Genomic DNA, 72,089 nt, shown 5'->3' with positions numbered 1-72,089 from the left:
ATATTTGTAAATAATATAAAGATGTCTTTCTTCCTTTCTCTTTTTCGGGGTATCTGTTTTATTGTTTACTTTACTCATTTTATGCTAAATGAATTATAAGAAAAAACTAAATGGATTATATAGAATATAAAATGATAATGTAAACAACTTTTAAATTATATTGAATTCAATGTATTATAGATGTTTTTACATAGAATACAAAATAATTAAAAGATTTGTTAATGTCTTTCTATTTATTACAAATATATAGTAATTAAAAGATTGTTAATGTCTTTCTATTTGTTACAGATATATAGTATGTCTTTATATTTGTATAATTTCTCATAATTAAAAGATATGTTGATGTCTTTTTTATTTCTTACAAGTATACAGTGTGTATTATAAATGTCTTTATATTCATATATTTAAAAGATTTTTTAATGTACATAGTGTGTTTGATATCACTTTTATTACAAGAAAACTTTAGTTGTTATTAAAACCATATATACCAAAAGAAAAAGCAACAAACTAATCCTTGTGATTTCATTACATATGTTAAGAGAAATTGCAACACCTTAAATGCTTTCCCAATATTCTCAAACACTACAAGATTTTTCTACACATATATTATAAAAGGAAGATTAAATTACATAGGAGTAGGGTAGCAAATTTAATTCATTTATGATTAACTATTGGTTCTCATGGTTTATGTGACATATAGTTTATGTGGCATATGGCACTAACATTTATTATGATATTTTTGGAAAAATACCCAACCAAATTTTCTTAAGAGATTTGACATTTTGAAATTTCTTCTCTTAGTGGCTCTTCTATGATATATAATTTAATGATGAGTATAGTTTGATCTTTTTTTTTTTTTTTTTTTTTTTTTTTTAATATAAAATTGCATCCTAATGATGTAGTCCAATATACACTATGCTTTGTAAAAGTGGAGCACCAAAATGCCTTTCGGACTCATAATCGTAGCAACAAGCGATGAGTTCAGATAATTATAGTCGCTAAGAGACCATACCCAATTGACTGTAGCTGACATGAACTGTTAGGTGCTATTTGTTTTTTCTGAGGCAAAATGTATGCAGTTTGCAGACCACATCTGTAAACCTCTGCAGTGGAAGAGGTGGACCAAACGTCTGCAGTCCGAAAAAAAAAGACTGTTTGTTTTTTTAACATCTGCGGGCTATTAAAATAAACTGAAATCTAAATAAACTGATTGTTTTAAACTTCAAAATGATTTTTTAATATTTTTATGACTTTGTTATAAATAATTAACGAATCTAGATCAATTTTTATGTATTATTATATAAAAAATAAAAATAAAAATACTATAAATTAATGTATATATTTGATAAAAACCAACAACTTTGGTTGTAAAGTTATAACTAAACATTATAATTAGTGATCAAAGAATTTGATATATAAATGGATGGAAATAAACTTCGATCTTTTCAATTAAATACATTAAAAATGTACCATAAATATTTTCTCGAAAAATTGACGATACTGTATTAAATAATGTTTTACAAAATTTGGCAAAAAAATATAAGAATATATTATGATTTTTTTTCATATTTATATAAACAACTTCAACGACTATTATTGTATTTAATATTATTTATAAATTTATCAAAAATATCATATTTGTATCGTTGAACGTTTTTTTTTTTTAATTTTATAATTTTTTTTTCAAATTGTGTATCATAATAAAGTTGTAAAAAATATAAATTAAAAAAAAAGAACTTGAAAAAAATTAAGATATATATGTTTTTTAGGCTAGAAGATGTCTGAAGATTTAAGAAGACTATGGTCCACATCTACGCTAAGAAGAGGGCGCGTAAATATTTTTAGGTCTGCAGTCTTCAAAAAAACAAACAGTCTGCGAAGACTAATGTCTGCGCGTGATCTGCGCGGCGCAGACAGAAGAGATCACACAGATCTACAGAGAAAAAACAAATACTACCTTAAAGTTGCTATAAACATCCATGGACCATACCCAATTGACTGTAGTCGTCATAAGTTTGCATGAACTGTTAAAGTTGCTATAAACATTCATAGACCACTTCATCTTGAGTATGGTCTAATAGTCCGGTAGTGGAAAAGAAAGGTGTTCAACCCATAAAATAAACTCACCTATTTAGGATTGCATACACGAAAAAAAAAACTACGATGAGATGTATGTACCTCTAACACATCATGCATTAATGACAAAACGATGTTAATACAAATTATGATTGTTTATAGAACATATTGAAAAGAAATGAACTCATCAATGACAAATGTGGTCAAAGGGGATGGGATGGGTTGGGGCAGTGATAGCGACAAAAGAAACATAAATTGACCACCAATAGTTTTAATTGGTCTACAAAAATCAGCAAGGATGGGTTTGGTTGTGTTTATAGGTTCATTAAGTCCGCTCAACATCCGATTAAAAAGCTTCATATCGTCATCAAGCTACTTGATTGATGTGGGTTGAGGTCAAGCCATCTTTCTTTCTAGTAATAACATGCGACAATAAGTTAGAGAGGTGGAGGCAATAAGGTGAAGCCATCTTTTTCTTCACTCACATTTTGGTGAAGAAAAGAGATAATGATATAGCATAGGAAGTTAACAAAGTTTTTTGGTCATCAGAGAGAAAAAAAAAAGTATGTGAATAAATAAAAAAAAAAAAAAAAAAAAAAAAAGTGGTGAGGTATGTGGATCACTATATTAAAATATATATATTAATTATTTAGATAATAAAAAGCCAAATTTAATTACAAAAAATGTAGGATAATTATTTTAGATAAAACCAGTTACCAAAACTGCAAGATTTAAAAACCATAATATTTTAAATGTTTGACTGAACATATAAATTTAAACAAACTACAGGGATCATTTCTGTAATATTTTTACACCCAACTAATAAAAGAATCGTTCCACTCACCCAAGATTTTGTCAGGTTTCTATGTTTTGAACACTTTTCTACTTAATCCAATCACACACTACTCTTTCTACCTATAAATTAACCAGGGAAATCCGGTCATATCGAACAAAATCAAGAGCATCATCATCCACCTCTAACAGATTCTCTCTGTACATCGCTAAAAAAATGCTGCGATTATCAATCCGACGAGGTAAACTTCTCTTCTCTTTGTTGACTAAGTGATTTTGGTTATTATCTGCTACTCTAGCTTGCGCTAATACGAATTTTACTGATTCGTTTTTGCGAATGATTGTGTAACAGTGAGACCTTTGAATCCTCAAATATTTGCCCTAAAAAATTGTAATCTCTCTACCGCTACTGAGCAGTCTGTGAGACACAGCGATCCTCTGGTATGGTTGTGTGCTTTACTGATGCTGACTGAATATCTATTTTTTGCAAGTTCTTTCTATATCTAGGAATTGGAAGTAAAGGTAAATGTAAAAAGGTGAAACAACTTTCGGTTTTAGTTTGTTAACCCCGAAAAAGTAATATCGTTTTGAGTGTTAATGGATTACCTGCTAATCTGTAAATTGATATGGATTTCTGAGAAAAGAATTGCTAAATAGATTGAGATTTACAAGTACGACATTATAAAATGGTGCGAAAAGATCGAACCGTATTCATTCTCATCTTTGAGCTTGGATAAGTACCAGTTTTCTTTTTTAGATCACTTATTAGGTAGTTTGTTTTGACCAATGTGAACATGAAAACAAATTGGTTTCTTTAGTTTGAATGTGTATCTTGTAATTTCTAATAGTTAGCATGTATATATGTTTTAGCTATTACTTTCTCCATTATTGCATTTGGTATTAAAATACTTCCTCTAGGCTCTATCAAGAACTAATTGGTCTAATTGTATCAGAAAGTCCCAAACCTAATCGGAGGCAGCTTTGTAAACTCACAATCATCTGATTTTATTGATGTTATAAACCCAGTAAGTCCTAAAACTCTTTCCCTTTTCCCTTTTTCCTTTTGTTTCTTGTTTATTCACATGATACATATCCATGAATCGTAACTATTATTGTCTAATCAACTGCTATTATGGAGTTAGGCAACACAGCAAGTTGTTTCTCAGTTACCCTTGACAAAACATGAGGAGTTTAAAGCTGCAGTATCTGCAGCCAAACAAGCTTTTCCATCATGGCGTAACACACCAATCACCACCAGACAACGTGTCATGTTAAAGCTTCAAGAACTTATCAGAAGAGACATGGTTAGCATGTATATATAAACATATAGTTATTATATACACACATACATACATACATATATGTATTTATCAATATTATACTTGTGACAGGATAAGCTTGCCATGAACATTACTACAGAGCAAGGAAAGACATTGAAGGATGCACAGGGTGATGTGTTTCGTGGACTAGGTAAATTCATTCATGATTAAAAGTGTAGAAAGTGAGAAAACAAATCAAGATTTTGAAATAGTTTTAATTTGTGTGCTTCTTTTTATAGAGGTTGTGGAACATGCAAGTGGCATGGCATCTTTACAAATGGGAGAATTTGCTTCAAACGTATCTCATGGAATTGATACTTATAGCATCAGAGAGCCTCTTGGTGTTTGTGCTGGTATATGCCCCTTCAATTTCCCAGCAATGATTCCCTTGTGGGTATGATTATCATTTATGATTCCCATTTCCCAATTTACCCTTACTCTCTTTCACCATGAATAAACAAAAACAAGAACAAGTTATCTTGATTCTTGATTCTTGAATCTTCCATTTAATCTTTCTTGCAGATGTTTCCAGTTGCTGTTACTTGTGGTAACACTTTCGTTCTAAAGCCATCAGAAAAAGATCCAGGTCATTGCTTTCTCTCTCTCTCTTTTTTTTTTTCAAAACAATTTTATTTTTAAATTTTTTGTTATATAATACATTCATACTTTTTCTTTTCAGGGGCTTCTATGATGCTTGCAGAACTTGCAATGGAAGCTGGTTTACCAAATGGTGTTTTGAATATTGTTCATGGCACCAATGTAATTTAATCATCTCACTTATTTTCTCTCATTACAACTAATATTTAGCATCATCAATCCAATACTTTTTTTTTTTTAATTTGAGACAGGATATTGTTAATGCCATTTGTGATGATGAAGACATTAAAGCTATATCATTTGTTGGTTCAAACACTGTATGTAAAATCTTTTCTACATAATAAAGTTCATCCAACAAATGTATATATATATATATAGCTACTAATCTTTTACTTTTTTACCATTATAAATTCCTCAAAGGCTGGGATGCATATATACTCAAGAGCATCAGCAAAAGGGAAACGTGTTCAGGTATCATTATCATTTCTTTCATCTTTTTCTATGATGATAATTGATAAAATAAATCTATATATATAAAACTGATTATAGTTTTAATGAATGTAGTCAAATATGGGAGCTAAAAATCATGGAATTGTGATGCCTGATGCAAATATTGATGCTACTTTAAATGCTTTAGTTGCTGCTGGATTTGGAGCTGCAGGACAAAGGTGTATGGCTTTAAGCACTGTAATCTTTGTTGGAGATGCAACACAATGGTATTATTATTATATTATTTTAGTTTTTTATTTTAATTCTATTGTGAATTTTGAAGTGAAATTTAATCTTATTTTTAAGGGAAAATGAGTTAGTGAAGCGTGCGAAAAACTTAAAAGTAAATGCAGGAGTAGAACCTGATGCTGACCTAGGTCCAGTTATTAGCAAACAGGTAGATAAAATTTAATTTTAAATATTATTATATTATGTACATAAACAATAATTCTTGTTAAATTTTTTATTTGAATTCTGTTTTTATATTTATCAGGCAAAAGAACGAGTGTGCAGATTGATTCAGAGTGGAGTTGAAAGTGGTGCTAAACTACTGCTTGATGGAAGAGATATTGTGGTATTTTTTTTTTCAACTTCATATGTGAAATCTGTTTTTTGGAGGGCAAAATGGTCATTTGGTCCCATTCAATAAACATACATTGTGTTTGTTTTGATGTTGACTAGGTTCCAGGATATGAACAAGGGAACTTTGTTGGGCCCACAATCTTGTCTGGTGTTACTGAAGATATGGAATGTTACAAGGTATAAGCTTTTTCTAGTGCTATTTTCAGTGATGAGAATGAGGAAGGGTATTTATGTCTTTTGTACAAAATATGTTACACGTTTTAAACTTTTATCTTAATGCAGGAGGAAATATTTGGTCCAGTTCTTATTTGCATGCAGGTGTGTTGATACTTTCTATGTATAATAATCATGCTTATTTAACTGATTACGTTCATTCTCTTGAGGGCTAATATCGTAATTTCACCTTTTTAATTTTCAGGCCGACAGCTTGGAAGAAGCCATAAATATTTCCAACAGAAATAAGTAAAATTTATTCCTCTCTTTATGTTTAAAACATACTCCCATCTGTTTTGCTTTCATTATTTAAAATATTTAAAAAAAATAAAAAAATAAAAAAAATCTGCAGGTATGGCAATGGGGCAGCTATCTTCACATCATCTGGTGTGGCTGCTAGAAAATTTCAAACTGACATCGAAGCAGGGCAGGTAAGTAATTTTACATATCCTATGAAGTTAAGAAAACATTTAAACTATTAAAATATGAAAATTAAAACTTATTTTTTTTTTTTTTTGTGTGTGTGTGTGTCAGGTTGGGATAAATGTTCCGATTCCAGTTCCGTTACCGTTTTTCTCGTTTACGGGGTCGAAGGCGTCATTTGCTGGTGACCTTAACTTCTACGGTGGGTGAATTTACAAATATGCCCCTTGTGATGTAGTAAAAGAAATTGAAATTGAAATTGAAATTGAGATTGAGTTTGGTTTTTGGTGGTGGAATTGCAGGGAAGGCAGGGGTTAACTTTTATACACAGATCAAGACTGTGACTCAGCAATGGAAGGATTTACCGGGTGGTTCGGGTGTTTCACTTGCAATGCCAACTTCTCAAAAATCTTCATAATTGAATGTGTTATTTTTTCAACTTGTTAAATGTTGTATGGATAAATGGTATTTAAATAAGAGTAATAAAGTAATCGCAATATTTGTCTCTGAGCTAAAGTTTTTCACTTTCTTTAAAATAGGCACAAAGTTGACAGTGGGAATTGGCAAAACTGGTCTATATTTAAGACATTTTTCGGATGTTAAACCAGATGTACACTTTTTGTGTTCAACTTGGTCTAGTTTGATGTTGAATTCATAAACAATTGCAGGTTGTTTGCACCTGAATTGTCATCAAAATAAAGTGTTTGTATGTTAGAGTTTGGGAGGAGCAGGGTTGTTTCTGAAATAACGTTCCTGGAAAGTTATTCACTGATGAGAATTAAAGATCCAATTTTTTATGCATAAGTATATTTGTTGTTAAAAATTAGGTTGCAAAAAATCTTTTTTAAAAGTTGTTGAAAATGAAGCATATCAAACTTTACTAAAACTGAGTATTGATGAATTGCAGTGCTTAATTAGTCACCAAACTAAGAATAAGAACACACCTTGACCTTGGCAATGAGCAAGTATATGAGAGTTGAAGATTGTCAGTCTAAATATAAAGTGAGAAAGAAGTAAGATGCCATTATGGTAGAGATCCTAAAATGAGTAACTATTTCTTATTCGACATCAAGTCAAGTGGAAATGTCCCAAAAACAAATGGTTAAGAAGTAGATACTGATTCTTGTATCTTTGGACAATATGATAGTAATTATATGGTAAATACAAAACCTTTTCATATACTTATGTTTTACGTAACTTAACTTCAATATATAATTATAAAAATTAGGAGTTATATTACATATGGTTAGATCAAACATAGGAAATACTTTTGACGTTTATTCCACTCGGCGTTTGAGTCAATTGGCAACTTGGCGTATCTTTTGGTAATAAAGATGTATATTTGAGACGAGAAATCCCCTTTGTATGAACCCAAAAAGGTTTAAATCCAAAAGAAAACTAAACATTATAGATTATAGAGTGAGCTCATTTCGGATAAGGTGTTTTAAGTCTAAAATATTGATGTGAAGATTTTTTATTTTTTATTTTGAAAAAAACATTGTCAATTTCACTTTGATAACAATAATTTCGCATTATCACTATGAACCAACTTCGTATTGTCAGTTCCCATGAACCAACTTTTGCCAAAAACTTCACCACATTTTCGCAGTGGACCAAACTATTTTGCGAAAAGTTATATTTGTGTCATTTTCTCTATTAAACAAAGAACACAACAAATCCACACGTAAAAAGGTCAGGGATATGAAGAAAAAAAAACTGAAAGAAAAAGTGAGGATTGTTGAAAGAACAAATGCATACAAATGAAAGCAAGATATCCATAACACCACATGGTTTTAACTTTTAACCCATCATACAATCACATGATGATGAAGAGAACATCAAGATCATTTATTAGCCACCAAAGTTCATATAACCACTCCAACAATACCCAAAAAATAAAGTTTCATTTCATATGAATGTAATGTGTTGTGTGAAATTGCATACACTCAAGCATTCAGAGCTGTGTTTCTTCTGCATTCAGCCAACATATCCATGTAAAACTGGCACTTCCCAATATCACTCCCAGAGCTGTTAATACACTGCACAAAAAAAAACATGAATGGTATTCATACATAATCATCAAAAGATCGATTGTCAAACAAAGAGATATAAAATGGCAAGAATCAGAAGACATACATCTTGGAAAGCCTTGGTGTGCATACCACAAGCATCAGATACAGTGTTGTTTGTAGGCATATCAGTAGCAGCAGCAACAACAGCTTCATGTTGAATTGTACGAGGACCCATCACAGCATCCACAGCCCTATGAGCAACAGCACTTCCAGTACCAAAAGCCATGCCTAAAGAAGTGCATAATCACAGTTTCAGAACATGGACTTTAGTTTATCACACTTATGGATGATTGATTATATATGTCTGCAAATTGCAAAACCTACCTTGGGCTATAGTTGAACCAATGCCTCCAAGCATCGACCCACCACCGCTACTCTGCTGAACAGGAGCAGGAGGGGGTGCTCGGCTTGCTGCAACACCACAATCATCAATGGCAGATTTTAATCAGAAGAAGAAGAAACAAATTTATATGAATTTGATTTTGGAGTTTGAAAAAATGGCTAAAAAACTTTACCTGGAGCTGGTGGGTTGCGTGCTGGAGCACGAGCAGGTGCCCTAGCTGACCTTCCTGTAAGATAACCAAACATAAGCAAAATACGCAAAAATTGGGCAGATTCATGCGCTGTGTATCTTATGAAAGGATTATACAATAAGCATCATTGTAATTTGTAAGTTTCCCTTCGTGAGATGCTTTAGATATTAGAAAGCAAATACCGAATATCCATAGCCCCATGGATCAACGATTTCCCAATCAAATCATGAAGGTATACAGACTCAATTGCAATTAATATCCAAGGTAAAAAAACTACAGTTATATTCATAAAATTAATCATTCCAACAATCACGGAAATGTAACGAAGGTTTAGAAACCCTAATACTGAAATGAAATGTTCGATAGTCGGTGACTTTGCAAATTAGATATCAAAGTATTGGAGAAATGTAGAATCGAGAATTTTAGGCTATAAAAATCTTAGATCGGAAGAAAAACTTACCGCCGGAGCTTCTGCGAGGCATGGTGAGAATTCTAGAGAGAGATGGAGAGGCGGTGGGAGGTAGAGAGAGAAAATACGTAGATGAGAATGCTTTACGATCAAAACCCTGATACCATGTGCGTATATTCTATTTATATGAAAAATCTGTGTTCCTTCGTTGTTGTATCTTATGCTTGAGATATTGTACGTTGTTGTGATAAGGTTAAACCGGATAACCTGTTCCTTGACATACGGGGTTTATTCTAAACCGGGCAAAAATATTCCTTTCTACGACCAAAGATATGATCGTTCACAAAGACACGTCATATATTTGCTCTCTTTTCTCCAAAGAGGGTAGCCGACAAAAATGGCTGTCCTAAAGGGTCAAAAATAAAATATGTAGTGGTTTGAATTAATACACATAAAGTAAATGGATAAATTGATAAATTAGTGAGAGTACAAGTTCTTTTATGTATTTTAGGCGTATTTTGACCTATTTGATCAATTTCATCTTCAGCCAACTTTTTCATTTTGACCCTTGGTTGGTGGTTTAATTTTTAGTCTTTTTTGTTAGACTAGCTTTTTAGGATTATATTTGATGAGGATGAGATTCATGTTTTTTAGATTTTTTCTTGGATGCAAAAAAAAAATACAATTTTTGTTCAATTAACATCGGTATCAGTTCCAATCCTACCAATAGAACTCACTAAAAGCAGGACAATTTGTTTTTTCTCTCTCTTGTCTTGCATTAAAAAGCATATGGTTGAGGAAGACAATGAAAATTTTTGATACTTTCATTTCTTTATGTTATGATATTATAGTTTTAATATCTTTCTTATCAAGACATTGTACCCCAAATGGAGGTTCATGTGACAAAACCAACCATTGCTTAAACTTGTTCATAGAAAAAAACTAAAGACATATTCAATGAAATCCATCAACCAACAATGACATAATATGGACAAAATAAAAATATAAAACCGAAAAAAATGCATTTTGATTTGGGTAACAACCATAATTTACTACTCACATTCACATAAAAACTCATTTGCTAATAAAGCAATTTCAAATTAGATTATGGGGTTAGTTGTTGAAGAAAGGTAACCCGATAAATGGTCGATACTTGAGAAAATTAAATAAATGAAATTCTTTTGTTAAAAAATATGATGGGATTTTTTATGATAAAATAAATAATAATGTAACCTCTAATGTAGGTAATTGATCTTTCAATGTTTTGAGCTAATAAGAATGAAAAACCCAAAATTTGAAGGTCACGACGTGAGAGATAGGGTCTCATGGTGTGACTTCAGCTTGAGACACGTAGCCATTTTTGGGCTCACGACGTGAGGGTTAGGATCTCACGACGTGAGATCAGACAACCCCAATCCCATGTTTTGCTCCCTATTTAAGAGAAGTGGTATGCAAGGGTTTGCACACCCTCAGCCTCCATCACCTCATTCCTGCCCAAATCGTTTTTAGCCTCCATTGTTGATCTTAAGAGCTCTTTTGGTGGTTTTTGGCTCTTTGAAGAAGAAGAAAACTCCTTGGGTGCATACTTTTGGCCATCAAGCTTCTACCTCTGCATCTTGCAGTGCTTTTGTACCTTTGTAAGTCCTAAAGTTATTGTTGATGTGTTTTATACAAACAATCATAAGTGTGCATGCAACCATAGTTTTGGATCTATGTTTTCTCTATTACACATACAACAAATGAACACAAAAGAAAACCTAGCATGCATCTACTATTTTCGAAAATTGCAAATCAAATATTAGAATGCATACCTTTGTTGCTATATAGTAATAAAAACTAGTTTCTTGAATTCCCTTTGCTCTTGAGAACAAGTACCAAAAATGTAGTATCACAAACACACTTGAGTGAGAGGATGAATATGAGAAAGAGGATAGAGGGTGGCTTGCTCCAAAAATCAGCTCTTCTGGGGTTTTTCCAAGGGTGGACGAAATCTATAGCCTAAGGGGGTTATTTATACTTGAGGCTAGCTAAGTAGGGGTGAGCAAAAACCGAACCGACTAAAGAAAAACCGACAAAACCGCAATAAACCGCACCCGAAAAACCGAAACCGATGCAAAAACCAATGGTGCGGATTTAATTTTTGCAAAAACCGAAGGTCAACGGTGCGGTGCGGTTTCTATCCTAAAAACCGGTCCATCAAAACCGAACCGCACCGCAAGCGTGTATAGTAATAAGTCAATCAATGTATATTATATACATTCTATTTAAAATAGTTATAAACGATAATATATTTATTATATGTTTATTTTGTGTTTGTATAAAACTATATGGGGTGCAAAAGAAATGTTCTATTATTAGCCAAACGTACTAATCGATTACATCTAATAAGCTTGTAACAAATTAACTCAAAATCAACCAACCTTCAATCATTAATTAGTTTTTAAGAGTGGTCACAAGTTGTATTTTAAACGACTTACAATGTTTTATTATGTAATTTTGTTTTGAGCTGAAAATGAATGTATTAAAAAAAATAGCACAATACAAGCTTATATGCACATGGTTTTCAGTTCTTACAGTTTTAAAAAACCGCACAAAAAAACATAAAAAAAACTGCACCAAATTCTTAACACGGTTTAAAAACCGAAACCGCACCGATACAAACCAAAACCGCATTTAAAAACCGAAAAACCGAACCATTGCAAAACCGCACCCAACAGTTCTAAGAATGCAAAAACCGCACCATGCGGTTTGCGGTTCGGTTTGGTCTGAAAACCGCACCAAACCGCACCATGCTCACCCCTATAGCTAAGGTTTCAGGATAGAAACCCTAATTCCTTAGCTTAGGGCCTAAGCAAGTCCATGGACCTCCTTTCCTTAGGCCATGGACGAAAACTCCTAGATCCTTCTAGGATTTTTGGCCTATCCCTAATAAGGATGATCAAATAGCCTAAAGCCTCAACTATCAAATAATTACAAAATAACCACTGTACTTTTAATCTGTTCCTTTAATTAAAAAAAATTAATTACAAATTAATTTCTAATTAAATACTAATTAATAATATGTGTCACACCCCCGAACCAGACGGTAGAAACGTCTGGAGGCTTGTGCATGAGTTCATCTTGTAATATCATCACAATATATATAATTGAAACAATACAGCACCATCATCATACATATCAAAATACAACCAACATTTTTTACATCAAGTATAATATCATAAGTTACATGCCAAAAAGAAAGTTCGATGTACAATGATAACAAAATACAATAAATTCCACATTCCCTGCCGACCTTTCCGCTTAACGATTCTCTGATAATACAAGTTATTTTGAAAACGTCAACATATATAATGTTTGTGAGTTCATAAGCATGTTTGAATAAAAGTTTTGCATGATTAGTAAAACACCAAAAAATCCGATATTTTCTGAAAAATGGTTTGAATGTGATGTGACAAAATCAAGTATTAATGCATGTGTGTTTTCTGTTTTCTGAAGATGTGTATGAAATGCAGCCCAGAAAATCCTGTATTTTCTGTCGTAAGTAAAAGTAATGTATACATGTATTCATCCCAGAAAATCCAATATTTTCTGCTTTTGAGAGTATTGTAATCGTAAATTCCCAAAACCGAGTGTTGATGAATGTATGTTTTTAGTTTTGTCGAGATTTGTATAAGTATACCAAAATCTTTGATGGATTTAGTCTTTAAGTGAGTCATTACAACCATGCATGATAATGACTAGTTCGTCTGTCTTGGTGTTTTTCAGGCTCCGGTTCGATTAAGGTAAGGTTTGTTGCTCTAGACTGGCCTAGTCTAGCTGTAGCGAACAGCTAAGGCATGGGGGGTGTCACCCCCGTATAGATCTATACACAACTCCCGCTCTCCCTCCAGGAGACTCTGGTTATAACTACAGGCTATAATCATACACTCAAAGGTGTCAACCGACAAGTCTCACTACATCCTTAACTTGTTTACGATTACTATATCACACCATGAATAAGGTTTACGTATATGTTTTAAGTTTTCAAATCCAAAGTATGTAAGTGATTGTATGAAGTCCAATGGATATGTAAGGGACATTTAAGGCCCACTACACATATGATTTTTAATCCAAGCCCAATTAAGCATATGGATGGGCCACTAAGGCCCAATAAACATGTAAAAGGGTAATTCATGCCCAATAGATATGTGATCCATAGCTTAGGCCCAAATTAACATGTAAATGGACCACAAAGGCCCAATTAACATGACATGGAAATGTACGTCCAATATACACTTAAATGGATCCCTATGGGTCCATTAACCATGTAACGAGAGTATTAGGCCCAACAAACATGTTATCGATGTATTTCATCCATTTGTTATTATTGATGGGTTTTACACAAAATAACATCCTACGTTGTAACGCCCGCAGATCTGGGCTAGTCAATTTAGAGGCAATAGGGGTCAAAAATGACTTTTTGACAAAAGATTATTTAGAATGAATAGTCTTAACCAAGTTTAGAATATGTCACAAGGTTTCCGTACATATAAAGAACGCCGAAATCCGAGTTATAACGAAGAAGTTATGGCCCGCCGAAGTTTTACGGCAAAACCGGCACAGCACCGGAAGACGTAAATAGTGAATTTACGATAGAAGACTTTTTAGCCTTAGCAATCTAAACAAAAGTCGTAGAATATGTTAAACTAAGAGCGTCGATAAAAAGAACGCCCAAATCTGACTTCGTATGAGGAAGTTATGATTTTTCTAAGATTCGGCTTAGCAGTGTACAGCCCGAAACTCGAATTTTAGTTCGAGCGGTTTTTGGCTTACGTGAAATAAATGAGAGTTGAAGATCTCATTAATAGGAACTCAACGGTAAAAAGACAGACGAAAACGGAGTCCGTATGAAGGAGTTACGAATTCTTCGCGGTCATTTAACAGTCTAAACGCCTCGTACTGTTAAATTTAAGATCGGTCGAGAATTAGCCAACGGAGTCAAAATGAAAGTTGTAGATATTATTTTTACCTACGCGTGGATATAAAGAACGTCAAAAACGGAGGTCGTATGTGAAAGTTACGGATTTTAGAAGTCGGAAGTGTGTTGTGCGAAAATGGGTGATGTGGCACAATCTTGGCCATTGCTTTCTCCCCAAGTCTTGCCACTAGATGGTGACATGTGGCACCAAGTTCAGCCATTTTCACCCTATAAATACCACCTCTCCCACCCTCATTTTCTTCACACATTTCCCATTCTTTCTTCTTTTTACTCTTTCTCTAGAACCTCTCTCTAGCCCCGAAATCCTCCGAAAAGCCTAGGGAACCTCCCTAGCACGAGGCGGAAGCCCCGAAGTGCTCGACGGCTCCGAGAAGAAGAGCTTTTCGGCTCGGAAACGCTGCTCCAAGCAAAGCCTGGTTTTCTATAAAACCCGCTGTAAGTGAGCTACGTCTACGCTATTTTTAATATAGTTTTTATTTAATTATATGAACGTTATTAAGAACATATAATAAATACTTGAGCTATTATTATGGGTTATATAAGTATTTTTTTTAACGCTTATATAATAGTAATAATAGCTAGACTATTAATTAGTCTCGGCGAATAATAGACTAAAATCTATTAGTGATAATACTAGGTTTCGTCGAAGGAAATTATTTTAAAGTAAACGAAGCGCTGTCCGAGTACCGAGTCACCACCTTCTCAGGTGAGTGCATAGTCCCTTTCATGAACATGATTTTAATACAAGTATTGATTGAAGTATTAATTATATGTTTATGTGCGAGTTAATTGATGTTTCTTGAAATTCGTGTTAAAGAACATACCTGATTATATTTGATAATTTAGGATAAAGAGTAGACCTAAATTAAATATGAGGAATATTGGGTAGTATATTCTTACGAGTACAAGTGAGTTAAACTCAGAGAATAGAAGTTAGTATATGTCACTTATCCGGGAGTATGGATTAGACATAGTCATTGTCCCTAGTCCGAGAATATGGATTAGGCATAATCATTCGTCGTTAATCCGAGAGTATGGATTAGCTATTGTCCCTAGTCCGAGAGTATGGATTAGGCATAATCATTCATCTTTAATCCAAGAGTATGGATTAGTCATTCGTCCCTAGTCCGAGAGTATGGATTTGGTAAATTCGTTCATTTCTGATCCGAGAGTATGGAGTAGGTAAAACGACTAATCTTAGGTCCGAGAGTATGGATAGCCTCGTTGCGAGGATCGACGGGGTGGGATAAGAGTTGTTTATATATATGTATGGTGAAATTGTATATTTTGTGAATTTTAAACTATATATATGGTATAACATTGTGGGATTGAAATCCCTATGTGCTCACCAGGTTTCCCAACCTGACCCACTCAGTTTATTTATACCACAGGTGTTGATATGAAGTGACATTACACTGAGAGATTTAAAGAGATGTAGACCACTAGTGTGAATAATTGTAAGTTCTGTTTATGCTTATGTTCCTGTATTAACGATGACATCCCAAACGTTTTAAAATGAAATAAATACGTTTCTTCGAAAATGTTTTAATAACGTATTTACCATGTTTTTCTGGGAACAAATTCCGCAACCTTTTTATAAAATGAAGTACTCTGATTTTTATAAAGCATAAACAAAATCGGTCTTTTCTGGCCGTGATTTTGGGGATGTCACATACGTGCTCATGCAAACCCTAATGCTTGGATCTAGGCTTCTCTAGTATACATGCAATTCATCCAAGACTTTCGAACCCTAAATCTAGTATATAATTGAAATTGACATAACAAAAACAGATCTAGATGTTCACCTTGTTGTTGATTGAAGATCTTGAAGCCTTGAGAACCTTAACACCTCAAATGTTGTGCCTCTAATGAATCACAAACACCAAGAGCAATTGGAGGAAGCAAGAGAGAGAGAGAGAGAAAGAGAGAGAGAGAGAGAGAGAGAGAGAGAGAGAGAGAGGAAGAGAGGAGAAATTCGGCTCTAGGACTTCTAGGGTTCAAGTGGCCAATTTTCTCATGCCCAAGGGTCCTTTATATAGGCGTAGGAATTAGGGTTTCAGTCATTATCCTTTTCTGATTACTTAGCCACCAACCAGCCCACAAGATAATTCTAGAATCCCACTATGGATGAATTCCAAAGGCTTTATCCCTGGAATTCGTTCATCCTATCTTCCAGGGTTTCCTTGCCCTACTTTGCAACTATCACATAATTACAGTTCAACCCCCTTAGTTCAATTAACTTCTTTTGATCACAAAATTAGTTCTTAATTAATTCTTGACCAATGTTAATTAAACAAGTATGATTTCTATTTTAATATATTAGTCGTATAATATATTAATAAACCATAATAACTTCTTTCTCTATCATTCCTCCAGTCAAGTTGCTTTAGTGAAGGCACCCCAAAAGGACCATGCACAACCGGCTCAAGTACATATAAAATATAGTTATGGAGTTAGACACTAATCCAACAGTCTCCCACTTGGATAAGTCTAATAACTACAAATGCAAATGTAACTTCTGGATCCAATTAGCAATCACAAATATCAAAACTCTTGATCTTATCAATAACCTATCCTTAAGATTAGAGATTGTATAATCCTCTGTTCTAGATATCGTGTGGACAATTACATGGAACATAGTCATACTTATTGTCCAACAATTTGTTTCTCGATCTCAGATTCGTCTGACATATAACTTAATCGAACACATCAATTCAGTCCTGACCGGGCCCGACATATAAGTCAAACCAAATCATCGAGGGGCCCTGATATCTCTTTTATCCTCTCAGAATAAAAGGAACATATAAACTTTGACTTATATGCATTTACCATTTACTAATCAAATCATACACAACAATGTGTTTTATAACATCAAGTTACTGATGCGTTTACGCAATGCACAACTAATTAGCATACAATAAACCATATATCTAGGTTTTAAGACTATATGATATTATCATCTTGTGATCACTCGTGATAAATTTCATGAAGTAATTCCAGCAAGCGTGGGTTTATTCCAATGCTCAAAACTTGTTCATAACCACTCATGAACATTGTAGCAAACTTTTTCTATGTCTAATACACTTTAGAAAATCTACACACCAATTCATGACAGCCTTCATTCATACCTACTTCCAACATGTGAACGACTGTGGACCGTTCGAATAATTTTAATTATTCAGGAAGTCAAAACATGCAAAATGAAGCAATAGGTAAATAATTAACATAAGACAATAACTTTATTCATAAATAATACTCATTTATTTAATCATCAAATGTCAATTACGTTTATCTATTACACGTTTCTAAACTAATATCGTCCTTCAGCTCGATGCTCCTAGCGTGCTGCAAGTGCTTAACCCTACTCAACCCCTTCGTAAGTAGATCCGTTGGGTTATCCTCTGACGATACCCTCTTCACTACAAGGAGTCCTTTTTCTACCCGATGTCGAATAAAGGGATATTTTATGTCGATATGTTGAGATCTACCATGATCCCTTGGTTCCTTGGTCAAGGCAACCGCTCGTTCGTTATCACAGAAAATTTACATAGGCTCCTGTATGGCTAGCACAACTCTAAGGTCTCTAATGAAATTCTTCAGCCATATTGCCTCCTTTGATGCTTCACTCGCTGCAATGTACTCTGATTCGCACATTGAATCAACTACGGTCTATTGCTTGGAACTTTTCCAAGTCACTGCTCCTCCATTAAGGTTAAAGATACAGCCCGACTGCGAATGGTAGTTGTCTCTGTCCGTCTGAAAACTGGCGTCACTGTACCCTCACACCTTTAAGTTATCACTCCCACCGAGGACTAGAAACCATTCCTTGGTCCTCCGAAGTTACTTAAGAATATTCTTGACTGTTGTCCAATGTGCTTTGCCAGGGTTCCCTTGATATCTGTTGACCATGCTCAAAGCGAATGCCACATCAGGGCAAGTACAAGTCATAGTGTACATGATCGAGACAACTGCGGAAGCGTAAGGTACTCGGCTCATCTCTGCTATCTCGACTTCGGTACTCGGACTTTGAGTCTTACTCAACTTGGCATTACTTTGGATTGGTAACTCCCCTTTCTTGGAATTCTCCGTACTAAAACGTTTTAGTACCTTGTCCAAGTAAGTATTTTGACTAAGTTTTATTAGTCTTTTACTCTTGTTTCTCACTATCCTTATTCCCAAAATATAGGCAGCCTCTCTGAGGTCCTTCATAGCGAAGCACTTCCCAATCTAGGACTTTACTTCCTGCAGCATCGGGATGTCGTTTCCTATGAGTAGTATGTCATCGACATACAATCCGAGGAAGCTTACTATACACCCATTGGCTTTGACATATACACATGATTCATCCTCGCTTCACAGAAAACCAAACTCTTTGACTTTCTCATCGAAACAAAGATTCCATCTGTGAGATGCTTGCTTAAGTCCATAAATGGACTTCTCAAGCTTACACACTCTATTGGGATGCTTCGCATTGACAAAACCCTCTAGCTAAGCCATGTAAACATCCTCAACCAACTTTCCGTTAAGGAAAGCGGTTTTGACATCCATTTGCCATATTTCACAATCATTAAATGCATCAATGGCTAGCATCACCCTAATAGATTTTATATTCGCAACTGGTGAGAAGGTCTCATCATAGTCAACTCTGGAAGTTTAAGTAAATCCCTTCGCAACCAATCACGCCTTATAAGTGTGTACATTCCCGTCCGTGTCAGTCTTCTTCTTGAAGATCCATTTGCACCCTATCGTCTTACAACCCGGTACATGATCAACCAAGCTCCAAACTTGGTTATCGTACATTGACTGAATCTTGCTGTCCATTTCCTCTTTCCACTTTGCAAACTCCGGGCCTACCATGGCTTCCTTATACCTATTAGGTTCGTCCAAATTAATTAGTGTACTATCACTAATATATGTATCACCCTCGCTTGTTATATGAAAACCATACAACACGGGTGGAACACTAATTCTACTGGAACGTCTAAGAGGTAATGATTCATCAATCGGTTCAACCGGAGTTTCCTCATCGGGTTGAGCACCAACGTTAGAGGTTCCTTCATCGCTCGACTCTTAAATCTCTTCAAGATCGATTTGCCTCCCACTGTCCCCTTGGATTATGAGTTCTCGCTCTCGAAAAACCCCTCTCCTCGCGACGAAGACAACATTGTCACTTGGTCTATAAAAGAGATATCTAAAGGACTTCTGCAGGTAGTCGATGAAAATACACCGCTCACTTCGAGGCTCGAGCTTTTCGTAAGTCTCCATCTTACGAAAGCCTCGCAACCCCAAACCTTGATATGTGCTAATGAGGGAGCCTTCCCTGTCCACATCTCGTGAGGTGTTTCGGCAACCTTCTTCGTAGGGACTAAGTTAAGGATATGGGTGGTAGTCTCTAAGGCATAACCCCAGAATAAGATAAGTAGTGAAGCACGGCTCATCATGAAAGGAACTATCACACCCCCAAACCAGAACGGTAGAAACGTTCGGGGGCGGATGACGTCATATTCAGTATCACAACAATTGAATAGTAAAGAAAGTACACACCACCAATACATATATTTGAAAAGTTTACATGATTGTTGTCTATTACATGTTTAAGAATCAACTACTGCATGATGAGTTCAAAAGATGACATTAAGACCAGAGTGTTAATCTCCAAAATTAGTTGCTAACCTTGCTTAGCGGTTTCCTAAGAATACAAGTTATTTCAAGAAAAAGTGTCAACAATTAAGTTGGTGAGTTCATAAGTAGTGTTTTCAAAAAATGTATGCCATTCAAAAGTTCGTCTTTGTTTTCCAGAAAATCACTTATTTTCTTATAGATGTATGCAATGAGTATGAAAGATCGTTGTATGAATTGTAAATAGTTGAACCATGAAAATCCCTTATTTTCCAATTGTGAATAGCAATTTTAAATGTCCAAGACTGTAAAACGTAAGCAACTATAATATGCTTAAAAAGATAGAGTTATAGTTTTATATAATAAAACTATATGAAGACCGAGCTTGAAAAATATGAAAAATAACATTAATAGTTACTTTCCACCGAAATCATAATACCATAATAATTGTCTATCCGGTGAGTTTTTATAACCATACTATCATAGTTTTGCCTGTGGCGACATTCTTCAAGCGTCAAAATGTTATGACACTTGTCACCCAATGGACTATAGCTAACAGTCAGGATGTGGGATCATTAGTCCCGTATAGATCTATACACACTTATCACATTCTCCAAATGTGAGATTCTGGTTATAAACAAGACTTTTTTTGGTACCTTTAACAAAAGGTAGAGTGAAGGCGAATCGTCTCACGGATTCTCAATTAAATCACGTATTGAAAGTGATGATTTTGTATGCAATGATCATCCTTTTTCACAATGTTAACAAAGGCATAATTCGTGTTTTCTTGAATGCATAAAATGGTTTAGCAAGAGTGGTTACCCTTGATATGATGCATTTGTATAAATGAGGTTCGTAATGGTATAGTTGTGTTTCATCCCATAAGGATAAGACCAAGAAAAACGTGTTTTGCATGTTTAATGATTCCATTTTATAGACAAGATAATCTCATGCAATGTATAGCAAAAGTTTCCATATTTTCACTTGGGATTAACCGGGTGTTTACTTGTATTCTCCCCCGTGATATGTTCAAAAACATTTATAAAACATTTAAAAGCGTAGAAATGGGGGTATGAACTCACTTGGTTGAAGTGGTATCTTGAAGTAAGTGAGAGAATGATCGAGCAGAACTTCGACTGGAAAAGCTGACTTTTCGGGATTCTCAGGAGCGTCGGGACTTGCATCGTGTTCCAGGAGTGTTACCGAGGCTTCGGGGTGGTCTTAGGATTCTTAACACAGATTATAAGTATGAGAGAGGTTAGGAATGAGCAGCCAAAGTCGGAAGGCTTCAATTTCTATATATAGGCTAAAAATCGAAGCTCACGGCGTGAGTTGGTCCCTATTCACTCATGGCATGCATCATCCGTCAAGTGGCTCTGAAATGGTCAGTCAAACTGTTCACATCGTTAACTTTGAAAAATCTGACACAACGTCGAAGTTTGTGCCCCGAACTTCATAAATTCATATCTTTCGCATACGAGCTCTGTTTTCGACGTTCTTTATATCCACGTGAAGTTGAGATTATGCTATAAAACTCTCTTTTAGACTCCGTCGGCTAATTTTGACTTTATTTTTAATATTATATTTTTAATAGGTTGGGACTGGAAAAGTCTGTTAAAAATCCATAACTTCTTCATCCGATGTCCGTTTTCGTCTGTCTTTTTACCGTTGCACTACTATTGATGAGACCTTCAATTCTCGTTTAGGTTGTGTCGGCTAAAACTTGCTCGATCTCTATTTCGAGTTTTTAGCTGTCTACCGCTATCTCCGAAACTTCGAAAAATCATAACTTCCTCATACGAAGTCAGATTTGGGCGTTCTTTTTATGTATGTTCATGGTTTAATGATATCTACGAATTTCATTTAGATACTTAAGGCTAAAAGGTATTTTATTGGAAATTTGTATTTTATGCTTAACAACATTTTACCGGTATTGTCGCGGATCTTCGATCGATCATAACTTCTTTGTTATAACTTGGATTTTAGTGTTCTTTATACTTTTTAAACCTCGTTACCATATCTACCTTTTGGTTCATCCCAATTATGGGTTTATAAAAGTTTAATTTTTTTGACCCTATTTTCGCTGGTGTTACACGAACCATGTCTAGCATGGTTCGATTATGCCTCTCTGCAACACCATTCAACTACGGTGTGCTTGGTGGTGTTGATTGCGAAACAATTCCGCATTCCTCAAGGTAGTCGTGGAATTCAAGACTCAGGTACTCTCCTCCTCGATTGGATCGAAGCATCTTGACTAACCTGCCCAACTGATTCTCCACTTCTTGTTTAAACTCTTTGAACTTTTCAAAGGTTTCTGACTTGTGCTTGATTAAGTAGATATACCCATATCTGCTATAATCATCGGTGAAAGTCACATAGAAGCGGTTCGTATCATTTGTGGTGGATCTAAAGGGCCCACACACATCAGTGTGTTTGATATCCAATAAACCCTCACTCGTTTCACAAGTACTAGTGAAGGGTGACTTGGTCATCTTTCCAAGTAAACAAGACTTGCACACGTCATCACCGCTAAGGTCGAATGACTCTAACACTCCATCCTTTTGGAGTTGCGCTATGCGTTTCTTGTTGACATGTCCAAGACGACAATGCAACAAGCATGTTTTATCCATACTATTAGAAGAATCAACACACAACACATCATTTCCTAAGTTATCTACAACCATTACAGTCTCATATATTCCATTACAAGGCAATGCTTCAAAATATAAAACCCTATTAAGATAAGAATAAATAGAATCCTTTTCATTATCAAATGAATATCTAAATCCTTGTCTATATAAACCATGAAATGAAATGATGTTTCTTGCAATATCTGGCGAATAGCAACAATTATTTAAATCTAAACCTAATCCATTACTAAGCACTAAGGAATAAACTCCAATCTTTATGACATGCGACGATCTTCTATTTCCCATGATTAGGTTTATCCTTCCACACTCCATACTCTACATCCCTATTTCTTCTTAGTCCCTACAAATCAAAACATATGTGAAAACCACATCATGTATCAAGAACCTAAGAAATAACATGCGATGAATCATTAGATTTAATAGTGTTAATACATGTGAAGGACGGCTTGATCTTCCCATCCTTGATAGCTTGCAGATATTCTGGGCAGCTTCTTTTCTAGTGCCCTATCTTGTGGCAGTGATGGCACTCTACCTCCTTTGGGTTAGAGTTGGGTTTAGTAGAACCAGCCTTGGTTCCACTAGAAGAGGTACCATCTTGGGACTTTCTCTTGTGGTTACTCTTTGAGGGAGACTTCCTCTTTTTACCCTTCCCTTGCCCTATTTCCAAGGCAGGAGCAGTAATGGGAGTAGGAGTCGATCCAACAGACTTATCCTCGAGATTTCTCTTAGCAGTTCTTAACAAGCCTTGAAGCTTGCTCAAGGTGACCTCTTCCTTATTCATATGGTAGGTCATGCGGAACTGGTTGTAGCAGGGAGGCAAGGATTGAAGGATGATGTCGATTTCCAACTCTTCATCGAAGTTAACATTTAAATTCAGCAGGCGATCAACATATCTCTGCATCTTTTGCAGATGAGCGGTAAGGAACTCCCTATTACCCATTTTGGCAGTGATCATCGAAGTGATGATCGCATGCCTTTCCTGCCTAGCGCTTTAGTGGTACCGGTCCAACAAGTCTTGATGCATTTCATAGGGGTACATGTCCTCATAGGACTTTTGGAGTTTTGCAGTCATGGTCGTTAGCATGATGCAATGGACTTTCGTGGCATCACGTTTGTGGGCCTTAAAGGCAGCGATCTCATCAGCAGTGGCAGTGTTGAGGTTGGTATCCTTCAGCTTTTCATTAAGGACATACTCTTTGTCTTCATAGCCAGTGATCATTCGGATGTTACGGATCCAATCATTGAAATTGGACCCGTCAAAGATCACTCTCCCACACAAGTTCATGAGTGAGAATGAGCTCAAGGAGTTCGAGCCGGAAGCATTGTTGTTGACATTTTACATCTGAAATATAAAAGATACAAAGTTTGGTTAGAAATGAATCCCCAATCTTCTTTTGGATTAATTTAATTATCATCCCCAATTAAACACCCAAAAGAGAAATTAGAGCTAGGATCCAACAAGATTATTTACAAATTAGAAGAGGGATGTTGTAATCTAACATGCAAATAATTTGAAGGTAAGTGAATTACGATTCACTAATTCTCCACAATGAAAAACGAAAAACAGATTAAGTTTTAACCTAGATCTTTTGAGATTCATTGAACTTGTCAATGGCATGTTTAAATCTCGATACTCCCCTCTAGTTTGTGACTGGGATGTCGAGGATCACAAAGTGGGTGTGAATAACCATGCAAATGTACATGGTATCCTTATTGCTACAGTCACCTACTCGATGTGCCGGTTATCCACACACGCTCCATCGAACTATGACAAACAATGAGTCACCCTTTACCATCTTTGTTAAGAGCCCAATTAGTGTGCCGGTTAACCACACATGCTCCACTAACGTCTTAGCAAGGGTGCAAAGTGTAATTTCATGGAATTGCATCAATTTCACTTTTGCCTAAAGTAACTAAGATTGGAAAATTTTGAAAAAAAAACATTTAGTTACTTTTTTAATTCATTATACTTATTAATGAGGAAGGGTTGCTCTATCCTACCCATTTGGCTAACGGCCCTATACCAATTAAGGAAGCGGTGGGTGAGAGTGGACACCCATTAAACGGCCACTTTATAGGCCGTAACCTTATACCCCCCTTATAGATCTGCTTCGTGAATGAGGCCTAGTAACGGTACAACTAGCATTTTAAGTTATATATATATATATATATATATATATATATATATATATATATATATATATATATATATATATATATCTTGTAATAATATAATAGTATAGGGTGAATTTTAAGTTTGTAAAGTTCTAGGGTTTGAGATTTAAATAATTCAAATTAATCTTTTAAGCAAAAAAATTGAATTTTAAAACTTGAGGGCAAGTTTTGAACATTTCAAAACACATAGGATCAAATAGCAAATAATTTAAAATTAAACATTTAATTTAATGATTATCTAAATTTGACCTATTCCATTTTATTTAAAAGATAATTCATCAAATAATTTAAATAATCAAATATTATCATATAAGGAATTTATTATTCATATAACAGTAAAAAAAATCGGATTTTATTAGTCAAAAACGATTTTGGCAGTTATCCTTAAGCAAAAGAGCAAGAAATCTTGAAAATCCTTCTGCCAGACGCTCTGACTCGTCGAGCCCACATTGGGACTCATCGAGTCTGCCAGGCAGATGACCTAAAAACTCTATTTTCAAGCAACAATGAAACACAAATCATCAAATACAATAGAAGCCAATCAAGGCTATGATACCACTGATGGGTTTTACACAAAATAACATCCTATGTGCTCATGCAAACCCTAATGCTTGGATCTAGGCTTCTCTATTATACATGCAGTTCATCCAAGACTTTCAAAACCTAGATCTAGTATATATAATCGAAATTGAAATAACAAAAACAAATCTAGATGTTTACCTTGTTGTTGATTGAGGATCTTGAAGCCTTGAGAACCTTAACACCTCAAATGTTGTGCCTCTAATGAATCACAAACACCATGTAACGACCCAATTTTCACGACTAAAAATTTCTTTTTAAACATTACTAAAACCACATTTATAAAAAACCATATCATGAGTCATAACGTAATTTCATAGTATTAATTTCAAACATATCTTATTATCAGAGTAAAATATCCCAGTCTAACTGACTATAGTGTGTGCACTGCAACCTCTCTGAGCTCCTCTATTGAAAACTGAGTACCTGAAACCAAAAATTGAAACCGTAAGCATGAATCTTAGTGAGCTCCCCCAAACTACCTCAAACCATAAAAAAACATATAAAGGACATACTGGGCCTTGCCCAATGCATCAGACCGAAGTCCGGAAACTGACTGGGACCATGTCCCCTGCATCAGACCAAATTCCGAACTAACTAGGGTTGTAGCACCTGGTTTCCGGTATGTGAATTTTATTTGAGCATTGCCCTATTTTAGCCTTGGACTCGGCGAGTCATAAGGTCCGACTCGCCGAGTAGGGACGAGACTCAGGACACGTTTAAGTGGGCGACTCGGCGAGTCCATATCCTGGACTCGGCGAGTCACCACTGCTGGATGAAACCCTAAGTTTCAAGGGTTTGCACCCTATTTAAACCCTCATTCCACCCCAACTCGTCCCCATTCACCCCCAGAACTCCCCCAACATCGTTTTCCCTTATTTCCTTGAGAGATTGAAGTGTTCTTGGTGTGTTCTTGAAGGTTTTGAGGAGAAAGAGGAGTAGATCAAGAAGAGGAGAAGGAGATCAGCCATCTTTGTGTCATTTCAACACTTTCCTTGAGGTATATCTCGTTTTTCCCCTGTTTCTATGCTTAAGATTCCATTTGAGACACTCTTGAGCAATTCTTCAAGCTTGTTTGTGCTTAAGGTTTCGTAATAAGTGGATTAACCTTTAGATCTAGGCAAGATTGAGCTCCAGGAGCTCAGATCTGTTAGCTTTTATGGCCCCATGTGGCTTGTTCATCCTAGATCTACCCTTTTGAAGCATTTTGCACCCTAAAATCCACATTAGTGAATATCCACACGTAAAGTTGGAAACTTTACGTGTGATTTGTGTCCTAGAAGTCCAGATCTATGAATGGCATGGACTGAAATCGAGTAAATCGGTGTATTTGGTGGATGCATGGCGGCGACTCGGCGAGTCGTATTGGCGACTCGGCGAGTCTGGTCGCGAGTCACCGATTTGGTCCCTTCATGATGTATCGAGTTGAGCCGTGAGTCACAGGGGGTGACTCGGTGAGTTGGGAGCTGAACTCACCCATGTTAGGACTCGGCGAGTCAATGCCCTGACTCGGCGAGTCCAAGGCAATCTTCATAGATCAAGAACAGACTCGGCGAGTTGTTCATACAACTCGGCGAGTCTTAGCATAAAGTGTTCTTCGGATGAAGATGAACTCGACGAGTTGTTCATACAACTCGGCGAGTAGGATGAAGGAGTTGAATGGCAGTTAGAAGATGAACTCGTCGAGTCATAGCCCAACTCGACGAGTAGAACCAGGGACCCAGGACAATAGTTTGCTAGGGACTCGGCGAGTGGAGATCCACTCGGCGAGTTGGGTCAACTGAAAGTTGACTCTAGCATTGGCTTAGAGCTAGACCGGGGGTAAAATGGTCATTTTACCTAAAGGACAGTTAGCAGTGTTTGATTGAGTATGTTGTGGGAATTGCAGCCGGAGGACTCCCGGAGCAGCAACAGTCAGTTAGTTCCCGATCAGTTCAGCAGCTACTTTGAGGTGAGTTACCTTCCAGTAGCGGTGGGTCTAAGGCCACAATGCCGGCCCACCAGTAGGAGACGTATGAAAGATGATTGTCTTTGTGAAATCATCTAGGTTTGCTATTACCTGTTATGTTATATGCTATCATGATACGTTATATGCAATAGTAGTAGAGTTCGGTTGTTAGGACCGCTGGGTAGTCAGACACCCCAAAATTATCTGACTGTATGTGATGGTATGCTTGTATGTTGGTCTGTTATGTTATGCAGTAGAGGTAGCGGGAGGGGACCAGTCCCCGAGGATCGGTTGTTAGGACCGATGGGTAGTCAGCACCCTAGAATGGCTTGACATGGGTAGTCAGCACCCCAGAATGGCTTGACACGGGTAAGACGACACCCCAGAATGGCCGCATGGGTAGGTCGGCACCTCAGAATGGCCGTACCAGGTAGTCAGGCACCCCAGAATAGCCTGGCAGTACGTATGTTATGTGTTTGTGTGGTATGTGGTACGTTGGGGGAACTCACTAAGCTTTGTGCTTACGTTTATAGTTTTGTTTTCAGGTACCTCTGCACCGAAGGGGAAGGAGCCGGCGCGGTAGCGGCACGTCATACACACACTCTTCGGTTTCCGCATTTACGAGATTTACTGGGATTGTACTCTGATATTTTGATGGGATGTATGGTTTGACCTTTTAGAACATGGTTGCGATGTGTTATGGTGTGATCAAACAATGTTTTTATTTATTAATGTTTTCTAAAGTAATATTTTAAAATGAAATTTTCGGACGTAAAAATTGGGTCGTTACAAGGGCCTTGCCCCTGCATTCGACCGAAGTCTAGAAACTGACTGGGACCTTGTCCCCTGCATCGGACCGAAGTCCGGATTAACTGGTGCCTTGCCCCTGCATCGGACCGAAGTCTGGAAACTGAATGGGACCTTGTCCCCTGCATCAGACCGAAGTCCGGACTAACTGGGGCCTTGCCCCTGCATCGGAACGAAGTCCGAAAACTAACTTGGACCTTGTCCCCTGCATCGAACCGAAGTCCAGACTAACTGGGGCCTTGCCCCCTGAATCGTTCCAAAGTCCGGAAACTGACTGAACATAGCATTGCATAGACATATCAACTAGCATGAACACATAAACTGCATACTGCATCAGGCCGTAGCCCGGAACACATAACACATAAATCCTGTCTGAGCCACGAAGGCATCAAACATACTAACTACTGCATCAGACCAAATTCTGGAAACTACTGCTAGCTAAACTGGCCGACATTGTGGCCTTAGAACCATTCCTACTGGAAGGAAAACTCACCTGAACTGCTGAGCTCTGCTGATAACCTTTTGGCTACTAACCGACAACCCTCTGAGGCGCTGCTCCTCTAGCTCTCCGAGCTACCAATATCAATATAACACTTAGTCTGACAGTCCTCCAAAAGTCAACTAAGTCAACTCTTGACAAAGTCAAAGTCCTGGTCAACGTCAACCTTCCAGCTTGACCCTAATAGCCGAGTCAGCCTACTGACTCGCCGAGTTCATAAGCTCATAAACCCCTTTCATTTGAGACTCAACTCGCTGATTCATACCATGACTCGCCGAGTCTACTGATTTTCGAGTTCTGCCTGTCCAACTCACTAAGTCTCCACTCCACTCACTGATCCGAGTCTTAACTAGAAGGGTTTGGTGTTTCGCGACTTGACTCACCGAGTCCAAGGCAATCTTCAACAGACTCGCCGAGTTGTTCTTCCAACTCGTCGAGTTCCTGCCTATCTTCGTCCAACTCAGCGAGTCCACCCATGTGACTCGCCGAGTTCCTACGTGACTCTTAGTCTGATATCTATCCCGACTCGCAGAGTTATCTCCCAAACTTGCCGAGTCCTTACGTGTATTCTCATAATCTCGAGTCACAGAGCTACTCCTTTGCTCCAAACAATAGATCTGGGTTCCTAGAGTCCATTAGCAACATAAAGTTGGTACCTTTATGTGCTTCTTGTCTCATAATACCAAAAACCAAGCTAGAAAGGAACTTAGCTCATGGGGAATGGCTTTTTCATAGCAACTAATAGTACTTTCTGCATCTTTGATCCAAATAGAGCTTAGATTTGGAGTTTCAACTCCAGATCTAACTTGTGCACAAATTTCTCATCACATACTCTCAAAGAAACCCTAAAACTCCATGAAAGATGGATCTAGAAAGGAGAAAGCCAAGGATAACGATTCATTACCTCCAAATGCTCTAAAAAGTTCCACCAACTCTAGATCCACGACCTCCTCTTGCACCACTATGAATCTCTTCTCTTCCAAGCTTCAAACTACTTCACCAAGGGTAGATCTTGCTCCAAAAACGGTTATGGTGGCTAGGGTTTGGGGTTATGGACTATAAGGGTCACATATGAGCCATAGGGAAGATAATAAGATGCTTAAATAGGGTACCAAGTCTCGAAATTAGGGTTTCCCAACCCAGACCAGACTCGCCAAGTCCACTTGCCGAATCGCCGAGTCGGTCACTTACTTTACACCCGGATCCCGCTCCGACTCGTCGAGTTCCTCCCTGGACTCAACGAGTCGACCCTCTTTAACTTATAGTTTTCCTTTCCTTTCTGGACCTTTCTGATTTCGGGTGTTACACACTAAGAGCAAGTAGAGGAAGCAAGAGAGAGAGGGGGGAGAGGAGAAATTCAGCTCTAGGACTTCTAGGATTCAAGTGGCCGATTTTCTCATGCCCAAGGGTCCTTTATATAGGTGTAGGAATTAGGGTTTCAGTCATTATCCTTATCTGGTTACTTAGCCACCAAGCAGCCCACAAGATCATTCTAGAATCCCACTATGGACGAATTCTAAAGGCTTTATCCCTAGAATTCGTCCACCCTATCTTCTAGGGTTTCCTTTCCCTACTTTGCAACTATCACATAATTACAGTTCAGCCCCCTTAGTTCAATTAACTTCTTTTGATCACAAAATTAATTCTTAATTAATTCTTGACCAATGTTAATTAAACAAATATGATTTCTCTTTTAATATATTAGTCTTATAATATATATAATATATTAATAAACCATAATAATCTCTTTCTCTATCATTCCTCCGGTCAAGTTGCTTTGGTGAAGGCAACCCAAAAGGACCATGCACAATCGGGTCAAGTACATATCAAATATAGTTATGGACTTAGACATTAATCCAAAAATTATTTCATTGTTTGTTTTTGCTCAGGGTTTACCAAGACAACAAAAATATCTAATTTTTGTAAAAGAGACATTTTTGGCTCATTAGACTGAAAATATACAATTTTAGTCACCTTTTTGGAAAATTTGACATTTTAAATCCCTTAAGGCTAAAAGTTTTAATTTTTATGGGCTTACTTCTAATAAAATGACATTTGTGGCCCATTTTGACTAAAAACTTCATTTTCGGCCCAAAAATCATAAATATATTTTTGGCCGAAATATATTTAAATTGCTGTTTTTTTATGTAAGCATAACTACAAACATCTAGGGTGAGCTCGGTTATGGAATCAGACAAAAAATCGAGAACTGGATTTATGGATATGGAGGAACCGAAAAACAAACCAAATTACACATTCGGTGCCTAATAGGTTCTAGTTTAGTTTGGCTCCAATGAGTATTGTGTTGCTCTACTAGTTGTTGGGGTTAGTTGTTGGGGTCAAGAACTAGATTGTAGCAAACCGAAACCAAAAATCCAAGAACCAAATCGCATACCAAACATATAAGTTTTTTTTATTTTTCAAATCCAAAACCACACTAAACCGATCAGTTGCAGCTTTTTTTTTTCCGGTTTTATTTAATGCGGTTCGGTTTTTTTAACCCCATCCGCAACTATAAAAACTTATACTAAAAAAATAGTTTCGATCTCCCAAATAATATCGAATCAAACTCCAAATATTAAGGTTTGTATGTTGTTTTTGATATTTTATAGATAAAGACAAAATAAGTGTATATCCCTCAATAGATTATATGTAATATAATGTTGAAGTTTGCAATTGGATCTATACATTTATAATTAGAGAGGAAGAAGGAATTTTACTACCTAGCCGATGTGGGATGTGTAAATCACAAAAACTAAAAATCAAGTAAAATAAGTTTAACGAATTTGAACCCCAAACCTCAAATTCATACGTTCACCACCTTAACCAACTCGACATGCAACCGGTTGTTATAAAATTACATAGGCACGGACGGATGCTAAGAGGGGCTAGAGGCGTCATGGACTCCCCGGTTTTTAGGCTCCTAATAATTTATATATGTAACGCCCCGTTCTAAAAGTAGTTATTTATGGATTCCCGAGATCAAGAGTAAGGGCGTTTCGGTCTTTTATGGGTAACTAGTTCATTTGAGAAGGTTTCAGACTGGGGTGTGTTGCTAGAAGCGTAGGGCTTCTCGCCACCTTTTCGTGGATATAAAGTTCTTCGGAAACGGACTTAGAATAAAGGAGTTATGACACTTTGAAGATATTGACATTTATGACACTTAATGGAAAAGTTGACGAGGAAAGGCCATGCATGAATTGGGACACGTGTGGGTACGCCTAGCGTAGGCCGGGTTACGCCCAATGTAATAGAGTGAATGATCGCGGGTACAAGGACGTGTATGCCTATCGTACTAGAGTTACGCCCAGCGTACGCTCAGAGTCATAAAACCCTAATTTTAGGGCCAAGCACTATTTAAAGAACATAAGGGATCAACCCTAGCCTTCTTATTTGTTCCCTTATCCTTAGAAAAACCCTATATAGACGTTCCATCTCCATTGTTGGGTGTGGTTGGCCTTATGGAGCTTTAGTTTGGCAAAGAAAAGCGTAGAAGAAGAAAGAAGAGGTTAGCAAAGAAGGAAACTTGGTGACTGGAGCTTGTAGATCCGAGATAGCATCACCCTTTGCAACCACTTGAAAGTATAAAGCTTCTTGCTTGACATATATTTTGTGTAGATCTAAGTGTGGTGAAGTTTTGACATCATTTCTTGTCCCAGAAACCCCGTTATGATGCACGATGTGTTTTGGTAAAGATAAGTTGTCCTTTCAGACGATAGGAGAGGTCTTGAGTGAGAAAATGAGGTCCTAATGGTTGTGGTTGTCCCATGTATGATGTAGGAAGGTCTTAACGGGTTAAGACCTTGAGTTAAGAGCTTTATGGACGTCCAAAAGGATAAAGATTGGGACTTTATAAGTCCTAGGCCCTTTTTGTCACTGGATCTGGCATATGGGCTTAAGTGCTTAAGCCATTAAGCACGTAAAAAGATTTTTGTTCAGAGTTTTTGGGCTTAATCTGTCTGTATGGATCATGAGTTTTTGGGCCGTGGTTTGGGGCATGTTAGGGTATTTGGGACATAGTGGGCCCTCAGGAATCATGTTATATGGGTAAAGGAATATAATTTCGGCTTAGGGTGAGGCCCATTAAGGGATTGGGCCCAATTTAGCAAACTGGGCCATTAGTGGGTTATTAGTGGGATTGAGAAGCTTTTCTAGTGTTGGTCCTTTCATGTTGTGGTTTTGGACCTTAGTCATGGACCAGATTGGGTTAAGGGTAAAATGGTCAATTTACCCATAGAAGGATATTGCTTTGGGGCTAAGTGTTTTTGTGGCATTGATAGTTCGAGGCATTAGAGGAGCAGCGGTGCGGAGATTATCAGATAGGAGTCTGAAGGGTACCAACAGTGTTTCAGCAGTTCAAGGTGAGTTCTCCTCACTATACCAACAGGGTCTATGACACTAGGTCGGTCCCTTGGGATTCTATCCTGGAGTTAGTATGTGTTTCATATACATGATCAGTTAGATTGGTACCCTGGTACTTAGGGTGTTATGAGGTTATGATCTGTTGGATTGGTACCTTGATAGATAGAATGGTGTTATGCTTAGTAGTTAGTATGATGTGTGCTTATTGCTTGATTATGCGCTATTTATATGTCGACATACATGGATGGGTTGGGTTGAGGCGGTGTCCTGCTTTGTGCGTTTGAGGCCAACATACCTGGGGTGGTCCGGATAGGCTGTAGGCCCGTAGGAGGCGGTCCACTCATGCCGAAGGCCCGACGAGCGGTCCGGATAGGTTGTAGGCCCGTGGGAGGCGGTCCAGTCATGCCGAATGCTTGGGAGCGGTCCAGATAGGCTGTAGGCCCGTAGGAGGCGGTCCAGTCATGCTGAAGGCTCATTATATGTGTTGTCTGTAGTTGCTATATGATATGGTTATACTTATATGGCATTGGTATTTTGGGGAAACTCACCAAGCTTTGGGCTTACAGTTGTTGATTTTGTTTCAGGTACTTTTGATGATCGCGGGAAGGCGAAGGCGTGATCGTGCACCTCCTCATATTTTCATGATTGATTATGGGGATACTCTGATGCTTAAAATATTTTGAAAACAAATTGTAATAACTTAATGGCTTTAAATGATTTTTGGAACGGATTAAAATGTTTTAAATTGGTTGGAAAATTTTTGGTCATTACAATATATATATATATATATATATATATATATATATATATAATCCAATAATCAATATATTTGCTAATTGGCCCCTCCATTTTGAGTTCCCCTGCATATGTGATGTAAGTTCCGAAAATAACTCACCAAATAAAAAGAATCATTGATAAAATCAAAAGAAACCGTATTGCATTAAGAAATTAATTAAGTTAAAAAAAAACTCTCTATAAAACAAAATAAAAGAATCAAATCAAATATAAAATACTTTTAACTAAAAGATTTGGGTTTAAGAAAACAATGAAGACCTAGAAATATCTATGTCGAAAAACTTCCAAATCTTTCACCGGAAAAACATTATCGTCTGTCGCCCACCTGTATCTCCCCCACTAGTGTCTATGTCCACTCGCTGGACCACTGCTTCTCCGTCGTTGGACTACTTATTTTCCACCTCGCTCTTTTTTTCTCCGTCGTTCGCCACCCCTCTCTAATAATCTGTTATCTTCTTCGCTCTCCATAAGAGTTTTCTGGTACTAATTTTCTTCTCCGTTTCTGTTTATTTACTTTTTTTCTCTTTCTTTTATTGTTTCTCTTTTTATATGTTTATAAAGCATAATGGTGGAGTATAGCTTTAGTTATAGACTTGACAACTAAGAATTACTTTAATAACATATATATATATATATATATATATATATATATATATATATATATATATATATATATAATTGCCACTCGATTTCTATGAAGAAATAGACTCTTCACAACCATATATCAATATTATTTATTGTTTTTAAAACTTGTGGTAATGTAGTATGTGTTGGAAAATTTAGTATAAATATTTATATTTTTACTAACTTTGGACATATATAAATATATACATATGTTGTATATATAACTAACTCTAAGTGAGTTTGTGTTCTCCTCCGCGAGAACTTTGAAACGATATATTATATGTCCAAAATGGAGTATATGTGAATGAGATATCAATACCCAAAGAAGGGTATTTGAGAATAAATTTAGCAAAAAGAGATGAATGCGGGAATGAGTCCCACATTGGTAGAAAGACCAAACTCAACAAGGTTTGCAACTTGGATTTGGTGGACCAAAAACACCGAACTCGTGCATGGGCGCGACCTGCGGACACGAATTCGCGCTACCCCTGTTTTTGCTAAATTTGACAGTTTTGGTCCCTATTTTGAATTTTGTAACGGATGCATTAATTGCGTAATTAATAACATTTATTGCCATTAAACGCTTAATCAATCATTGATTTGTTTCAATTAGACGATTCAAGTATAAAAAGAGACCTTTACCATCTCATTCAACACACGAATGAAAATACTCTTATGTTTCCATTACACGATTCAAGTATAAAGGAGACCTTTACCATCTCATTCAACACACGAATGAAAATACTCTTCTTTCTCCTCATTCTCTGTACTCCTGCTTCTAGCGAATCTTTCAGGCAAGTGAAATATCCAGCAGTATACCATTGTTACGGTTGTTGTACCTTGGGAACAGACAGCGAATCTGTTTAAGGGAAACAAGTCCAACTCGAGCCTTAACCACATCATTTGCTACTAATCTTTTTTCTTTACAGGAAACTTAGAGGAAAACGATCTCCTTACACTAACAATCTTAAACATATTTATTCTTTGTTCTAAACTTTTCGTTTTTCTGTTCTTTTATTCTAAATCGATTTTCTATCGATTTTTTTCCTGTAATCTATTTAACTGTGGTTACAAATCTTTCAGAATGTACGGAACTCCCGTTGTTACTGGAACTCTTGTTGTTGGTGCTACCCTTGCTATGAACCCAAATGCACCGGTTCCAAACATCATGGTTAATCATGTTGAGAGACCTGAATTTTTTTTTTGGTCTGAACTTCAAGACGTGGCAGCAGAAGATGCTATTCTACTTGACCACCTTTAACATAGCTCGGTTCCTAACATAAACTGCTCCTGTAATTATTGAGGGATAGGATGATGCTCAAACTGTGAATGCAGTGGATGCATGAAAGCATTTAGAATTTTTGTGCCGCAACTATGTGTTGAATGGACTAACTGATGCGCTTTACAATGTTTATTGTAAAGATGCAGATGCTAAGGAACTATGGGAATCCATGGAAAGGAAGTATAAGATAGAAGATGATGGAACTAAGAAATATGTCGTTGTAAGTTCTTGGAATACAAAATGGTTGACTCAATATCTGTTATGAGTCAAGTCTAAGACCTTCAGGTCATCATACATGATAACAATGTAGAATGGATGGATCTTAATGTGTCATTCCAAGTTGCATCAATGGTTGAAAAGCTTCCTCCTGGTTGGATAGACTTAAAAAAACTACCTTAAGCATTAACGAAAGGAAATGTTTTGTGGAGGAACTGGTGGTGCGTCTTCTCATTGAAGAAGATAATCGAATGGCTTTGAAGAAAGGCAGTGAAGTTGAATATTCTAAGGTTCATATTGTGGAAGCTGGTCAAAATTCCAAGAGCAAAAGCAAGGGACCTCATAAAGGGAAAACTAAGGGCAAAAACCTAGGCCCCAAGGCAAGAACTTTCAAGAAGAAGTTCAAGCGTTACAACTGTGTCCAACCGGGTCACAAGGCTTCGGAGTGCCCGCAGCCTAAAAGGGAAAACCGTCAAGCAAACATGATGAATGATAACATGGAGTTGGTGGCCATGATAACTGATCTCACGGCTATGGTTTTTGAAGTGAAACTCATGAATACAAATTCAAAGGAGTGGTGGATTGACATGGGGGCTACTCGTCATGTGTGTCACGACAAGAGTGTTTTCAACACATACAAAGATGTTGAAGATGGTGAAAAGCTCTACATGGGAAATGTTGCTACCACGGATATCAAAGGTGTTAGTGATGTCATTCTAAAAATGACTCCGGGGAAAGAAGTGAAGCTTAGGGATATTTTGTATGTTCTTGAACTTCGTAAGAATTTAGTGTCGGGTGGTTTGTTGAACCAATTTGGTTTTTAGCTAGTGTTTGAGTCAGACAAGTTTGTTTTGTCCAAAAATGGTATGTTTGTGGGAAAAGGATATGCCTTGAATGGCATGTTCAAATTGAATGTAATAGTAACAAAGAAAATGAATAATACAAGTTCTAGTTCTGCTTATTTGCTTGAGTGTTCAAATGTGTGGCATGGTTGCTTAGGACATGTAAATTACAATTCTATTAAGCGATTAACTAAACTAGAATACATACCAAAACTTAATATTGATTCCAATCACAAATGCCCCACATGTGTTGAAACAAAACAAACCGGATTATCTTTCCAAACAATCAAAAGAAAGACTGAACCTCTTGATATAATTCACATTGATGTGTGTAATTTAAAGTCAATTCCTACTCAAGGAGGGAAGAAATACTTCATTACATTTATCGATGATAGCACGAAATATTGTTGCATATATTTACTTAAGAGTAAAGATGAAGCAATAGACAAGTTTGTCCTGTACAAAAATGAAGTTGAGAATCAACTCAACAAGAGAATTAAAGCGGTTAGAAGTGATAGGGGTGGAGAATATGTTTCTCCCTATGCTGTTTTTTGTGCGAAAAATGGAATTCATCATGAATTCACATCACCATATTCACCTCAATCCAATGGAATTGTTGAAAGAAAGAACCGCACCTTGAAAGAAATGGTCAATGCCATGATAATTAGTTTGGGTGTAAACCAATCAATGTGGGGGAAGCTATTTTGTCAGTTAACTATCTTCTAAATAAGATACCTCACAAAGAAAAGAATGAAACACCATATAAACTTTAGATGGGAAGAAATCCATCATATAAGTACTTACGAACGTGGGGGTGCCTAGCTAAAGTTGTTGTACCACCGCCTAAGGTACAAAAGTTAGGTCCTAAAACAGTGGATTGTGTATTCATTGGGTATGCACAAAGTAGTAGTGCTTATCGGTTCCTTGTGCATAACTCTAAGAATCCTGAAATACACAAGAATACCATAATGGAATAAAGGAATGCTTCATTCTTTGAAGATGTATTTCCTTGTTTGAACAAGGAAGTTGAAAGCCCATCTTTACCAAACAAAGAAGTTGTTCAAGAGGAAGAACAAGCTCAATCTGGGGAAGAAGAGATAGAACTCAGAAGAAGTAAAAAGGCTAGAGTTAAAAAATCATTTGGTGATGATTTTTACACCTGTGTAGTGGAAAGTGAACCTAAAATCTACCAAGAGGCCGTTACTTCTTCTGAGGGACCTCAATGGAAAGAAGCCATAAAAAATGAGGTAGAATCTATCTTACAAAATCATACATGGGAACTAGTGGATCTACCTCCAGGTAGCAAGCCACTGGGTTACCACTGGATTTTTAAAAGAAATATGAAACCTGATGGCAATATTGATAAATACAAGACAAGACTAGTAATCAAAGGTTATAGACAAAAGGAAGGTCTAGATTACTTTGATACGTATTCGCCAGTAACATGAATAACATCCATTAGATTATTTATTGCCATTGAAGCTTTTAGAAACCTGTAAGTTCATCAAATAGATATGAAAACTGCTTTCCTAAATGGGGAGTTAGAAGAAGAAATCTATATGGAGCGACCTGAGGGTTTCATTGCCTCTGGACAGGAGAACAATGTTTGTAAATGGGGAGTTAGAAGAAGAAGTCTCTATATGGATTAAAATAAGCTCCAAAACAATGGCATCAAAAGTTTGATCAAGTCATGATGGAAAGTGGCTTTAGAATCAATGAGTGTGATAAGTATATCTATGTGAAAAGCACCACTCATGGGTATGTCATCTTGTGTTTATATGTTGATGATATGATTATCATTGGCAGTGATGACAAGATAATAAGATCTACGAAGGATATTCTGAAATCCAGGTTCGACATGAAAGACATGGGTTTAGCAGATGTGATTCTTGGAGTCAAGATCACAAGAACCTAAAGTGGTATGATTTTACGTCAAACACACTATGTGGATAAGATTCTTGAAAATTTTGCTAAGGGGGATACTAGCATAGCTAGAACTCCAATTGATACTAGTCAACATCTACGTAAAAATAGAGGTGACAATGTTAATCAAGTGGAATATTCAAGAATTATTGGCAGTCTGGTGTATCTAATGAGTTGTACCAGACCTGACTTAGCATATGTTGTGAGAAGACTAAGTAGATACACTAGTAAACCCAGTTCTGAACACTGGAAGAGTATTACTAGGTTACTAAGGTATGTGAGATACACGTCAGAATATGGACTACATTATGGCATACATCCAGTAGTTATTGAAGGATATACATATGCAAATTGGATATCTGACATAAAAGATTCCAGATGTACAAGTGGATATGTGTTTACACTTAGAGGTGCTGTTGTAGCATGGAAATCATCCAAGCAAACAATTATATCTCAACCATGATGGAATATGAATTTATAGACTTATATATTTGTGTTGAAGAGGCGGAGTGGCTACGTCAATTTGTTGAGGACATTCTTGAATGGCCTAAGTTTGTAATGACCATATGTATACATTGTGATAACCGATCGGCAATTGGTAGAGCTCAAAGTACAATGTATAATGGGAAATCAAGGCACATTAGACGTAGACATAAAACGATACGCCAACTAATCTCTACGGGGTTTGTCACGGTTGACTGGGTAAAGTCAAAAGATAGCATTGCAGTCCGCTTACAAAAGGCTTGAGTAGAGATGTAGTTTATATGTCGTCAAGAGGAATGGGACTAAAGTCCATGAATGAATAAATTCATAAAAAGGAAACCTTACCCAGAAGACTGGAGATCCCAAGATCTGGGTTCAAAAGGATAACCTGATTGTATGAGTGAGGCAGGTCACTGTGGGGGAGAGTTAACACTACTTCCTAGTCCATTCCTATACGTAGTGACAAAATTAGACTAAACATATGGTTTTTAATGATTCTTGGAATCACTTATGTGAGAGAGAAGTAGGGTCGCTTCAAAGGGAATTATAGGGGCATAATTCCTAAAGCTCTTGCAGAGCCAAGTTAGTGTTCATGACCAAAACGAACACGTCTATGAGGATATGGCCTTGTCAAGGAGAGTCTTGTGAGATTTACATTGTCGTCTACATAAATAGCAGCTTAGTTCAAAGACATCGATATCTACTAACTGCTAGGTGATTAAATGTAACATCTTAAGGGAGGGTTCAAAGGGTAATACCTTCCTATCCTATGCAGGATTCAACTGTTGAAAATTTCGTTTGGAAATTGGATGTGCAGAGATCGATCTCCATTCATGTAGGGGATTGTTGGAAAATTTAGTATAAATATTTATATTTTTACTAACTTTGGACATATATAAATATATACATATGTTGTATATATAACTAACTCTAAGTGGGTTTGTGTTCTCCGCGAGAACTTCGAAACAATATATTATATGTCCAAAATGGAGTATATGTGAGTGAGATATCGATACGCAAAGAAGGGTATTTGAGAATAAATTTAGCAAAAAGAGATGAATGTGGGAATGAGTCCTAAATTGGTAGAAAGACCAAACTCCATAAGGTTTATAAGCTTGAGTGCATGAAAGGCTTACAAGCTTGTGTGTATGTTTTACTACAATTTCTGCCCGCACAGGGGGTGCAAATCGTGAATTTTGTAGACCAAAAACACCGAACTCATGCATGGACACGAATGCAGTTCCGAAAACTCGGGATCGCGCTACCCTTGTTTTTGCTAAACTTGATAGTTTTGGTCCCAATTTTGAATTCTGTAACGGATGCATTAATTGTGTAATTAATGACATTTATTGTCATTAAACACTCAATCAATCATTCATTTGTTTCCATTAAAAAAACTTAACAGTTTTGGTCCCTATTTTGAATTCTATAATGGATGCATTAATTGCGTAATTAATGACATTTATTGTCATCAAACGCTCAATCAATCATTGATTTGTTTCCATTACACGATTCAAGTATAAAAGGAGTCCTTTACCATCTCATTTAACACACGAATGAAAATACTCTTTTTTTCTCCTCCTTCTTTGTACTCCTGCTTTCGACGAATCTTTCAGGCAAGTGAAATATCTGACAGTACACCATTGTTACGGTTGTTGTACCCTAGGAACAGACGACAAATCTGTTTAACGGAATCGAGTCCAACTTGAGCCTCAGCCACATTGTTTTCTACTAATCTTTTTTCTTTACAGGAAACTTAGAGGAAAACGATCTCCTCACACCAACAATATGCAAATACAATATGTAAATTGTGAACACTATAACGATTATGCTTGTATATGAGTGTAAAATGAAATTAATTAAAACCATAATATCTTGTTTATTTAGGTTTTAATATAATAAAAAATCAATAACTTATATTCTTATAAAACATAATTGTTTGATATAATATATTTGTTAGTTATTATTTTATTTTGGTATTTTGTTTTGTTATATATTAATTGTTAGTAAATATTTATGTAGTTCATATCACTACGAAAAAACAATCAATTATTGATGGGTAAAGGTCGACAAAGAAAAGAACGACGGGCATCACGATCGTAGTATTTCCGATTGACTTTGTGGACATCTCCATTCGATTTTGGACAGAAATCACATTAAGGATATAATTGTGATTTATTAAAAAAAAAAAGGGGGGGGGGGGGGTATCAATATTCTTCTTAATCTTTGTTAACATAATCATTTGTTTCAATACATGCTTTCTTTAAATCAAAATCATAAAAAACAGTATTCTTGAAGTTCTTAGATATAGAAATGTTACCTTCCTAACTTCAGCCTTCTCGTACCGGTGTTCTATTAATTTGATTGTGAATTTTACTCTGAAAGTATAATCCAATCACCATTACCTTGAAAGGGGGTTTAGGGTTCATGAATCTTTATGATGTGGAATTTTAGGGTTGAGGAGAGAAAAACGATTTGGGGAATGAAATCGTAGATATGAGAAAGAAGATTGACTGCAAATGTATTAGAGAAATTCAAACCAATACCTGGTTAATTTCCTGATTTGTTGGGATAAACAATTGGTTATATTTTGAATTCCTGAAAATCAGGAACCAAATTGAAGTGAAGGGGGGAGGAATGAGCGGGAATAAGAGGGAAGGGTTCATGAGAAGGTGTCATGTGTCGAAGTAGAGGCATAAAAACAGACATGTGACACTTAGAAGGTTTTTATTAGGAATAGAGGTTTTAGCCAACCCAAGTGAATTTTCTCATTTACCCTTTATTGTGCCTTCCATACAAACTCTATAAGATTTTTGCTTTAATAGTATTTGGGCCCAGCAATACTCAATTCGTATCGGATCACATTACTATTTTTCTCCATATCACATAACTTAAACTTGTTCATGTGAAAAAAAAACAAAAAAAAAATCCACAATTGTTGACCAACAACGAAATATTGTGGACAAAAAAAATCATTTTCTGCTTGGTTAATAGAAAAAACGCCTTTTCGATTTGGGTAACAGCCATAATTTACTACTTGCATTCACATAAAAACCCTTTGCTAATAGACCAGATAATAGTCATTTATTGAGAAAATTAAATAAGTGAAATTCTTTTGTTCAAAAAAAGGATGGGAAATAGAAAATAACCAGCACCCATCTTGATTTTTTAGTAAATCACCTTGTGACTTGCTCATTTTGATGTGTATGTTGACTTTGATTACTCTTGATGGGTTCCAGTATGTGGACTTTGAGGTAAAACGAAGAAGAAAGTAAAATTAGGGTTTTCCATACTGATTGATTTCTAACTTTTCTCTTTTGATTCGTGGTGAAAATGCTGCAATTCATGGCTTCCCACATCGGTGGCTATTGAAAGGCGTTTATGCTTTGTATAGCCTGGCCTAGCGTCATACATCGTCCCTTCGGGGACATACGATAAAATTGGAACTCTACTTAAATTCTGTGTGGCATGCTCTCTTATTGCTATAAACTGTTATTTAGAACTCTACTTAAATTTTTTGTTATTATTGTCCAAAGATATATTTTTTTTAATGATTGTAATGATCTTGTGTAGGTCAGTTTGGATGCAGTGCTTGTTGTCCTGCAAATTATAAAGCTAAAATGATGATGGGATGTATTTACTTCATCAGAACTCAAACTAGCTGATTTGTTGAACTTTTATTGTTATAATAGACTGTGGCTATTGGTGGAATTTGTTTTTGTAACACCATAAGATACATCATTTCTTGCCATATGAACAATCCATTTAAACCTCAAATTTGTACCTAAGAGTTGTCAAATTGAGTCTCTGATTTGTGATTGCTATTGTCCTTCAAGCTTTGTTGTTGGCTTGTTGCTTCAGCATTGCTTGTTTGATGTTCTTGGGTCCTAATTGATTGATTCTTGGTGTCCCTCTTAATGAAGAGGGAGACCCTAATTGGTTGACTGTTTGTTTGACCTGTATTTGTGTTGGTAATAAGCCTTACTGCTAGGGGTACTTTGGTCTATTCAAACATGTTATTGTTACTAGATTTGAAGTATGCATTCTATAAATATCTAATTTCATAGATAATATCCTGAATTTAAGCAACTTTTTCTTCGATGGAAAAAATGAAGAGATGTCTACATCCGAGTTGTGTGGAGGCACTCGAATACATTATATTTTCTAGTTAATATTCGTTGAAAGTTTAGAGGTCTTTTTAGTATTTACACAATAAATAGGCCTAAAATAGTGCAAAACTAATTGTAATATGTTTCTTATGTTGCAGGAGACTGATCCCTCTAAAGGTGGTCTATCGTTCTGTGTTTTTGCTTATCACAATATGATACAAATTATTTTTTCTTGACCCGCACACGACATGATAGCGTGTTTTTTTTTTGTTAACAAGAATATGACTCAATAAAAACACGATAACAAGACAAAAATAACAAAAAATAACTGTTTGCATAATGTCATACATAAATTATTGTAAAAAAAAGGGAAAATGATTTATATGGGTAATTATGTTTCAAAATCGTTCAAAAAATACCATTCAAGTTTGGTGTGTCCAAAAAAACACCATCCAAGTAAAGCATTTGTACAAAAAACACCAACGAAGTATATTATTTGTTCAAATTTGGTTCTATGGTAACCGGCAACTACCGGTAAAAATAAGTAAATGAAAAAAAACAAGTGGAAATGACTCAAAAAGGTAACTATGTTTCAAAATCGTTCAAAAAACATCATCCAAGTTTGGTATGTTCAAAAAACACCATCCAAGTAAACTTTTTGTACAAAAAACACCAACAAACTATATGTTTTGTTCAAATATTATCCAACGGTAACTGGCTCTTACATGTTAAATGATGACTTTGTTTAACTATTATGACATGGCATAATAATTATTGACAAAACAATAAATGATATATTCCTCATTTCAAACTCAATTTAGGGTTTTTTGATGAACGAATGACTTCTTTTTCTCCTATGGTTGCTCTTTTTCTTCTAAAGTGATGATCTCAAACTCAAGTCCAAAACCCTAATTCTTGACTTAAGGCAAAAATGGCTCCTTTACCCGTGCCTTAATGGGCCTCCCTCCCCCTAAGGCCCAGATCCATAAAAAGCCCCAAAAGGCATCCAAGCCCAACTATAAGGCCTCTAAGGCCCAATATGGCCCAAGATCCCCCAACATGGCCTTAAGCCTAAAAAATGACCTGCTACAATCAGGTGGACCTAAGGCCTAACTTAAACAAGTCCATGCATACACCCAACATATGCTGAAGCCTCTACGGTCCGGATTTCAAGCCAGTATGCCTGACGTACTCCTAGCGTACACCTAACATACTCAGCTAGGGTTAAGAACCACCAATCTTCCGAAGGCCATAACTTCTTCATTCCAAGTCTGATTTTGTCATTCTTTAGACCCTCAGTATGGTTGTTTGATGCCTAAATTAGCTCCCATGGATATAAATAATGATGAAATCGGAATTCGAATGAAGAATTTATGGCCTTTGGAAGATTAGCGGTTCTTGACCCTAGCCTAGTACGCTAGGAGTACACCGGGCGTACTGGCTTGACATCCAAATCGTAGAGGCTTCAACATATGTTGGGCGTATGCATGGACTTGTTTAAGTTAGGACACATGCCCACCTAATTATAACAAGTCATTTTTGGGCTTAAGGCCATGTTGGGGGTTCTTAGGCCATATTGGGCCTTAGAGGACTTATAGTTGGGCTTGGATTCCTTTTGGGGCTTTTTATGGATTTAGGCCGTAGGGGGAGGGAGGCTCATTAAGGTAGGGGTAAAGGAGCCCTTTTTGCCTTAAGTCAAGAATTAGGGTTTTGGACTTGACTTCGAGATCATCACTTTAGAAGAAGAAGAGCAATCATAGGAGAAGAAGTCATTCGTTCATGAAGAAACCCTAAATCGAGTTTTAAAGGAGGAATATATCATTTATTGTTTTGTCAATAATTACTATGCCATGTCATAATAGTTAAGTCAAGTCACCATTTAACATGTAAGAGTCAGTTACTGGTGGGTAATATTTGAACAAAACATATAGTTTGTTGGTGTTTTTTGTACAAAAAGTTTACTTGGATGGTGTTTTTTGAACATACCAAACTTGGATGATGTTTTTTGAACGATTTTGAAACATAGTTACCTCTTTGAGTCATTTCCTCTTGTTTTTTTTTTTTCATTTACTTATTTTTACCGGTAATTGTCGGTTACTATAGGACCAATTTGAACAAAGAATATACTTCGTTGGTGTTTTTTATACAAATGCTTTACTTGGATGGTGTTTTTTGAACACACCAAATTTGAATGGTATTTTTTGAACAATTTTGAAACATAATTACCCATATAAGTCATTTTCCCAAAAAAGATTATTTAAACACGACAAAAAATAGCATAAAACAACATAGTTAGCTACTAAATAAATGTCTTTTGAACACGAACACAACGTTTCGTGCTATTATCATGTTAAATTTTGAACATGAATACAACACAACATTGGAACTTCAATATAGAATGCAACTGATCTGTGGTGTTTGTGCATGGATATTAACCGATGATGATATTTTTTTTTTCAAATAATGATATCTTTATGGATGATTTTCTTATTTTTTATTTGTTATTTGATATATAATGGTCATGATGTATGCATTTTCTCCCTATGATTTAGTCCAAGTTTTGAATTTTTTTTTCGTAGTTCTTTTGAGTTAGTTTCGTTGCAAATTTGGTCTTTTAGTAAACTAAAATGGTTGTAATACCTTAATCGAATACCACACATATCAGTTTTTGATTGTTAAAACCAAAACCATACTAAACCGATCAGTTACGTTTTTTAATTAATTAATTATTTTATTGCGTTTCTGTTTTTAAACCCCATCAACAACTATAAAAATTTATAATAAAAAAAGAAGCTTCGGTCTCCCAAATTAATATCAATCAAACTCCAAATATTAAGGTATATGTCATTTTTGATATTTTATAGATAAAGACAAAATAATTATATATCCATCAATAGATGTGACATTAGATGTAATATAACGTAGAAGTTTGCAATTGGATCAATATATTTATAATTAGAAAGTAATAAGAAATTTTACTATCTAGCCGATGTGGGATGAGTAAATCACCACAAGTAAAATAAGCTTAAGGAATTTAAATTCGAAACCTCAAATTCATATGTTCACCATCTTAACCAACTCGAATGCTATCAATTGTTATAAAATTACATAGGTTTGTATATGGTATCTATAAATAAATTATATTTATATATACAAATCGGTGTAGTTCAGGGTTTTTGTAGTTTTCTAATTTGTAAACCCGAAATTGAACTGAATATTTCGTTTTCTAAAAAAGTAAAAACCAAACCATTGGTTTTATGTTCATTTTTTTTTTCTATTTGTGGTTTGATTTTTCTGCCCAACTTTTATAATGGGGTATCTAAATATAATTATTATTTATGAAAATTAAAAAAAAAAATCGAAAAAAAAAATAACAAAAAAAACAAACACGTCGACCCCTTTCTATCTATACTAGTAAAATACTAAAATGTATTAGAAGTCGCCTGGTATTCTGGTTGGTTTGGTGCCTGATACCGATAGGGTTTCACCATCTTCACTTTGAGGTGTTAAAACTAAAAGAGTGCAGTGAAAATCAGGGCTTACAACCCAATAGTTAGATTATCGTCTGATTGAAACAATACCATGGCTTCCCACATCGGTGGCTGGAACGGAAGCTTTTGATTTTATAATGCTTCGCCTTCGATTGTCATTCGTCCCTTCGGGGACATCCGATAAAATTGGAACGATACAGAGAAGATTAGCATGGCCCCTGCGCAAGGATGACACGCACAAATCGAGAAATGGTCCAAATTTTTTTTTTGCCCTAATTCGCTCCATCGATTGCTGCATCTCTTTTTCAGATTCGGTTCACAAAGGTACCGCTATCGGATCCTCTTAGATTCAATGCCATTTTTTTCGCTTCTCTCGCAAAAAAAACTTATTGATTTCTTGTTATTTGCTGCAATTTTTGATGCTTATATGGATTAACAAAACAAACACTATGATCATTGCTAATGAATATAATGGAATGTGCAAGCTCCTTGTCTGAATAGTCTGGTCGGATCTGTTAATAATCAGGAATCAAGCTCATTATACAACTGTCTTTTTTTAGAGGTGGAAATGAGGGTTTTTCTTTTTCTGTTTGATGTACTTATTTCTTCAATAGCTTCTGTTGGTTTCCTATGTTCTTAATTGGAATTGGTGCAACTTCTGGGTGTTTGATAGCAATTAACAATCACAAACTGTCTAAAGTTGTATGCCCTTCAATCTATATCTAACTATGTATGTGATTAGATTGATTGCAATCATTTTTATGTTCTTTTCATCCAATACCCTCTAGCAAGTTAAGTATGAATGCAGGTGAAAAAAATGTTGGAAATAGGAATGATTTGGGGCTGGGATTTTCTTTTAGAAGTTGACTTGTTCAAAAAGTTAGATTAGGATAAATGGTTGTTGTCTCTTAGTGTTGTTTCATGCTCCTTAGTTAATATTATGCTAGACTTTAGTTATATCAAGATCCATTTAATATTGATTTTATGAACCTAACAGAAAGCATGCTCTGCTATTTCTGTTTTAGTTGATTCTACTAATAATTTCAGGTCTTGAACTCGAAACTTGACTAACATAATTAGTGCTAATGATGGAGGGGTAATTTTGTCATTAGCGTTATCTTTTGTTTATATGGTTTTGATTGATTAGAATCAATACATTAAGCCTTTTGATTGAATTTGTGCTATTTCTTTGTGTTTTCTAGACATCCCTACTGTGACCTTTCTCTCTATTTATTATAACTAGGTTATAACCGGTGGACACCACGGATGAATAATTTAAAAATAGTTTTAATTAAATTATAACTTGATTATTAAGAATTGATAATAAAAACTTTAATAAATAATAAATACATATCACAATGACATAATTATTGGCTGAAATTAGAAAATGATATTGGTTTGAATATCCAATTGGCATTTTGTATATGTAGATATGTTAGAAAATTATAATTTTGTAGAATGCAATATAAATATAAATAAAAACAGAAACTGAAATCTATATAAATAATAAAAGTATACAAAGGTTTTATAAATTTCTAAAAACTTGTTTATACACAACATTGAGTGTTTTATTTGATAGTTTACCATCCTTATCGAAACACATATCAACAAACACAAGTCGAAGCTTTGTTGCTTATCCGGTTATCCCTTTAGAGTGTCGATGGCAATTTTGACAATTTTACCCCTGTCCAACATAACATATTAAAGAGAACATGAATCACGCACAAAAAAAGAATATATATATATATATATATATATATATATATATATATATATATATATATATATATATAAAATTAAGATACATATAACAATATTTACATACACAAATCAGTGGTATAAACTTTCAAGCATACAATTTTGGTTTCAACAAACATTTACTTATGCATTTTCAAAAAACATGGTATGTGCATAGAGTTTATTTTATCAACAAATCAGTGGTGTAACTAATTTTCAAAATAGTCCCTATGTTAAAAAAAACTTACATAATGGCCCCTGTGTTAATAAAATGCAGTGGCGGGAAAACAAATCATGGGGTACGAAAGAAACCTAAGCATTTGTCGGAAAATGAGGGTGGTGGAAAAGAAAGAAAAAAAATGAAAGTTTGTTGCTATTCCTTGCAATGAATACAAATCGAAAGTTAACAAAATAATAACAATAAATTATCATCTACAAACAACGTAAAAATTGGTAGAATTTGGTGATTCTGTAATCAAAACACTAAAAGAAAAATATGAATTCATCATGTAAAGGTTAGGAACAATCTTTATGCATCTTCTCTAATTAAACACTTAATGACATGCAAACGAAGAATTTACTTCAACTTTAAACAGGTAAAAGAAAAATATGAATTCAATAATTGCAATAAGATAAAAAATAATATTAAACTGAACTTAAAAAAGCAAAAGAAACTTATTTTTTAGGAATCTGATTCAAAATTAAGCATTAGCAGTTAGGAACATCTTCAATTAGCCAATAAGAAACTTCTTTATTTAGGAATTTGATTAAAGGGTGTCCAATACATAAACACATTTATTTCAGCCACTTGTTTGGCACATACTACAGACACAACACACAACAAAATATTAAGACATTTTTTCATAAAATTGGGACATCCGATAAAATTGGAATGATACAGAGAAGATTAGCATGGCCCCTGCGTAAGGATGACACGCACAAATCGAGAAATGATCCGAAATTTTTTTTGACCTAATTCGCTCAATCGATTGCTGCATCTCTTTTCAAGATTTGGTTCAGAAAGGTACCGCTATCGGATCCAAATTGTTTTTTGCCCTAATTCGCTTGATCGATTGATGCATCTCTTTTTCAGATTATCCTCTTAGATTCAATGCCATTTTCCCTTATCTCGCTAAAAAAACTTATTGATTTATTGATTTCTTGTTATTTGCTGCAATTACTGATACTTATATGGATTCACTTAACAAACGCTATGATCATTGCTGATGAAATGTGCTAAGCTCCTTGTCTGAATAGTCTTGTAGAATCAGTTTATAATCAGGCATCAAGTTTATTATACAACTGTGTTTTTTTAGAGGTGGAGATGAGGGTTTTTCATTTTCTGTTTGATGTAATTATTGTCTTCAATAGCTTCTGTTGGTTTCCTTTGTTCGTAATTGGAATTGGTGCAACTTCTGGGTGTTTGATAGCAATTAACTATCACCATTTATCCTTCCAAAAATAAGTTTGATCACCAATCCCTAGATTTCTACAAGAAAGCTCCTCAAGGGAGATATCCCGATCCTTAAGCTCCCAAGCTATTTGGAAAATATTTTGCCTAAGTACTCGGAATGCCATTCTTAGCAAACGGTTTCCAATGAATACAAGAGAAATTATGCAAGGCTTTGATGCAATTCTTTCGGTTCGAGTAATAGCCATAATTTACTACTTGCATTCACATAAAAACCCTTTGCTAATAAACCAAATAATAGTTATTTATTGAGAAAATTAAATAAGTGAAATTCTTTTGTTAAAAAAAAGGATGGAATTTTTTTTTTTTTTTTTTTTGATAAAATAAATAATATAGCGACTTTTGTTTTGTACCGTTAACAATTATATAGAAAATCAACAGCACCCATCTTGATTTTTTAGTAATTCACCTTGTGACTTGCTCATTTTGCTGTGTATGTTGACTTTGAGGTAAAACGAAGAAGAAAGTAAAAATTAGGGTTTTCCATACTGATCGATTTCTAACTCTTCTCTTTTGATTCGTGGTGAAAATGCTGCAATTCATGGCTTCCCACATCGGTTGCTATTGAAAGGCTTTTATGCTTCTTATACCCTGGCCTAGCATCATACATCGTCCCTTCGGGGACATCCGATAAAATTGGAACGATACAGAGCTGATTGCTGCAGATTCGAACTTTTTTTGCCCTAATTCGCTCGATCGATTCCTAATTGTTGCAGATTCGAATTGGTGCAAGCTCTGGATGCATCATGTGTGTTTAATAATAATTAACAATCACAAAATGTCTAAAGTTACCTACTTTAATGGTTTTCTTTGGCATTTCAACAAGTATGATGATTAGTTTGGAATAAAGCTACTAATTTGATATGATAGATTATACACAAGATTCACTCCTTAATGATAATGATAGATGATAGAGGTTGGAAGTTTATAACAGTTCCTTTTCTTCTTTAGGCTTCAACATTAGCAACTGAAATTATGATATCATATTCATATCAATAACAGGAACACCAACACAATTCTGTGTGGCATGCTTAAATTCTTTGTTATTATTGTCCAAAGATAAATATTTTTTTAATGATTGTAGTGATCATGTGTAGGTCAGTTTGGATGCACTGCTTGTTGCCCTGCAAATTATAAAGCTAAAATGATGATGAGATGTATTACTTCATCAGAACTCAAACTAGCTGACTTGTTGAACTTTTATTGTTATAATAGACTGTGGCTATTGGTGGAATTTGTTTTTGTAACACCATAAGATACATCATTTCTTGCCATATCAACAATCCATTTAAACCTCAAATTTGTACCCAAGAGTTGTCAAATTGAGTCTCTGATCTGTGATTGCTATTGTGCTTCAAGCTTTGTTGTTGGCTTGTTGCTTCAGCATTGCTTGTTTGATTTACTTGGGTCCCAATTGATTGATTCTTTGTCTTCTGTCTTAATGAAGAGGGAGACCCTAATTGGTTGATTGTTTGTTTGACCAGTATTTGTGTTGGTTATAAGTCTTACTACTAGGGGTACTTTGGTCTATTCCAACATGTTATTCTTACTAGATTTGAAGTATGCATTGTGTAAATATCTAATTTCATAGATAATATCTTGAATTTAAGCAGCTTTTTCTTCGATGATCGATGGAAAAAATGAAGAGATGTCTACATCCGAGTTGTCTGGAGGCGCTCGAATACATTATATTTTCTAGTTAATATTCGTTAAAAGTGTAGAGGTCTATTTAGTATTTACACAATAAATAGGCTTAAAATAGTGCAAAACAATTAGTATGTTTCTTATGTTGCAGGAGACTGATCCATGTAAAGGTGGTAAATCGGGTTGTCGTTATGTGTTTTTGTTTAACACAATACGATACAAATTATTTTTTGTTAACCCGGACACGACGTGATAGCGTGTTGTTTTTCATTAACACGAATACGACTCAATAAAAACACGATAATACGACAAAAATGACAAAAAATAACTATTTGCATAATATCATACATAAGTTTTTGTAAAAATGTTTATTTAAACACGAAAAAAAAAGGTGGACATAAAACAACATATTTAGCTACTAATTACACGTCTTTTGAACACGAACACCACGTTTCGTTCTATTATCGTGTTGAATTTTGAATATGAATACGACACGACATCAGAACCTCAATATAGAGTGCAACTGGCTCACGATCTGTGATGTTTGTGCCTAAATATTTGACCGATGATGACTTTTTGTTTTTTAAATATTGAAATCTTATGGATGATTTTCTTCTTTTTTATTTGTTATTTGATATATAATGGTCTTGTATGCATTTTCTTTTTTCCTGAGATTTAGTTAAAATCTTGATTTTTTTGGTTTCATGATCCTTTGAAGTTAGTTTCATTGTGAATTTGGTCCCTTAGTAAAACTAAAGTGGCTGTAATACCCTTGATATATTTATTTTTTTTCTTTCATTTTTAAATCTAATAGTTATTTATTTATTATAATATTTATTTTAATAATTAAAAAAAGCCTCTCTCTCTCTCTCTCTCTCTCTCTCTCTCTCTCTCTCTCTCTCTCTCTCTCTCTCTCTCTCTCTCTCTCTCTCTCTCTGTTTGTGTGTGTGTGTGTCTCTGTGTGTGTGTGTGGAAAACCCAAGCAAAAAACGGAGGCTGCTACCCTCCGTTCTAGCCATGTTTCCTTCTTCTTTCTCAATGACAAGCAAGCCAAATACCCCCTGATACGTGATGTTGCCTTCCTTCTTCTTGTGCAGTTTTAGGGGGTGTTTGGCTTAGCTTTTAGGAAGCCAAAAGATCTTTTAGAAAAAGATAGAAGGCAAAATATGTTTGGCAAAATACTTTTAAAACCTACTTTTGGATTTTTGATAGAAGGAAAATCAACTTTTTGGAAAAGTCAGGAAAACCTGACTTTTTACAACTTTTCCAAAAAGGACTTTTGGCCCCTTAAAAAGTTAAGTCAAACACCCCCTTAATCGAGAAAACCTCCACTTTGGGATTTTCTGGCAGTCAAGAGGGCAACATCCCCTCTCGTTTTCCTTCTGCTCATCGTCGACTTCACAACAACCCAAACGCCCCTACCTGTTGTTTTTCTATATTCGATTTGCCTTGCGCCTTCCCTTCGTGTTTGCTTCCAGGTTAAAATAGGAACAATCAAGAGGACGTTGGATCAGTCCCTTAACTACAGCAGTCAACAGCAGCCTTTGCTGCTTCATTCTTCTCTTTTATCCATATGTCTCCTCCGATTTGTACCGTTGAGCATTCCGCCAACCCTATCCTCTCCGTCGGAAAGAACACCTCCACAAGCATAGTAGCGTCTTCGATAGTAGCATATTCGGCAACATTAGACCCAACACCGGTTTTGTGGTTGTTTCCCCCTCAGTTGTTTATGACATATTTCATGTAATCCCACTTCAAAATCTTCAAGCCACCTGGTGATGGCTGTGAAAATGGTGCTGATATCGATCTCCATACCAAATGGGTCTGGAGGTGATAAGTCGATTATGTATGTAGAAATTGGATTGATCATGGATTTATGGCTTAACGAAGCTTTCTTTCCCCTTTGTCGGACATGCCTTCCACGACATACCCATTTATGATCCTCAAAGGTGAAATCAAATTGTCTTCGTATCTATGAGCACGAAAAACTGGCCATTGAGAATAGTTTAGAACCACTTCAATGAGAACCTCATGTATCGCCAAATCAAAATCAAAACATGAGTATTTCATGATCATTTTTTCTTTTATAGATTTTTTTGCTTTTTTTTTTATATGTTTTGATGATTACCGACTACCTAGATCTAGAAAAGATGAACAAATCCCAGACAAGAAAAGCCTCAATTTTTGGGGGAAAACTAAAACACAAAGCACCCAAAAATCTTACGCAGAGAGAGAGAGAGAGAGAGAGAGAGAGAGAGAGAGAGAGAGAGAATGTTTTTTTAATTATTAAAATAAATAAATAACTATTAGATATTAAAAAAGGAAAGAAAAAAAGAAAAATAAATACACCAAGTGTGTTAAAGTCATTTCATGTAACATCTTGTTTCGAGAAGTTTTTTATTTCAAGATTGTGGGCAATAAATGAATCATGTAAATGTCTTGGGCTGAAAGGGAATAGGGTTTAGATCCTATTGGATGATATATTGGTTATATGATCTAAGCCTTTGGGTTGTATTTTGGAGTCAAATGGTAAAATGGAAAAAGTTATATATTAGGCTTCTTGCGTGGATTATGGTTTTTAGTTCGACATGTTTTAAGCCAAAATTAACTAGATAGAAGTGTGGGGCTCGTTAATACCTTTCTGTTGATATAAAGATCACCGAAAAGGAGTTGAAACAAAGAAGTTATAGTTGTTTGAAGTTGAGGTGGATTTTAGAGAAAACCATCGCCATAGAGTGGAGATCAGAGCCCACAACATGGTGATCAGTTAGGCCCAAGCCCATGATTTTAGGGTTTTCAATGTGTTTAAGCATAAGTTCCGCATTTTTAGACATTTTATCACCCTCCATCACCTCTAGAATCCCTTGAGAGAAACCCTAGTCTCCACCTTCAAGATTTAAGCTTCTCCTCTCTCATCCCTCCTTTTTTGGATATTTTTATGTTATTTTGATGGAGCATAAAGATCAATAAGGTTTTTTTGGTTACAAGGAATGAAGCTTCAAGTTAGGATCCATCAAAGGCACTACATTTCTGGACCATTGTGAGTATAAAGTTTCAATATTGCTATCTAGTTCATTAGATCTTGTCATTTGGTGTTTTTGGCATTTTTTGTCCATTTTATAAGTGATCTTGGAGTTAAGTGGACTCCAACATCTTTTGATCAATTTGGAATGTTTCTTGGACCCCATGGACTAGGAAAGTTATAATCTTTTACCTTCCCTTTCCATGCAAGTTATCTTGGTCCTTTAGGTCATTTGGTATATTAAAGTTTAGATTTTGGAAGATTGTGGCATTATTATGGATAAAGTTGGAAACTTTATCAATCGAGACACCTTGTTGATTCGGATATGCAGTTGGAAACTTGAACTTAATGGATTAAGTTAAGAAAGATGCATTTTAGGTACTTTTGAGACTTAAAGTCTAGACCTTGGTGGTTTAGACATTCCTAATGGATAAAGTAAGAAACTTTACCCATTGAGACATTGGAAAGGATCAGGTCTGAGCTTTGGAGCTCTTGAAATCGGAAGAAAAATTGATTAAGCTCGTTTGAGCTGTTCGGACTGGCCGGCATGGCCTTAGGTTGCCACGATGTGGCGAATGGGGAATCAACAACTGTTTTGGCATTTTGTTCCCATGACGTCGCCAAGGAAGGCCACAATGTGGAGGGCTGCTGATTGGCAATTTTGACTTTAACTTTGATCGTTGACTCTTTAACCATTTTGACTTTGGTCAAACTTGTGTAAAATTGAGCATTTGGCTAAGGATTTGTTTCAGTTTGGCTTTAGGAAGCTTGGGTTGGATGTTCTTTTGCTAAGGTAGCTTTTGGGCTTATGTTGAATAGTTATCTTCACCGTACCTGTGGGTTGAAGGCTTCAATGCCGGCCCACCGGATTATGTTTGTAGTGTAACGACCAAAAATTTCAACAAAATTTAAACTTTTCAAAAACATCCCAATTCATTAAGTTATTACAAAAAGGTTTTCAATACATTTATTATCAGAGTATTCCCAGGTCCATATCATAAAGCATAAACATGAGGAGCGGTACGATCACGCCTTTGCCTTGCCACGGTCTCCTGAAGAACCTGAAAAACATTAAACCACAACTGTAAGCCCGAAAGCTTAGTGAGATACCCCCAAAATACCAACCACATATACCATACACATAACATGCCATATCATATCGAATCACAGAACAGCCATGCATATTGGGTCTACTATGTGACTGGTCCGCCGTGTCAGGCCTTCAGTCTACCTGGTCCACCCTCCGAGTCCAGTCATGTCCCTCGAGTCTGCAGTGTAGTTGGTCCGCCCGCACCGGACCTTCAACCCACCTGGTCCACTCTCTGAGTCTACAGTATGACTGGTCCGCCCGCATCGGGCCTTCAGTCGGCCTGGTCCACTCTCCGAGCCTCGGCACGTCTGGTCCGCCCTCGTGGGGGCCTACAACCTATCCGGACCGCTCGCTGGGCCTTCGGAATAACCGGTCCGCCCTAGGTATCTTGGCCTACAACACAAAGCAGGACCCGCCTCAACCCACTCCAGTCCAAACAACCATGTGCATATAACATACAATCATATAACAGTTCACAGTCAACAAGCCGATCAAACAGTTCACATAACATATCATCCTCCTGACCATGATACCGACCTAACCGGTCACTAGCATAGCATCACCCTACATATTAGGAAACCGACCTTAACCAGGTCTCTAACATATATCATCCTAACTACCAGGATGCAGACATATCAAAGCAATAACATAATCAACAAATACACGGATCTCAATCCGATAAAGGGTCGGCCTTGGTGCCTTAGACCCTGTCGATATAGTGAGGATAACTCACCTCGCAACTGCTGACTGAAAAGGATAAGATCACGCTGCTGCAACCTCCAACCCGAACTCCACCACTGTCAATACCCAAAAGACTGAATCCAATAAATACCAATAATTACCAAATTATCCCTGGAAGTCAACTGGTCAACCCTTGGTCAAGGTCAAAGTCAAAGTCTACCCCTGACTGACTCTACTCGCTGAGTTAACCCGATGACTCGCCGAGTCCCCATACACAGAACCTCCTTCAATTCGCGACCCAACTCGCCGAGTCACCCCGAGACTCACCGAGTCCAACAACTCTGAGTCCACTTGCACACAACTCACCGAGTCATCCCTTGACTCACCGAGTCACAGCCCATCCAAACGAAACTTGGACCCTAAGACCAGACTCGCCGAGTCTACGACTATCTTCAACCTACTCGCCGAGTTGTTCATACAACTCGCCGAGTTCCAGGCCATCTTCATCCAACTCACCGAGTTGTTCTTCCAACTCGCCAAGTTCCAGCCTTTCTTCAAGCAACTCGCCGAGTCCACCCATGTGACTCGCCGAGTACCACCGGGTCTGAATCCATACAGAGGCTTTCCAAGCCATGCAGATGATCCAAACCATAGATCTACCCCTCCTAAGACCATCCATCACGTAAAGTGGCAATCTTTACGTGAATCCAAGGAGATCTAGGCATTTTCACTCTAGGGTTTGGGTTTAGGACAAGATAGCTCCATCAATCTCTCAAAACAGGGACCTTTATGCATTCTAACCCTTCTCCATTCTAGATCTGAGGTAGCAATCTCAGATCTAACCTCTAAACTCCGATACATCAAAAGATATGATCTCTAACACCTCCAAAAATGATGAATCTAGATAATAGCAGCTCAAACAATGAAATAATACCTCAAAAGGAAGCTCCAAGAGAAGATTAATCCGAATCCTTGCAAAACCCTTTGACCCAAGTCTCTTCTCCTTTAAGATTTCTTCAACAATCACTTCCCCAAGCTCCAAATGCACTCAAATCCTCCATAATCACGTATCTAGGGTTTCTGGACTTCAAGGGAGATCAAAGAGGCTGGGGAGAGGGTATAATGTCCTTTAAATAGGGCTCATCCTCCGGATTTAGGGTTTTCTCCACTCAGCGCCTACTCGCTGAGTCCATCTTTGGACTCGCCGAGTAGGCCACTTAACACGCGACCAAAGTCGCAACCCTACTCACCGAGTTGCCCTTATACATTTTCACTTTTAGCCCTTCAACTCTACTCTTGATATTCCGGGATGTTACATGTAGGATAATAGTTGTCTTTGTGACACTTGTTGATATACCTATATCCGCTTGTTGTCTTTGTGGTATTTTGAGGGACTCACTAAGCTTTATATTTACGGTTTATGTTTAAAATGTTTTCAGGTACTTTTGATTTCAAAAGGAAGAGTTCGATCTGATCACACTACATCCCCTGGAGATTTATTCCGTATTGATTGTTTATGACTTTACTCTGATGTTTTGAAAAATACTTTTATTATGATCGTCTTTTGGGATATTGAATAAATGGTTTCGACTTATTTATAATGAAAAAATTACTTGGTATTTTTGGGGCGTTAAACTGAGGTACCAAATCCGTAACGAAACTAACTCAAAAACATCACGAAACCAAAAAATCAAGGTTGCATCGTTGATAAAGGCAAGCCAATCCTTAAAGCCTACATTTGTTTATGATTTATTGCAGAAATTGTCAAGGAACAAGGGTTTGAGTTTTAATTACAAATATGGATAGGGCTCTTTGTGGGCCAATCCTTAAAGCCTACATTTGTTTATGATTTATTGCAGAAATTGTCAAGGAACAAGGGTTTGAGTTTTAATTACAAATATGGATAGGGCTCTTTGTGGGCCCAACCATCTAGTTGGCATCTAGTTGGCTGTTATGCACCTAAAAGCAACCTACATTTGTACATGTGTGCAAGGATTCTGTAGACTACGAAAAACAACCAAATCTGAAAGAGGCTATTTCAGTCCAAGTGTATAAATTAACAAACAGACATAAAATTTTACAAAACTAAATTCAATCATGTCATTCAAGTCTACTTTGAATTCAAGTACCGATAATCTAACATCTCCATTCATCTCAACTTTGCAGCTTAACCAATGTCAAGTTGAAAAACAAACACCTGGTAATCTTTAAAATCCGCATACTTAAATAATAGTAAAAGAAAAAAGTTAAAAACTTTTAATATCTGTTTATATTTCCAACAAACACAAGTCAGGGGATTTCTTCAATAACTGTCTTCAGCAACCTTTTAGGGCAATTTTCTTAATTACAGACTACCAATGGAGAAGCTGAAACAACAGAAACAACAGGTTTTGGGTTTTGTGTTTAGGATTTAACAGATAAAAACACAAACATACTCAAATGAATCGATGTTTAATGAGAGATGATCAGAGAGGGAGAGATACAAACACCAAAGATTCGAAAACCTACAACTAACAACACTATGTAATACAGCTCATACACTGTAGCTGTCATTAATGTCTACAAATCTCTGTAATAACCGAATTCATAAAACCCGGAAGCATCTTTTTTTCCCTTATTTTACACCTTTTTTTTTACTTCAAATCACTCACCTTTCTCCAGCCACACCCGAACTATCTCCATTAGACACCACAAGCACAGCAGCATTCACATTTCCAGCTTCCAAGTTGTTCCCCTTTCCACCTGCTTCCTGACTTCCTGCTGCTGAAACCTTGCTCAGATCTCTTAAAAGTCCCTGAAAAAAATCAATTCCCATAATAATAACAATAATAAGTCAACAACTATTCACTTCATAACACAAAATGACAAGCAAAAGAATTATTACCTTGTTAGCCCATTTGAGTCCGCACGCATTGCACAACGTTCTTGGCCCATCGGGCCCACGTCGCATCATCGGAGTTGACTTCGAGCTTATTCCACAGTGCCTACATCTGTATGGACAAGGGCATTCACGTCTTTTCATACGGAAAAAAAAAAAATTGTCCGATCACACTAGTACGAGTACTAGCTATGTACAACCTGTTCTGTTATGTCATATCATGTCTAACACAGTATACTGATTAAGTACAACTTGTTCTGTTCTGTCGTGTCATGTATACAGAGTGGATACTTACGTTGTTTCTTCATCTTGGGTGGGCCCACCATTCCAATCGGAAGAAGAACCCGATACATCTGAAGTTGCCTTGGATGATGTAAATTGACCCTTTTTTCGTTGCATTCTGTTTTTATTATAAAAATCAGATCTTATGTAGCATAAGTTTTTTTTTTAAAATAAAAAGAAACAATGATAGATTTCGGATAATTCTAGTACCACCTCAGGGCAACTTCCTTTCGAACAGTGTAACGGATTTTCTTATCAAAGCATCTTTCTTTCCTCTTCTCTCTAAACCGAATCAATGATGCAGCCCTTTGAGATTGACTTGATCTTGCAGGAAATTCTGCCAAATCCTGTAACAATACATTTCAAGAAAAACTTTCAATAAACTCAAATCATCAATCATCATATACAAATCATTATGCTTAATTACTTATAAGGCATACCCTTTGATTCTGAGGAGGTATCCCTAAAGAAGTGACCCCTGTAGGTACTTCATATCCACCCAACAGTAGCAAAACAGATTGCACCTGTAACGCAAATTATACAGCTTTAAAAAACCACAATGAAAAGCTACAAACTTGTTGGATTAGGTCAGCGATTGATGCAGAGAGTAAAGCGAAAACCTTTTCAGGTGAAACAGCATCGAACACATAAACTTCACCCTGAAACGACAACGTAAGCTGATCAGCACCACCAGTACCACCACCACCACCCACCGCATGCTGCTGAATTTCAGACTCCGGAACATACAGACCATGTGGCGGAGCACTCATTTCCTCCATTCCGCCTTCCAAGCCACCGCCGTTTTGTAAACCATGGTGTTGATGATGTGGATTGTGGTGGTCGTAACGGATCTGGTTAGGGTTATCGATAGACTCTTCTTCGCCTCCGGGAACGTCGTCGTCGTCTTCCTCTACTACTACATCGTCAACCATGTGATGTTGATTTCCATCGTCGTTATTGCTATTGATAGTAATTCCTTGTTGTTGCTGATGATGATGACGCTGTAAACTTACAGGCTCGTAGGTAGCTCGATGAAGATGCTGATTGCTAATATTCGCATCCGACATTATCCAAAAGCATCTAACAACGAAAAAAACCCTTTCGGATGAAAAGAAAGACAAGGGGTTTACTGATTCCTAAGCTGTATATATATACACGGGTCTATCAGGAATCAAATCAGAGATGGGTTTATTGATACAACGACGACAATCGAAAGGGAAAGATGAAGAAGATGAAGAAAAAGGCCAATTGGAGTTACAAGATTGAAATATAAGAACCCTAATTTGGAGCAAGAAACGAAGCAGGGAGGGATTGGGGGTACGAGAAACGGAGGTGGATGGATGGATTTCTACGGACGACGATTTGACAACATTGAATTTGGTGGGGAGGCGTAGGCGTAGGCGTAAACGTAATTGGCAGCAGTATAAGCCCTTTTTCAAGTCATAAGCCGTTGGGTTCAGGTCTAAATTTGTGAAAGGGGAAATTGTGCTTTGGTCTAATCCTTAGGATATCATTTTTAGAAAAAAATAAAATAATAATATTCTACAAAATTCCACTATATATAAGATACTAGAACCAAAAAGAAAGTTGAATAGAAATTTCTAAATATTTGATATATGGTTTTATAAGATACTAGAACAGAAAGAAAAAAAAGTTGAATAAAAATTTCTAAATATGAGATGTTGGAATTTATAAGAAACTAAGAAAATATTAATTATTAAAATTGTTTTTTTCTCTTATAAATTTAAACAAATAGTTTATATAAATAAACAAAGAAAATTAATAGGTTTTTAATTTATGAAATTTGAAATTAGAATATAAGTATATTAATGAAACAGATATTCATTTATTATTATACATTATTACATTTAAATATTATGTGAAATTCAATAAAATGGAAAAAAAAAACATAAAATTACATGTGGATAAAAGTTAATTTAAAATAACCACAAAATGAATGAGAATATGATATGTGATAAAAAAGATCTTTATTTATTAGACATATTAATCTGACAAAATTGCAAACTTTTTTATAGTTTTATTTTAAGAAAATGTTTTAACGAGTAGTATATTTTTTGTTTAATATATATTTAATTACTAATGTTTTTTATACTTATATTTGACAATTTATTTTTTTTTGTACAAATTTAATCCTTATAATCGGCTACTTTAGACTATGTAACATTCGATTCCAGGTATTTTCCTCTTTGGTCCTTGAAGTTTGAATTTTTTGTGAAAATGGTCCCCTCATACACTAGGCGTACGTTTAGGTACGCTTAGCGTACATGCGTGCTTTTGGATTGGGGGGCTTAGCCACATACGTTCAGTGTACGTAGGGCGTACGTAACCAAAGACTAAACCCTAGTTTTTAGGGCATGAGCCATATGTAAACAACATTATGGCCTTTGAACACTCACACTCATCAACCTCCACAATTCATTACGACCCATCTAACCGTAGTTTCACCCTCTTTGAGTGTTCTTGAGCTTTGAGTGTTTTTGTGGCATTTTAGTGTGTATTCTGAAAATGTCTAGTATGCTCTAGAGTCAAATTAAAATGATATTGCTAATTAACATATCATACTAATGGGTCACACTAACAACAACTTAATACAATTGATTATTTATTAGAAATTTGCTTTAATAAATATTCAATAAACCCTTATAATTAAACTGAAAATTATTTATTTCTAGGAAATAATAATTTTCATTAGCAATTAACACAATATATAATTCATATGGTATTAATTAATAAGTCATGCACAACCCGAAATTTTCTTTCGTACAAACTCTAAAGTCAATCGCTTCAATTAAAAGTCAATTGCATTTCTAATAATTGTTGGCCAATTTAAAGTCCGTTTGAGTGTTTTTAGTATTTATTCTTCAAACGAACGAAGGAAAGGAAGTACCGTCTCGGGTCTTGAAGTTGCAAAACCACACATACCACCCTAATAAGGAGTTCACGGCCAAACTTTTAAAGTTTGGGTCGTAAACTCCCATGTGGTCGTCAACTCATGCCTTAGGCATGAGTTTACTCTCCAAACTCTTTATTTCTCACTTCCACCCTCAAGTTTACCCCCATTCTCTCTCAACTAGCATCCCGTTCTTCACCTGATCTTCCGAAAACGTAAGTGTTTCTCGACTTGATTTGTTGTTATAACCTAACATCTAGTAGTTATACATCATTTCATCCATTCATTCTTGCTTTTCATCTAGATCTCCAAGTGTGCTTCAAAACACCAAGAACACGCACTAATGTTCTTAGACCTTAAACACCAAATCAAGCTTCTATCTTGTAAGCACACTTGCCCTAGCTTCTTGTGTGCTTAATATGAACTTGATAACACTTGAAAATCATCAAGAATCATAAGAACAAAGGAGTTTACGGCCAAGGATGTTCTTGGGCCGTAAACCCTTCTTAAGGGGGTTAAATGGACCCTAGTCCCTTCCTAAGCCTTGGATACTAACCTCGATCCTTCCTAAAAGTGTTTAACACCTTAAACAACAATCAAAACATATCCCCATAAGACTTTATGGCCGTAAACACATAAGGATATGGTCCTTAGGCCGTAAACTCTACAAAGTGGTGATCTTGTGGCCTTAATGCTTTCCTAAGGCTTGGACTTGATCATTGGATGTGCAATCATGACTTATAAGACCTCAAAACACAATATGACACTTAGTACCATGAGTTTACAGCCATAAACTCATGGGGAAATGACCATGGGCCGTAAACTCCATAAGGAGTGGTCCTTGGGCCATAAACTCCAATGCCATGCTATACAACCCTTTAGATGCAACGCGTTGGTACCTATAAAACTTGAATCAAAGTGTTTCCATGTCCTAGGGTTTTTTTAAATTGATTAATTAGTTGTTAATTTGTGACATCCCCAAAATCACGGCCAGAAATGACCGGTTTTGTTTATACTTTATTTCAAAATCAGAGTTGTCTTTTAATAAAAGGGTTGCGGAATTTGTCCCAAAACAATAATATGATAAAGATTTATCAAAAGCATTTCCATAGAAATGTATTTCATTAAAAGACTCGGGATGTCATGTTCGTACAGATCAAAAGTATAAACAGTACAATATAAGCCTTACTACATTATTTCATATCTACAGGCCTATATCCGTAATCCCTCGTCCAAAACATCACACCTATGCTCATGCGCCACTACCTGTAATACATAAAACTGAGTGGGTCAGGCTTGGGAGCCTGGTGAGCACATAGGGTTTTCAACCCACAATAAATAAGTTTATTAATTTCATCAATCAACAATAACCCGATTACCCGTTCCCGTTATCCTCACTTTACGTCCCTAAACACCTATCATAAGGGACCTAGCCTAAGGATCATCATCGGGACGGACACTACTGCTAAGGGGATTCCTCAACAATAAATGTCCTAATAGGCAACCATGTGGGGGATGGAGTACACCGGTGAACACATCGTTCACAACACCTACAGGTTGCGAGCCTGCTAGTGTTCCACTGGACTGTCTAGAAGAGTCCGTGGTCGTCATCTATACTCCGCTAGATGACTGGATCAACAACAACAACATCGAGGCCTCTCATCATTTTATCACACATCACCTATTACATCTACCCATGTTTTACCCCAACATTTTCGTAGATATAAAATACATATACAGTTTGAATCATTGAAAACATGTATAACAACGTTCATCTAGCATAGATAGCAAGTATTCAGATAATATGCACACATAGCACGTAATTTATATAAAATACTTCATATCTATGTGTAAGTTGAAAGTAACTATGCACTCACCTGATTAGGTGGTGAGTCAGCACTCGGACAGCGCTTTGCTACTCTCAAAATGATATTCCTTCGATAAAACCTAGTATCGATACCACTAGGGTTTAGTCTAATGATAACCGTGACAAATTAATTGTCTGACTATTATTATTATTATATAAGTGTTAATAACACTTAATATAACTCATAATAATAGCCCAAATAATTATTTTAAGGACCTAATAACATTCCTATATTAAAACATAAGCTAAACTAAAGATAGGATAGGTACAGCTCACTTACAGTGGGTTTTTCTCGAAAACCGGGCTTCGCTGGAGCAGCGTTCCCGAGCCGAAAGGCTCTTTTCTCGGGACTCCGGGAGCCTCGGAGCTTCCTTCGGGTGCTAGGGGGTTTACCTAGGCTTTTAGGGGGGTTAGGGAGCTTAGAGAGAGAGTTTAGAGAGAGAAAGAAGAGGGGTGAGGGGTGAGGAAATGAGGGAACCCGGCACCTCTATTTATAGGGGAGGATTTTGATGTACTCGCCGAGTAGGGGGGACCTACTCGCCGAGTTGGTCCATGTGGTGGCCTTCTGGTGGTGCCACGTGTCCAATTCTGGTGGTGCCACGTCACCCCCTATCGCGTATCAGCCCTCAAACTTAGAAAAATCATAACTTTCGCATACGAGCTCCGTTTTCGATGTTCTTTATATCCACGCGTAGGTAAAATCAAGATCTACAACTTTCGTTTAGACTCCGTCGGCTAATTCTCGACCGATCTCAAATTTAACAGTAGGACGCGTTTAGACTGTTAAATGACCGCGAAGAGTTCATAACTCCTTCATACGGACTCCGTTTTCGTCTGTCTTTTTACCGTTGAGTTCCTATGAATGAGATCTTCAACTCTCATTTAGGTCGCGTAAGCCAAAAACCGCTCGAACTAAAGTTCGAGTTTCGGGCCGTGCACTGCTAAGCCGAATCTTAGAAAAATCATAACTTCTTCATACGAAGTCAGATTTGGGCGTTCTTTTTATCGATGTTCTTAGTTTAACATATTCTACGACTTTTGTTTAGATTGCTAAGGCTAAAAAGTCTTCTATCGTAAATTCACTATTTACGTCTCCCGGTGCCGTGCCGGTTTTGCCGTAAAACTTCGGCGGGTCATAACTTCTTCGTTATAGCTCGGATTTCGGCATTCTTTATATGTACGGAAACCTTGAGACATATTCTACAACTTTGTGTAGAGATATCGGGATTATCTCACACTTAAATTTTGACGCTCATTTTTATTCTTTATTAATTATACATTTATAATTAAATAATAAACACATAAACACACATAATTCACATAATACTCAAATATTTCATATTTATTACTTCAAAAAGAGTTACAATAGTTGACCTAGACTATTACATTGACAAAAATGCTTAGCCCTGAAACCCGGGCGTTACATAATTGAATAATTAGATACATATATGTTTTATTATATATTAACTAGGATCATTAAGTGCCCAAGTCCTCATTTGACACTTAGCATCCTTTACCGGTCCTACTATCGCATCACTCATTTCAGGTGAGTTCATACCCTTTAAATAACCTTTTAAATGCTCTTGCATGATTTTAAATACTTTTATGGGGGGATACAAGTCGAATATCATAGCTATTATATCAATCACATGTGATTAATAACTACCAAACATATGGATTTATTATACTTTCAAACCGTTTTATCAAACAAACTACTTTTAAATCGTTTTACAAACTGACATCAAGTCATGATTATTTTATTGTTTCAAACCCTTTAAATGTATTACAAAACCTCTTTTTCACTTATGTATTCATAAAAACCATATTTGTTACACCCCCAAACCTGAACGGCGGAAACATTCTGGGGTGGAGGACGTCATGTACAGTATCACAACAATGCAAGTAGTAAACAAGCAACAACATCATCCATTGCACTAATAATATAATTTCATACAAGTGTGTTTTGTCAAGTTATATAGACACCAAAAATATACATAAAAATAAAAGAGGACTCTTGAACGAGCTCTGTCTTCTCAAAAGTCTGGCTCCGGTACCTGTCTATTGGCGACCTGAGAATACAAGTTATTTTGAAAGCGAGTATCAGCTTTAGAGCTGGTGAGTTCATAAGTATATTAGTGTCTGAGTTTGTATGAAAGCATTTGTAAGATGTTTTGTAAGATGTATTGTGCATGTTTGTAAAGGTTTTGTGTTTGTTTGATCTACTCTAGAAAACCATATGTTTCCTACTAAAAGTAGCCTTCTACCGAATCTAGTGTCTGTGTGTGTATCTCTTGTAAAAGTGTGTATTTTCCCAATTTCCGACTATCATTAACCAAAAATATAGTTTCTACATTACCGTGCATCGTGTGAATATCACAAAGTAAAATGTAAAGGGAAAATGTCTTGGTACTGTAACGTAGTTTTAAGTAAACTACTGCTATACTAATTACCTTAAACCAATTGTATATTTTAAGGTAACATGTGATCAGCCTGTATCTTGCTACCGACTCAATAGTAAAGTGACAATGTAAGATGCCACAAAAATGACGTTTGGCACCCGTAGACTTGCAAGTCCCACTGTAGCGAGCAACAAGGTGTAGGATAGTCAATCCAGTATAGATCTATACACAAACTTATACGCTCCCTAATTAAGGAGATTCTGATACAAAAACAGTCATGGCAGGTAGTGCCATGCCCTGATTAATGGCTCACATAACTATGTTTATGTATATATAATGTATATGTGTGCTAGTTGTATTGTGCGTTCTTTCTCTGTCTAGCCTATATGTTTGTTTCTCTTCATAGTGTCTATTGTTTGTTTCTCCTCACTCTATTTCATGTTTGATTCTCATCATAGTATGTACTGACTCATAGATGAACTGACTCTTTGTATGTTTCATTGTTCTAGTAATAGTATCTTCCTAAACTACCCCTATGGTAGCTTACTAGTAAAGTATGAACATGTCTGTATGGCCTTGCTACTCAAGGGCATGGATTTGGATGAAAGAAATAATCTTTTATATCTATATACATATACATAATACATAACTAGGATTCAAACGAACTTTGGACAACTAACCTTGATACCCTAAGACCACATCAAACAAGAACAGGAAGCAGGGTAGACTAGCAGTCCTAAGTCCTTTCAATCCTACTTATATAACTATATTTATACAGATACACAGAATATAAGTTTAAAAGAGTTTAAGTAAAAGTATTTGACCATTGAAGGAGTTTGTAAGACAATTTGAGGTAAAACCATTTGATAAATAGCTTGGAAAGTAAGAAAAACCATTTGCTTGGTAGTCATTAATCACATGTGATTGATATAATAACTATAATTGTTCAACTTGTATTCCCCCCCCCCCCCCCCCCCATAAAAGCATTTAAAAAACATTTCAGAGGTTATTTTAGGGGTATGAACTCACCTGTAGTGAGTGATTCTGATGACAATGTTGGATCTGTTGCTAAATATCAAGTGGTGACTTGAGTACACACGCGAATCCTATTTAGCATATATTGGCACATGTATGAATATAATTAGTGTTATGAATAACTAATTAATGAATTGGGACCACCTTTGGGACTAGTAAACACTTATATTGAAGTGTTACAACCATAAATGATTGTGCGAAGGGTTAAAAAGGCTATACAAGAGAGTGTATGGCCAAAATACACACTATAAGTGTGTGTGCGACCATGTGTGCGGCCAGGTGTGCTGCCAGAAACATGGTGTTCTTGGTGAAAGATGTTACCTTTCCGGATGATACTTCAGAGGATTTTCGAGTCCTAGCTTTGTAGAAGTGTAAGAAATGATCAAAATGACCAAGGATAGTATATATATATATATATATATATATATATATATATATGAGGCTGTGTGCGGATGGAGGTATGTGTGGTCGCCCTGTGTGCGGCTGGCTGGCCGCACACACTAGTGTGCGGCCGCACACACCAGTTTTGGTGTATTTGGCCTGTTTTTCCAATGCTACAACCAAACTAACCCATCCTCTAACACGTATTTCAATTATTCTAAGCTTTAAGCACTCTTTTAGACCCAAAACTTCATTATAAAATAGCAAAACGAAGCTAACTTTGATATAAAAGAAGAATGTAAGCTAGAAATTTCGGGTTGTCACATCATCCCCTCCTTAGAAGGAATTTCGTCCCGAAATTAGAATTTAAGCAATTTAAGTAATTACAAGCGATTAAGTAAAAAGATGAGGGTATTTCAGTTTCGTATGATCCTCTCGTTCCCAAGTGAATTCAGTTCCTCGCTTGGCGTTCCAACGAACCTTCACTATTGGGATACGGCTTTGTTTCGTTTGCTTGACCTCTCGGTCCATAATCTCTACTGGTTCTTCCACGAAGTTGAGGCTCTCGTTGATCTCGATCTCGTCGAGTGGGATTACAAGAGTATCGTCGGACATACACTTTTTCAAGTTCGATACGTGGAAGGTAGAATGTACGTTACTAAGTTCGTTCGGTAGATTGAGTTTGTAAGCTACGGGGCCGATTCTGGCAAGAATCTCGAAAGGCCCAATGTACCTTGGATTTAGCTTTCCATGCTTTCGAAAGCGTATCAAGCCTTCCAGGGTGAGACCTTCAATAGAACACGGTCGCCCACCTGGAATTCCAACGGTTTTCTACGTTTATCAGCGTAGCTTTTCTGTCGGTCTCTGGAGGCTTTCAATCATTCACGGATCTGAACGATCTTCTCCGTTGTTTCTCGTATGATCTCCGGACCTGTGAGAGTGCTTTCAGGAACTCATCCTTTAGCTAACTGGGTATCACCCACCTCAGCCCAGCACAGAGTGGATCTGCACTTGCGACCATAGAGGGCCTCAAAGGGAGCAGCCTTTATGCTTGTGTGATAACTGTTGTTGTAGGAAAATTCGATAAGGGGTAAATGAGTATCCCATGCCTTCCCAAAGTCGATCACGTAGGCTCGCAACATATCTTCCAAGGTTTGAATAGTCCTCTCACTTTGTCAGTATGTCTGCGGATGGTAGGCTGTACTCATGTCCAGCCTAGTTCCTAGGGAATATTGTAGCGACTGCCAGAACCTAGAAGTGAACCTACTATCTATGTCCGAGATAATGGATATTGGAACACCGTGCAGTCGTACTATCTCCCTAATGTAAGTTCTTGTAAGTTTCTCCATCTTTTCTGTTTCTTTGATCGGCAGGAAGTGTGCAGACTTGGTCAATCTGTCAACGATGACCCATATGGTATCAAGTCCACCCGTTGTCTTGGGAAACTTGGTAATGAAATCCATAGTGATCCGCTCCCAGTTCCATTCCGGGATCTCCGGCTGTTGTAGGAGGCCTAAGGGTTTCTGGTATTCGATCTTGACCTTCGCGCAAGTAAGGCATTTACTTACGAAGGTAGCAATCTCTGCTTTCATGTTAGGCCACCAGTATAACTTTTTAAGATCCAGATACATCTTATCTGAACTTGGGTGGACGGAATAACGAGTGTTGTCCGCCTCGTTCATGACCAAGTCTCTGAAACCACCTAGTTTCGGGGTCCAGATCCGGTCCATGAAATAATAAGCTCTGCCACCCTTAACCTCCAAGTTCTTATCCATTCCTCTCAAGGATTCACTTGCCACGTTTTCAGGCTTCAAAGCGTCGAGTTGGGACACCTGTATTTGTGTGGATAAGTATGAATGGATAGTCATAGTCAATGATTTGACCCTACAACCATAATATTCCTTCCGACTTAGGGCATCAACTACCACATTGGCCTTGCCAGGATGATAATGAATTTCACATTCGTAGTCACTTAGTAGCTCGACCCACCGTCGTTGTCTCATGTTGAGCTCCTTCTGGTCGAAGATGTGTTGTAAGCTCTTGTGGTCTGTAAAGATAGTGCTCTTCGTACCGTACAGGTAGTGTCTCCAGATCTTCAGAGCAAACACAACTGCTCCGAGTTCAAGATCATGGGTCGTATAGTTGACCTCATGTGTCTTCAGCTGTCTCGAGGCATAGGCGATGACCTTACCTCGCTGCATCAAAACACATCCGAGTCCTTGATTCGATGCATCGCAATAGACCATGAAGTCTTCTATTCCTTCGGGAAGGGATAGTATTGGCGCGGTGCACAAGGCTCGTTTGAGTGTTTGAGACGCTCTTTCCTGCTTCTCTTCCCAGTCAAAGGCCACGCCCTTTTGGGTCAGTGTTGTAAGAGGTTTAGCTATGCGGGAGAAGTTCTGAATAAACCTGCGATAGTAGCCAGTGAGTCCTAGAAATTGACGAATTTCTGTAGGCGTCTTCGGTGTTGACCAGTTCTTAATGGCCTTAATTTTGGATGGGTCCACGTGGATTCCTTCTTCGCTTACCACGTGTCCTAAGAATTCCACTCTTCGGATCCAAAATTCGCATTTAGAGAACTTCGCATAGAGTTTCTCCGTTCTTAAAGTTCCTAGAACCTGTCACAGGTGATCGCCATGCTCTTCCTTACTTCGGGAGTAGATCAAGATGTCATCTATGAAGACAATGACGAACTGATCCAAGTAAGGTCAGGATACTCTATTCATCAGATCCATGAAAACTGCGGGCGCATTGGTCAATCCAAACGGCATCACCACGAACTCGTAGTGTCCGTAACGAGTTCGGAAGGCTGTCTTTGGAACATCCTCCTCTAGTACTTGTAATTGGTGATATCTGGATCTTAGATCAATTTTGGAAAAGTAGTTCGCCCCTTGCAGTTGGTCAAATAGATCGTCTATGCGAGGCAGAGGGTAACGATTTTTGACCGTTATTTTGTTGAGTTCTCTATAGTCGATACACATACAGAATGATCCGTCTTTCTTCTTAACGAACAAGACCGAAGCTCCCCAAGGCGAGAAACTTGGTCTTATAAAGCCCTTGCTGAGCAGTTCGTTAAGTTGACCAGATAGTTCCTGCATCTCTGCTGGTGCTAATCGGTAGGGCGACTTGGCTACTGGGGTAGCCCCTGGAACTAAGTCGATTCGGAACTCGACTTGACGTTGCGGAGCTAATCCTGGAAGTTCTTTGGGAAAAAATGTCGGGAAAATCGCGTACTACTGGGATGTTCTGAATGTCCTTCGCTTCTTGGCTCACATCGACCACATGAGCGAGGAATGCACGACATTCCTTTCGCTAGAATTTCTGAGCTTGCATGCTCGAGATGATACGAAGGTTCGTGTCGGGTTTGTCTCCATAAATAACTAAGGTTTCGCCTGACAGAAGATTAAGGTGAACTGCCTTCTCGTAACACATGATATCGGCACGATGACGACTCAACCAATCCATGCCGATAATAATGTCGAAACTTTTAATTGAGACCGGCATGAGGTCGATCGAAAATGAATGGCTATCTAAAGTTAGGGTACACCCTATGAATATGCTGCTAGTGCTTTTTGTCTTTCCATTATCCATTTCTATAGTGAATGGTTCAATAAGTGCTCGTGATTTTTGCCTAAGTAAATGAGCAAATTTTTGGTTCACGAAACTCCTCTCCACTCTACTATCAAATAGAATGTACGCATAAGAGTTATCGAGGAGGAACGTACCAGTGACCACTATGGGGTCGGCAACCGCTTCCTCATGACCTATGGCCAGAACTCTTGTCGATCCACCGGCAAACCCTG

General features: G+C 36.6%; 4 protein-coding genes, 1 long non-coding RNA gene and 2 other non-coding genes across 7 annotated transcripts in view; 5 read left to right on the top strand and 2 right to left on the bottom strand.

Annotated features, from left to right (window-relative positions):
* The window catches only part of LOC145004339 (protein TUNICAMYCIN INDUCED 1-like), a 1,738-nt gene extending 1,704 nt beyond the window's left edge, over positions 1-34 (top strand). Inside the window, exon 3 of the mRNA XM_078963233.1 lies at positions 1-34. This exon is cut by the window's left edge and continues 906 nt beyond it. The gene's annotated coding sequence lies outside the window, so the exon portion shown is untranslated.
* Positions 35-2,929: 2,895 nt separating this feature from the next.
* Positions 2,930-7,001, top strand: ALDH6B2 (aldehyde dehydrogenase 6B2). Its single transcript, XM_078963232.1, has 19 exons — positions 2,930-3,110; positions 3,221-3,309; positions 3,822-3,893; positions 4,011-4,172; positions 4,260-4,338; positions 4,427-4,581; positions 4,710-4,773; positions 4,867-4,946; positions 5,036-5,101; positions 5,205-5,255; positions 5,349-5,500; positions 5,580-5,670; positions 5,767-5,847; positions 5,955-6,032; positions 6,138-6,173; positions 6,274-6,317; positions 6,421-6,499; positions 6,603-6,693; positions 6,794-7,001. Exons 1-19 carry the CDS (start codon positions 3,086-3,088, stop codon positions 6,907-6,909), a joined length of 1,611 nt encoding a protein of 536 aa, XP_078819358.1. The 5' UTR covers positions 2,930-3,085; the 3' UTR covers positions 6,910-7,001.
* Positions 7,002-8,226: 1,225 nt separating this feature from the next.
* Positions 8,227-9,694, bottom strand: LOC145006602 (uncharacterized). Its single transcript, XM_078965680.1, has 5 exons — positions 9,557-9,694; positions 9,079-9,132; positions 8,888-8,974; positions 8,628-8,791; positions 8,227-8,530 (listed from the first exon to the last, which is right to left on the bottom strand). Exons 1-5 carry the CDS (start codon positions 9,576-9,578, stop codon positions 8,438-8,440), a joined length of 420 nt encoding a protein of 139 aa, XP_078821806.1. The 5' UTR covers positions 9,579-9,694; the 3' UTR covers positions 8,227-8,437.
* Positions 9,695-46,825: 37,131 nt separating this feature from the next.
* Positions 46,826-51,510, top strand: LOC145003995 (uncharacterized). The gene is made up of 2 exons (XR_013662230.1): positions 46,826-47,212; positions 51,194-51,510. It is a non-coding gene; the product is annotated as an uncharacterized LOC145003995 (long non-coding RNA).
* LOC145007645 (U6 spliceosomal RNA) lies at positions 47,050-47,152 on the top strand. Its single transcript, XR_013663019.1, has one exon. It is a non-coding gene; the product is annotated as a U6 spliceosomal RNA (small nuclear RNA).
* On the top strand, positions 49,485-49,590 carry LOC145007663 (U6 spliceosomal RNA). The gene has a single exon (XR_013663036.1). It is a non-coding gene; the product is annotated as a U6 spliceosomal RNA (small nuclear RNA).
* A 7,455-nt stretch (positions 51,511-58,965) lies between the features above and the next one.
* On the bottom strand, positions 58,966-61,160 carry LOC145004957 (GATA transcription factor 24-like). The gene is made up of 6 exons (XM_078963990.1): positions 60,314-61,160; positions 60,134-60,217; positions 59,907-60,040; positions 59,707-59,811; positions 59,418-59,523; positions 58,966-59,327 (listed from the first exon to the last, which is right to left on the bottom strand). Exons 1-6 carry the CDS (start codon positions 60,758-60,760, stop codon positions 59,181-59,183), a joined length of 1,023 nt encoding a protein of 340 aa, XP_078820116.1. The 5' UTR covers positions 60,761-61,160; the 3' UTR covers positions 58,966-59,180.
* Positions 61,161-72,089: the final 10,929 nt, after the last annotated feature.

The sequence above is a fragment of the Lactuca saligna genome, chromosome 7 (genome assembly GCF_052625555.1).
Source record: "Lactuca saligna cultivar CGN05327 chromosome 7, ASM5262555v1, whole genome shotgun sequence".
Classification (NCBI taxonomy): domain Eukaryota; kingdom Viridiplantae; phylum Streptophyta; class Magnoliopsida; order Asterales; family Asteraceae; genus Lactuca; species Lactuca saligna.
Note: the sequence above shows the minus strand (reverse complement) of the source record. Positions and strands in the feature narration are given on the sequence as shown.

What these genes read in the sequence shown, in the direction of transcription:
- ALDH6B2 (XM_078963232.1), top strand. Translation starts at nt 3,086, where the DNA reads ATGCTGCGATTATCAATCCGACGAG. An exon ending in AATATTTCCAACAGAAATAA is followed by an intron (nt 6,318 to 6,420) that starts GTAAAATTTATT and finishes AAAAATCTGCAG; the next exon opens with GTATGGCAATGGGGCAGCTA. An exon ending in TGGTGACCTTAACTTCTACG is followed by an intron (nt 6,694 to 6,793) that starts GTGGGTGAATTT and finishes GTGGAATTGCAG; the next exon opens with GGAAGGCAGGGGTTAACTTT.
- LOC145006602 (XM_078965680.1), bottom strand. Translation starts at nt 9,578, where the DNA reads ATGCCTCGCAGAAGCTCCGGCG. An exon ending in GCCTCGCAGAAGCTCCGGCG is followed by an intron (nt 9,133 to 9,556) that starts GTAAGTTTTTCT and finishes GTTATCTTACAG; the next exon opens with GAAGGTCAGCTAGGGCACCT. An exon ending in TGGTTCAACTATAGCCCAAG is followed by an intron (nt 8,792 to 8,887) that starts GTAGGTTTTGCA and finishes GCACTTCTTTAG; the next exon opens with GCATGGCTTTTGGTACTGGA.
- LOC145004957 (XM_078963990.1), bottom strand. Translation starts at nt 60,760, where the DNA reads ATGTCGGATGCGAATATTAGCAATCAGCATCTTCATCGAGCTACCTAC. An exon ending in ATGCTGTTTCACCTGAAAAG is followed by an intron (nt 60,218 to 60,313) that starts GTTTTCGCTTTA and finishes TTTGCGTTACAG; the next exon opens with GTGCAATCTGTTTTGCTACT. An exon ending in TACCTCCTCAGAATCAAAGG is followed by an intron (nt 60,041 to 60,133) that starts GTATGCCTTATA and finishes GTATTGTTACAG; the next exon opens with GATTTGGCAGAATTTCCTGC.